Raw genomic sequence first — 72,089 nt, 5'->3', positions numbered from 1 at the left:
TCACCAGCTCCGGAACCTGCTCCAGAGACATCACCTCACAAGGCACAGTTTAAATGGCTGGGAGAAGCTGTGGATGCAAACAGTTTGTCCCACCAGGAAAAGGTACTTCTGCCTATTACAGTCATCATGGAACCTGCTCATGAGACCTCACCATCACAAGGCCCAGTTTAAACTGCTGGAAGATGTGAGCAGAGTTCTCCCACCAGTGGCCCCCGATTTGTTGCCGGAAGGGGCTGACTGTGAAGCGGACAAACTCATTGAGGAGACTATGTGTGCAGGGAGGGTGTGGGACCAGCCTGTTTTGGCAACTGGCCGCAGGTGTTTTAATTGTGACGAAGTGGGGCACATCAGTACACATTGCCCTGAGAGAAAGGAATCGTCACTTGTTCCGGTGACAGGTCACACAGGGAATCCTGCGATCGCTGTTCTGTGGGTGGAAGGACCACAGGAGCCACCCCAAGGTAACCTGCACGTGGATACGGTAGGAACTCAAGTAGCGGTTGGTCTACTAGACTCTGGTGCTGGCGTGCATTTAGCACTAGGGAGTCCCGAGAACTTTATTCCTAAGACTGTGGCTGAGAGTTGTGGAGGTGGGGTACACCCTGAGGTGCACAGGGCCCCGGGATATCTGGACTGGGGAGGTGGAAGAAGCCTCAGGGATGTCAGAAACATGGACCCTGTATCTAATACCGTGATTTGGGAGGCTGATTTGGGGAGGAGGCATGCTGCATATCAAATTGATAGTGATGTCATTAATACTGCAATGCTATTCCCTAATCCTGTTTTCCCCAGGTGATCCCTGCTGAACAACAAAGCAGCGGTACAAATGTATGTGGTCTGAAATATGAGTGTTATGTTGGTAATGATACAGTGGTATTGGCTAAGGATGCTCCAGTAACGCCTGCTGAGCAGAATACTACATCCAATGGTAATGCAAATGCATGTGATGTTGCCGACTTGTGTTTATCAGAACCTAACCCGTTGCAATTGTACAGGGGGGAAGTGGGTCCCAATGCCTGTACCAAGGTAGAGTTATGCGAGGTATCATTGTCAGATAATGCTGTGAAAGTACCATTAGCAGGGGCTGTGGGGAGTACTGAGGCAATCCCTGTGTTAGCAGTTCAAACAAGGAGAGCTGCAGCCCAGAACAGCTGTGATTTAACCCCTGCCTGTGTGGAAGGGGATTCCCTGGACATAGATCCCCCTCCACCCCCTCCCCTCCTGTAGAAGTGAATAGCTCAGATCAGGGTATAGACAGTGGAAAAGTATAAGCCGTCTATACATTTATTTGGCTTGAATCTTAACATACACTTTAAGCTAGCTTAACTAAAAATAACTCACGCTGACACAATAAAGACACGGACACCAAAGCAATTAGATTTAAAGGTCATATGTATATTTATTATGTGGTATGACCCTTCTTCGTAAAGCGCTGGCAATAAGGCGCCACGGATGACCAGCTCTAGTCACATCAAAAATGGCGGCGACTTAAACGCCCCAACTGATTGATATTAATATGGGAACGACTGAGACGGCCCATCTGACTAAGGCACAACCTAACGCTGGGAAGTCTCACCACCCCCGCTCTGGCTGGTGTGGACACTCCGCTGACGGAGTGCCCACCGCGCCCCCCGCAAAGGCAGGACACCCTGCCGGCTTTCCAGGGGGCAGTGCCTCCCAGCGCCCTCTCATGCCACAAGTGACCGCTGGACCGTGACGCCCTACCGCCACCGCCAGGCTCTAAGAGACAAACTAAATAGACTCGAAGAGCCACCGCATGCCACCCAAACGAAAACTGACCTACAGATGGAGTAGGTCTCATCCTTGCTGGCGGGTCGCCAGGACGTCCCCTCTGGCGACCCGCCAGCAGCCTCGCCAGCGAATATATACTGAGACGCGCGTGCCTCAGGGAGACGGACAGGGTTAGGGGGGGTTAGGGGGGGTGCGGGAAGGCGGCGGGGACCCCGGGTTACCGCCTGCAAGCCGGCGGGGACCCGGGGGAACGGATGGAAGCGCCGTCGGAAGGGGACGCGCGCGCCTCTCGTGCGCACGCGTCCCCTTCTTGCCACCGCCATGGCGCTGGCGGGGGATGGCGGCTGGCGACGCCAGCGCCATCCCCTGCCATGATGAGAGCTGCTCCATCTGTAGGCGTCCGCTAACTTAAGCTAAACAGGAAAAAATATCCCCCAACAATACCCCTAAACACAAATTAGATGTTGCACGCCGCCATCAGGGAGTCCCTGCACCCGGACAGACGGCAGATGCGGCATCCTCTGACGTGGTGGGGGACGTTGCCGGGCAGCGTCCCAAGCCTCACTCTGAGGCTAAGCATCGGGGCGTTGCTAGGCAACGTCCCCGAACTTCCGCCCGGCGGCCGGGAGCGCGAATTTTGAATAAATAGCCGGTGTCTGCTGGGCACAGACGCCGGTTATAGCTTTTTGGCTTCTTATAGCATATTGCTTGTGCCTCCCGGTCCCCTTGGTCTTCGGTCCTCGGTTTCCTGGCTGAAGTACTCTGCTACAGTTTTCCAGGTGTTCCCAGCCTGTCTGTCATATATTCCAGCGGTGATCATTCCCAGTCTTCTCCTGGAGTTCTCAGCTGCGTTCCATTCTCAGCCTGTAAGCCTGCATCGGACCCACAGTCTCCATCTTCCGTGGGTCACGTAAATGCTCCAGTGGAGCCCTGGTCTTTTCCTTCCCTGGTCCGCTGGCCCTCTGTGGCTTTGCCCCTCCGTGGGATAGTATTTTGTGTCCTCTCTTGTGTCTCCTTATTCCCTTTATTCTCTTCAGGATATATTCCCTTGCCCCTGTATTTCATTAGAATTCTGTTTAGGCAGGAGTATATCTTCTTCCTCCAGATTCCTGCTTTGGGGAGTCACGGTCCCCCTGGTGTGTATTGTTGGAGACTCCCTTCCTTCAGCTGGTGTCTGCGACTAGGTCGCGCTCCCGTCTTGGCCTGGTGCCGACAGTTAGGGGCCTTTACCCAGTTAGGTCCATTAGTTAGCTGGTCCTCTTGGGTTACCCCGTGGCGATCGCTTTCCCCTTGTCATTACATAAGACCTGGCTGCATCGGGGTCGGAGCGGGCCTAACTCGCTCCTTCGGACGCGGCGGCCCCAGGTGAAGCCTAGCTCTACAGGGGTTTGCCATCTGCCTCGGGGACTCAACAGAGTTAGTGTAGTACCCGCTGTGGCCATCCGGCGGTCCAGGCTACGGGCTCACGCCTGATCACCTTGTCTTCTGTAACCAGCGATTGTCTCCAGCGCCCAGGCCAGGGCACGTAACATTATAACCAGCCAGAAAAAGACAGATTACATTAGTCTGATAACTTTGTGTGGTGATTTATTTTGTGATCTTGTATTATGAGTACTACTCCCCAGACTTTTTCTGATCAGCTTCAAGGGCTTACTCAGATGGTGCGGGAATTATCTTTAAAAGTAGCTTCCCAAGAGCAAAGGATGCGGCCCCCCAAAGCCAGGGGGTTCAGACCCCAAAATGAACTTACCAGATCGGTTCTCTGGGGATCGCAAAACTTTTTTTAATTTTCGAGAGAGCTGCAAGTTGTATTTTCGGCTCAAACCACGCTCCTTCACGTCCGAGGCCCAGCGTATTGGACTTGTAATATCGTTGCTCCAGGGTGACCCTCAGACCTGGGCCTTTGGACTGCCTTCGGACAGCCCAGCTCTGTCCTCGTTGGACAATTTCTTTAGTTCTCTTGGGTTATTGTATGATGATCCTGACCGTGAAGCCTCAGCAGAGACTCATCTTAGGGCCCTTAAGCAAGGGAAAGACCCAGCTGAGGCTTATTGTACTGAGTTCCGACGATGGGCAAATGATTGCGGATGGAACGATCCTGCGTTACGCAGTCAATTTCGTTGCGGTCTGGCTGACGAAATTAAAGATTGCCTTATTCAATACCCGGCACCAAAAACTCTGGACAAATTAATGGAATTAGCCATTAAAATTGAACGGGGCTCTCTCACTCGGGTGGTCCCCTATGTTCCGGTGACCCCTGAGGAAAGCGAGGAGCCTATGCAACTCGGGGCAGCTCGCATTTCCCCGGAAGAAAGGTCTCGCCGACTGAGCTCAGGTCTTTGCTTATACTGTGGCTGTAAGGGTCACATTTTGAGAAATTGTCCCAATAGGCCAGTAAAAGGCCGGGCCAAGTGAACGAAGAGAGGATTCACTTTGGCCTTCAGCTGTTTTCCTCTCTAGATTCATTATAAGTACCGGGGTATATTTCTTTTAGGGATGTAAGTTTTCAGGGTCTGTGTTCATCGACAGTGGCGCGGCAGGTAATTTCCTAGACTCTGCCCTCGCCCAGAGTTTGGGGATTCCTCAACTCCAGCTTCCTATCCCCATTACCCAGGGGGTTTAGATGGTGGGGTGCTATCCAATGGGGCCGTCACATTTCAGACTCCTCCCGTACGGTTGACCATTGGTCTTTTTCATCAGGAGGAGATTACCTTCCTGATAACCTCATGTCCTTCGATGCCCATCGTGTTGGGTTTCCCCTGGTTGAAGAGACACAATCCCATCATTGATTGGCGCCTGGGGGAGATTACCCATTGGAATCCCAATTGTCAGCAAAAGGGCCTTCATATTTCACTCCCGGTAAAATCCACCTCTTTAGCAGGGGTTCCCGTTCCTTACCAGGATTTTTCAGATGTCTTTTCTAAGGGTAAGGCCGACAGTTTGCCTCCACACCGGCCATACGACTGTGCCATCCATTTAGTCCCGAACGCACCATTGCCCAAGTGCAGGCTTTATGCTTTGTCTCTCCCGGAGACAAAGGCTATGGATGAGTACATCCAAGAAAGTCTTTCCAAGGGGTATATTCGGCCCTCTAAATCCCCGCTCAGTGCCGGCTTCTTTTCTGTGGAAAAAAAAGATGGTTCTTTGAGGCCTTGCATAGACTTCCGTGCCCTCAATATAATTACGGTGAAGAACACCTATCCCCTTCCTTTAATTACGGTTCTTTTTGACCAACTACGATCCGCTACCATTTTCTCCAAAATAGATCTAAGGGGGGCCTATAACCTCATAAGAATCCAGGAAGGGGACGAATGGAAGACGGCGTTCAGTACTCAAACAGGGCACTATGAGTACCTGGTAATGCCATTTGGTCTCTCCAATGCCCCAGCCGTTTTTCACGGACCGCCGACATGGACCTGGAGGACGACACGGACCGCCGACATGGACCTGGAGGACGACACAGGACATCAGGACCAGGGCTACCTACGGGATCAAGAAAGGTAAGTATCAGTATGTGTGTAATGTATGTATTAAACTTTTATTTTAATTGTGTCAGTGTGTGTTTATTGTACTATTTTTTTAACTGTGGAACTACAAGTACCAGCGGGCCCTTTAATGCCCAGCAGGCTGGGACTTGTGGTTCTCCAAGTCCCAGCTTGCTGGGGAGGCTTGCTGGCACTTGTAGTGCCACAGTAAAAAACAATAGTTTCATCTTTTTTTTTACACTTGAATCAGCCCGATGCCCACCGCCCAGGGGCATCGGGGACAGTACCAGGCTTCAGCCTGGTCAGGTAAGTCCTGGAGGGGGAGGACCCCTTTATTGGGGGGGTCCCCACTCCCCCAGGGCCCCTGGCCAGGCTGACTGGTCGGTAGGGATGAATGCTTTGGCCGGGGGGACTTGCATAAAAAGTCTCCCCCCGGCTGTGGCATTACCCTGCTGGCTGGTTTTGCCTGGGGCTGGTTCTTAAAATACGGGGGACCCCTAGTCATTTTGTCCCCCGTATTTTGGGAACCAGCCCCAGAGCAGGAGCCTGGGGCTGGTTGTTAAAAATCGGGGAACCCCTATTTGTCGGGTTCCCTGATTTTTAATTACCGGCTCCAGGCAACTCGGGCCAATAAGTCCGTGGTCTTATGAATCCCGGGATGCCCTGCAGTCTTGCTATCGTGAAAGTCAGTAAGCACTCTTCGCCTAAGAGTTTTACGGACAAATAACTGACCCCTAGGAGTCTGAGCTGGGGCCTGGCCTTGGGCCTAACGAATGAGCCCCTCTAGAGTCAAACTGAGACCGGCCTGTATGCAGGAGGCAGGAAGAATGGAGATCACCGACTCTTGAGTGGAATGTTGCGGAACAATGCACCGTGAAAGAGCATCCGCTTGAAGATTCTTAGGACCGGGTCTATAAGAAATAATAAAATTGAAGCGAGTAAAAAACAACGCCCAGCGGGCATGCCGGGCATTAAGTCTCTTGGCAGCTTCAATATACTGCAGATTCTTGTGGTCCGTTAAAACCACTACTTGATGATTCGCACCTTCTAGCCAATGCCTCCATTCCTCGAAGGCCCACTTGATAGCTAATAATTCTCTGTGCAAGAAAGGGTTAAAACTGTTCAATTAGCGCTGGTGTTGTTCCCATAGAATAGTCTCTGTGTTTAAAAAACACACCAAAAAGTCACAGAATTGTCACCAATGAGGTTCCACAATAGGTGGGATTTCACAAAGGTTTCAGATCCTCCAATGATAACGTCCTCCCAGTTAGGATATGAAATGACACAAAGAAAAATAATAGTGCATAACTTTTTAAAACATGTAGTTTAATAGGGATGTGCACTTACAATTGGTAGGGGTAATAAAAGCATCAATATAAAATCGCTCAAGGCAAGACTGGGGTGCCAGGAAGACAGTCCAAGAAGCAGGATACCACCAGGTCCGGAAGCTGGGGTGAGCTGGAATCTCGAATGTCAGCACAAAAGTCCGTAAGTACTTAAATAAATTAGGCAACAAACGCCAAATGCATTTCGGACACTAGGTCCTTCCTCAGTAGCGTGTTAACCGACTCTTGAGTGGAATGTTGCGGAACAAAGCACCGTGACAGAGCATCCGCTTGAAGATTCTTAGGACCGGCTCTGCGTTCGCGGAGTCGGCGGTCTATTTTGATAGACAACTCAGGCACCGGGTATTGGATCAAACTATCTTTAATGGTATCCAATAATCCACACCGGAACTGGCTACGCAGAGCTGGATCGTTCCACCCACAGTCATTCGCCCAGCGGCGGAACTCCGTGCAATACACCTCCACAGGATCTTTTCCCTGTTTTAATGCCCGTAAGTGAGACCCTGCAGATGCCTCTCTATCAGGGTCATCATAAAGTAAACCCAGGGACTTAAAGAAATTATCCACTGAGGCCAACACAGGACTATCAAAGGGCAAGCCAAAAGTCCACGTCTGTGGGTCCCCCTGTAACCAGGGGATTACCAAACTCACCCTTTGAGCCTCCGACCCAGTAGACTTTGGTCGGAGCCGAAAGTACAACTTACAACTCTCTCTAAAGTTAAAAAACTCCTTTCTATTACCGGAAAACTGGTCAGGCATATTCATTTTCGGTTCAGGTGTTACTACCGGGGAGGAACGAGACCCTCTCTCCTGATTAGTAACCCGGAGCGACAATTCCTGTACCATTTGCGTTAGACCCGCAACCTGGGCGTCTAACGGAGGGGAGGTAGGATTCATAATGAGGGCTCCGCACAACCACTAACACCCACGGACAAAACAGGTATATTATATAAATGAGATTTATATAATCTGTTTGGGCCGGTGATAATGTAACGTGCGTGGGTGTATACAGCGATGGTGGTAGGCTGAGCCCTCAGCTGGGACCGCTGTTTAGAACGGCCACGGCGAAGCCCTATGCTGACTCTGTTGGCCGTCCTGGACAAGTGACCGCAGGCTGCAAGGTGCTAGGCTTCTCCTTTAGTCGCCGCGTCTGAAGGAGCGAGTTAAGCCCGCTCCGACTCCGATGCAACCAGGTTTTATGTTGGCACAAACCCACGGCGACTGTCAGGGACTGGACCAAAAGGAAGATCTAACTACCAGGGCCTAATTGAACAGAACACCCTACCTAACGGCACCAGACCAAGGACGGGGAGTGTGACCGAGTCACAGGCACCAGTACTACCAGCAACGGGGTGCCACCAAACACGCCAACACAAAATGGTACAGTAACATTACCCCAAAACGGGCGTAAATCCCCTAGCGTGAGCCTCTCCGAACCTCAGAGAGCCAGGCAATGCAGGGACAGAACAACTAAGGAATAAATTGTAGCTCGCCCACAAAGTAACGGATAAGAACCGGGCTGAACTAGAGCACTTACATGACCGGATAGGAAACTCCAGCAGCAACAGATGGAGAAGTGCACGTCTGGAGTAACTTGGCAGGACCAGATGACAATATAGCTGACCAAGGAACGACTGCAGGACCGGCGGTCGGATACGGCTGACCCAACGGCAGGCGGTACGGCACGGGACCGGTGCACGGCAGCTGATAAATTAATTATTACAGCTGTCCGGGCGCGCTCTGCCCGGTGTCCCCTGGTTGCCTGGCAACCCCCGGGCGACGCGGCCAGACTTTCTACACTGTCCCCCGGCTGGGCGGAAGTGACGCACCGCAGCCGGGCGGACGTCACCTCCTCTGCCCGGAGCTCGCCGGGTGGAAGTGCCCGAACAGCCCTTCTAAGGGCGCCGGGACGCTGCTGCGGTGGTGCTGCAGCAGCACGCTTGTCAGCGCTGCTGACAGTTGGTGCTTAAGATATGGGGGACCCCTACTCATTTTTCCCCCCCTAATTTAAGAACCAGCCCCGGACCTGGAGCCTGGGGCTGGTTTTAAAAAATCTGTGCTGGTTATAGCTGTGGGGGGGACCCCACGCCGTTTTTTTATTTATTTATTTATTTGTTTTTCAATTTATTTTTTCTACACCTTGCAGCCTGCATGGATCTGACTAATCCGTGCAGACTGCCTGTACGAATTCATATTAGCGGCCGTATATACGGCCAGCTAATACGAATAAATACGCCATCGGAGGGTTACAAAGCAGTCGTATTTGACTGCTTTGTAAATTCCCCTCCGGAACACGACTTTGCATACGGCTGAAACAGCCGTATGCAGTCGCATTCATTCGTATTAAGAATACGAATACGAAATTTTGGATTCGTATTCTTAGTAAATTTCCCCCTTTATATTCGTATTCTTAGTAAATTTCCCCCTTTATATTCGTATTCTTAGTAAATTTCCCCCTTGGCTTCAGTTTCAATCACCTTCTTTGGTCAAGTCTTTTAAGATACGCCAACTGGTAACTTTTACCACTAAATTTGTGGTCTATTTAATCAGTTCCCCGTTTGGGCGCCATTATGTAGGCAAAACGGAGTGATCGAAGGGCAGCAGTCCATCGCTCTGCCATCAAATTACCCTGGTCATCGGGTCGGAGTGACCAGCCAGTAGCCCAACTGACTCAGTGGCCATCATTTTGGTGTTTGGATATTCTGCTATTTGTTTCTAATATGTGGTAGATTCAATACCTGTCATGATTAATTGCTTATGGGGGTTATTCTGATTCACTCGGAAAGGCACAATTACACTCTAATGGGCAAAACCATGTGCACTGCAGGTGGGGCAGATGTAACATGTGCAGAGAGAGTTAGATTTGGTGAGTTATTGTTTCTGTGCAGGGTAAATACTGTCTGCTTTATTTTTACACTGCAATATAGATATCAGTTTGAAGTACACCCCCCACCCAAATCTAATTCTCTCTGCTCATGTTACATCTGCCCCACCTGCAGTGCCCATGGTTTTGTCCATTAGAGACTGCCTTTGCGAGTGAATCAGAATAACCCCCTATGTCTTTTGAATATAGCTAGTTGTATGAAATCATTAATCACGGTTTGCTGTTATGTATTCATGATCTGAATGATGTTTATCAGGCCACTATATTACATGTCCGTGGGTCCCCTTCCGGATTTTCTGACAGCCACCCGGGAGGAGGTCATTTCTGCATTCTGGAGCAGCAGTGTGGATCTCATAAAAAAACACCATGCTGTGATGCAGATGGGGCAGATGTGACATGTGCAGAGTTAGATTTGGCAGGGGTGTGTCCTGAGCTGGTTTTGATGCAGTTTGAGAATAAAGCATTTCATCTCTCGTCCTCTGCCCCACCTCTGTATCTGTCTGTGGTCCCCAGCAATCTGATACTGCTCCCGTTTTATTCTCCCATCGCTCCTCCTTGCATGGAGACGTCATCAGACTCCAGGGATCGCCCCAAAATGTACCTCTGCTGCTCTGCCTGGGGATGGTTCGATAGTAAAAAAGATTGACAGTCATTAGGCTAACCACTATTGGTCAACAGTTCAAAGGTTGACATACCAAAAAGGACAACAAAAGCAAAATTCCGCCATGGAAATGTCACCATGAAAATGGTTGACATGCAGTTTTGTGTGCCAATGTCGACATGGTCACCATATAAGTGTATCACATCCCTCGTTCGCCATGCTTCGTGCACGGTGTCTCGCTGACACACTATTATATTCTCCGTCCACTGGGATGGTAAAAACTCTGTCCTGTCTCCCTCGTGCCTCTCTTGTGTCTCTATCTCTCTGCTATTACCACCGGGGTGTTCCATTGCTTTCCCTAACCCCACACCCAGTGGTTCTCTGCTTCCCCTCCTCTCCCTGGGCCTAATTCAATAACACTCAGAACATCAGTGCCAGCCCCGTATTCGTCGATTTGCGGAGGAAATAAGAGCCAGTCTAGACAGACTTTTATTTCAGAAAGCGACCATCGAATAATTTCTCTCCTCTACGGCCGCATATTACCAAGGAGTTTTGGCGGCGAGGGCAATGGGTGGCGTTAAGCCGCTCGGTAAGCAGAGAACAACCACTGCTTACCAAGTGAGGTTGAATTACCCCCAAAGTGCATTTTGTCGCAGCACAGCTAAAGCACAATACACTTATAAACATACTCATTCATTCGGTACATTCTTATACATCACAATACAGATGGAATAAGATATACTAAACTAGGAGTGGTATTGGCATAGGTTTGTCCCAGTTGTCTGGAGGCAAGTTAAATACTGGTGCACCCACCCCAATAGCTTAATCAGTAAGGTGTCTGTCTCCAGTAAGACAGGTCAAGGGTTTGAAAACGGGGTGTGTCTCTTGTACTCAAAAATGATGTTAGGAGGGGGAATCAGCCACAGAAACAATATCAACGGCTTTCAATGCACTGATTCCAACTCTCAGAGGAGGAGAGGTGCCCCCTTGGGAGCAGGAGCCCAGCGGTAAATGACTCCACTGTCTCCCAGAGTTACGCCTCTGAGGAGTGGCCAAAGCGGGTGGCTACCTCCAGTCCATGTTTTCCAGGCCACCTGTGGATCTGTAGAATGTGTCGGTTAGGAATGAGCGCAGCACACGTGTGATCTTACAGAGGTTACTCATCAACTACACGCCCCGCAAAGCTCACTATCTAGTACTAGATTTAAATAATACAATGTTTTGCTGTGCTGCATGAGTGATTATTGGATGATGGCGCATGCGCACAGCACGCTGTGCACATGCGCAAGTTGTCTGTACGAAGGCCTTCGCTGGCTGCTATCAGGGTGATTGACACCCTGCGGCCGATTTAATATGGTAACACAGCGTTTTCTAGGAGAGGCCTAGAAAATGCAGGCTTCCCCGGGCATTGGGAGGGAGGGCCACTGATGATGTCATGAGCGGCCTCCTGATGTCATCAGCAGCCTCTTTCTCCCCATGGCCTTCACAGAGACGAGTTAGTTTAGATATATTCTTCATTGTGAGTGCGGGGGGGGGGGGGGGATCATTCTATGGCGAGTGATTATCCCCCTGTGTGCACGGGTGGGAACGTGGCAGGGCATTCTTAACCTGAATCAGGCCCCTTATGTGGGGTAAACTTCGCTATACAAACTTAGTTTCAAATTATTATTAGTATTACTGGTACGAAGACATCTCCGCCTGCTTCTTTATATGGGAACCTCCGTAGGGCTGTTTCAATTGGACAGGCAAAAAACAAATAAAAAAACGAATTCGATACCGGACTAAAAATGGCCACAATTGGTGAAAACACGTGGAACGGTGGCTAATCCCCACTCCGCCTAAAAAACAGGAAAGTGCAGATTTTTCAGCCAGGTGAAAAACCAGATGTAATTGACTCCACCTCCTCAGCCTGTGCGAGTGGCGATAACCGGCACAGCTCCGTACTTATCATGTACATGGATGGAAACGTGATGGAGGATGGACTTAGAAAGCGCAGTCAGCCGTGCGGTGTGTGTGTGTCGACCATTTACATGTAAACGTTTTGATTATGTTGACTGTGTGCATGTCGACCTATTGACTCTCGATACTACCTATTACACTATAACCTTGAGCAGGTATCCAGTTGAAAGGACGACGGTGTCAACAGTCAATAGTTCATCATCAAATATCAACGGTTTTTGTCTGCGCACCCGCAGTGGCAGGATGTGAGTGGGCATGGAGAACTACAGGTGTGCTGTCCCACTCGCATCTACAGATGGAGCTGGGCTCCCTCTTGCTGGCGAATCGTCAGACTGTCACCGCGTCTCAGTTTCTGGGCGACGAGAACCTGTCTGTCTCCGCTTCAGGGAGACGGACAGGGATAGGGGGGGTGCGGGGAGGCGGTGGGTATCCCTGGGTGACCGCCGACAAGCCGGCGGGGACCCGGAGGAAGCGCCGTCAGAAGGGGACGCGCGCGCATCTCGTGCGCGTGCATCCCCTTTCGCAGATACAGATGGCGGGTGGCGGGGGATGGCGGCTGGCGTCGCCATCGCCATCCCCTGCAAAGACAAGCCCGGCTCCATCTGTAGCAGTGTGGGTGAGGGGTGCGGAGTGGCGGCGGGGGGTACAGCCCATGGGAACACCCAGTGTTTCATTGGCATTCCCATGAAAACAATGGCTCCCATGCAAATAGCCCAATGAGGTGGGTGCGAGAGGTGGACGGCTGTCAGCTGCCAGCCTGCTTCCCGCACAGGGACCATAAAGGTGTCTCAGATCTGCAAGCGCTGGAGAAATCACCCACCATCGAATTATTTCTCCCCTGCACCAAAGGCTGCGCATGGCTGATAATGCAAATCATCCACTCTCAGACGTTTGGGGGATCGCGGCGTGCGAGGGGGGGCGGGACGGTGGGCGGTGCCTCCAGAATAAGGACCAATGATGGCTTGGCAAGGGTCGACAAATGGAAAGGTTGACATGAGATTTTCACAATATTTTTTTTTATACTTTACAATTTACGTGGTCTGCGACTGGGAACGGTAAGGCGCCTGTTGAATTATTATGATTGACCTTTAGCACCAGCTTAACTCTATATAACCCCTAGAAATAAATCATCTCATCAATAAAAATAACCACACGGACAACAACTTCATAAGTTGAAAGGTCATGGATATTTATTTACTGGAGTGACCCTATTTGCTAAAGTATGGCTAGGAAAGTGCTTGGAGAGCAACGGGTGTCAATAATGGCGGCCACTAGAATGCCCCTACTTATAACATGGGCGATGAATACCCCATCTTTTACCCTTTTATGGCATGGTGAGGACACTTCTAGGAAGTACCCAATGTCCCCACACGGAGGAAGGACTCACCAGCCTTCCTGGCAAAGGGGGGCAATACCGCACATAGCGACCACCTGTACCTCAACATGGTCGAGAGCACCTTTCCACCACTGCCAGGTCATAAATTGACCCCTCCAGGTAAATACTGCAGCCTGCCAACCCCAAAAATATATAAACCTATGCTACTCAAAATACCTACCCTAAACAAGAAAAAAACGCTATGCCGTCATTAGACAAACGGACTCCATCCTTCCTGTAATAGTAGGGAGCCTCACGGACTAGGGACGGGTGCCATACGCCCCAAACGCCCCTCGCTAAATTGCGAGAGAATTGCGAATGCGTCGTTAATCGCTATACACTGGCAAATCCAGTCACAATTCCCGAACTATCTAACAGTTTCTGTCATCTGTGTAAATGGGAGTAGGTCTCGGGCTTCTGATAATCAGCGATTGAGACCGGCTGGAAGTGGTCATTGCTGACATCACAAGGCACCGGAGCGCCCCAGGCGAGTTGGGGTGGGGGCGCGCATAGCGCATAGCGCTAGTTATTTGCTATTCACTACAGGGACCCCGCCGGCCGCAGCCAGCTTTATACACATGACGGCACCGCAGGTACCCCTACGGCACGGACACCCCTGACCGCCCCAGCACTGCAGGGACGCCGGGGCAGCAATTTTTTTACACAGTTCGCTGGGGGTGAGGGGCGAACTGCCGCCCTCCAGGTGCCGGCGCCCTAGGCAAATGCCTAGAGCTGCCTAGTGGTGGCGCCGGCCCTGCACAGACCATCCTCAAAACCGCCGGGGGCACATCTGTGGTTTTTCAAACACATCCAGAAAACGTCCGGTTTCCACCCAGAAACAGCAGCTTCCTGTCGATCAAACTGCGACCACTGCAATCAAACTGCGCCTACCAGAGGCAGAACTCTGGGAAGCAATGGAGTCATCTGCCGCCCGGCTCCTGCTCTCAAGGGGGCACCTCTCATCCCCTGCAAGCTTAAATCCATTAATTGAAGGCCATCAAAATTGCTTCTGTGGCTGACTACTGAAATATATATGTGTTACCTCTCTCTCTCTCTCTCTTTATAGCATACCTCCCAACTTTCTCAATTAAAGAATAGGGACACTTGCGCGGCTTCACCGCTCGAGCATCCGGAAGGGGCGTGGTGTATGCAAATGAGGGCACGGCTTATGCAAATTAACTCGCGCTCCCGTTTTCCGTCGCAAATAGACCCTGTAGCGTTTAGCGGGACAGTTGGGAGGTATGAGAATAGAGATAGAATTTCATAACATGGGGGGGGGGGAGGGGGCACCAATATACATCTTGCCTCTGGGCAACTGGGACAAACTTATGCCACTGGTGCCTACATAGCGGTCAGTAATTCTGGCCACGCCTGTGTAAGCCCCAGGAAAGAAGGGGTTAATGCACCCCGACCCAGCGCTGCAAGGGTGACAGGAAGAGGCAGGCTGGAAAGGAGGAGGGGTTCCTGGAGAAGGACAGGAGGAAGCGTGGACTCAGGCAGAGAGGCGGAGTGAGGTGTGTGTCCAGCCACCTGGAGAGTGTGCCCGCAGTCAGCGCCGGAGCAGAGCGGAGGAAGCGGGTGACGTCACCGTGACCCCCGCCGACCTCCAGCGGGGATGTGAGACGGGAGGCGCGGTGGAGCAGCGCCTGTCCCCCCGCACCGACGGTACGCGGAGGCAGCCACTCCCGCATCGAGTCGAGGCGCAGGTGCGCCCAGAAGAAGGTGACCCCCGCCGGGAAGAGGAAGCTGACGCGGCAACATGGAGGGCGGGAGGCAGCCGGGCTACTCAGCGCTGCAAGGAGCAGCGACCCCCGCCGACCTCTAGAGACGGGTGACGCGCTCCAGCAGCGTTCACCCGCCGGGCAGCAACAGCAGAGCGCCTGTGACCCCCGCCGACCTCTGGAAGGGGAGACGCATGTCAGCAGCGTCTACCCGCCAGAGAGAAGGGGACAGTGCGCCCGTGACCCCCGCCGACCCTTAGAGTGCGGCAGGAGGGGAGGAAGAATGCGGGCATCGTGGCAGCCCTGCAGAGAAGGTCCCGCCCAGCAGCACCTGGGACAGAAGGTCCCGCACAGCAGCACCTGGGACAGAAGGTCCCGCACAGCAGCACCTGGGACAGAAGGTCCCGCATAACAGCACCAAAGAGGAAGGTCCTGTCCAGCAGCACCATCACAGCACCCCTGCCGAGCAGCCTCAGACCAGTGGTCCCCTGCAGCAGTGAGAGCCCAGCAGTGAAGGCACAGCAGACAGCAGAGCCTGGGTACCAGTGACGACCGGAGGCCGAGACTGGTTGGAACCAGCACCTGCAACAGCTACAGGTACACTATTGCTCGCTGTTCCCCCGACTAGCACACCCAGTTAAGTTGCCGGCCCAGCACCTGATCCAACCAGTCGCCCTGTGTAGCTGATTGCGGCAACGCCTCGGCGCCCGCAATAGCAGTCCCTGGAGGGTACACAGCCCGGGCGAAGACTCTTTGATCCCAGCCGGAGTCAGGACCTCCCAAGGCTTTCCCAAGACCTCCCCTTCACCGCCCTTACCTATTCCCCATAGCGGCTCCCGGGATTGCTACGGTAGTGGACTTTGCTTAGGACAATCCTGCCACCCAGTGGTTCATGAACCAAATTGCATCCCCTTATAGGATACCCAGGAACAGTAACCCATTCCGTTAAGTCCTATGCATAGGCCCCTCATCTGGACTGACCGGTCTTAGTGGTGTAAAGTGTACCCGGGTACTCAGGTTAGCTCGTGTATTCATTTGATGGTGATTTGTTGACATAAATTGTGAATATACAGTACAGTATAAGGTTCACTCGCATTTGGCACTACCGCCGTATTTAAACGTAAATAGTGTACCCGCTTGCAGTTTAGCGGAGGTTAGTGCCGACTCCCTGAGTCACAGCGATAGGCCAGGTGCTGAGTGATCCCATAGTCGGTTGATGATACATTGTTATTGTTTAAGCATTACCGAGTGTATTAATGTTGTTTATGCACCACGGATGGCATATTGTATTTATCGCATTGTGTGTCAAAAGTAAGGTTGACGTTTTGCCGTGGCCATATTGTAATAAAAGGTCAAACTAAGACGGTTGTTGTCTACTCTGTGTCACCATCCTGCCTCGCGAGAAGACTCCAGACTAGAACCCGTGAGATCGAGGAAGTACGGCCCTCACCGCATCCCAAAAGGTAACCCATTTCAGGGGTCTACACCTGTGCCTAATGCACTTGCGCTATTGTTTCATAATCGGACGAATTGCAAAGTCACCAAATAGCAGTCGACTCGGAATCAGGTCCTGTGGTTGATATGAAAGAACGCCTGTCAGCACAAGTCGACTCCCAAAACTCATGTCGACCTTTTGACTGTTGACAGTATGCTTGTGTCAACCCACCGACCATGTCGACCTTTAGTGTTTGACCTAATGTATGTCGACCTTCATCGTGTCAACATGTGACCATTTTAAGACTTACTATGGATTTTTATTATTCATTTATTGCGGCCAATTTAGATTTGTACAGGTAAAAAAATTGCCCAATTCTATCTTTGATGGCCTTCATCTTGAAACCATAGAGGAGAGGGTTCACCAGTGGTGGCACCACAAGGACCTCCACCGACATGAACACTCGGAACCCATAAGGAACTCTGGTTGGGTCAGAGCGATACAGCAAAACCTCGAAAACACAACCAGTCACGAAGATCACGATGGACATGAGCTGAGGGGCGCAGGTCTGCATGGCCCTGTCTCGGACATCCTTGCACTTGGCACACACCTTCAGAATCTCAATATAAGACAAAGCAATCAGCAACGTCATCAGCCCGATTGATGCTACTGTAACAAAGGCGCCAAAGATGTTGTTGGTTGATGTATCGATGCAGGAGAGTCTCACAATTGTCCAGTTGTCACAGTAGACCTTCAGGATGACGTTGTCACAAAGAGGAAGCCTAGAAGTCAGTATGACGTGTATGGTTATCAATGTGACGGAGTAAATCCAGGCGGCTGAGATCATCTTGTATGTTGCGGTTAAGGTCATTATACTGACATATCGCAGAGGGTTACATATACACACGTATCGGTCATACGCCATTATCGCTAGCACAGTGATTTCACATACTGCATACGTGTAAATGCAAAATACTTGTATGATACAGGACGTGTAGGAAATGTTCCGATTCTTGGCCATAAGGTTTATGAACAGACTGGGTAGAAAGGCGCAGCTGCCGTACAGCCCGTTGGCGCATAAGGAGGATATGAACATATACATGGGCTCCTGTAGACTCTTAGTGCACAGTACTGAAGTGATTACTGCACCGTTACATAGAACAATCATCAGAAAGCCAATTAGTGTGATTACACCATAGAGGTCGTTGAAATCTGTGTTTTGCCCAAACCCGAGAATTAGAGCAGGCGGGGGAGAGGGGGTTGTATTCTGCAGCTGCATTCTTCACAATGCTGTTTCCTAAATCAAATAGGAAAGTTAGTTATTATGTTCAGGGTGGGACAGGGAACGGGCATTTATAATACTCCAAATTACATCATTTGCCAAATTACAAATATGCCCTCTCATACTGCTTTTCAACTGACATAAATATGCTGGGTTTTTGTATTTATTGAAGAGCACATCCCCAAGGTGACTTTCGTCTCTGTGCAGCATTTCTCTAATCTTGGATCAGTTCATCGATAGTGTAAGACGCCACGTGGAGCGCGATGGACTCGCTATGAGAGTAGTCCTGACAGCTGCAATGGTTTCTGGTGTATCCAGCCGGATAAAGAACCATTGGTGCTATGGAGGTCATTCAGGTTCCTACTCACCGATGCGAGTTTGCAATGGTGAGCGATGTTTCACAACTGTGCCTGCGCATAAACATTTCTGCACATGTGAAGCCTCTTATTATTCACCGGCCGCTCACACACAGCAGAGCAGGTGGGGCGTGGGGCAGCGGGTCTTGGTTGCATCCATGAAAACGCTGGGTGTTCCCGCAGATCTAAGACACCAGAGAATGTCTTAGATCTGCGAGCACTGTACAAATCATTCGCCAGTCAGCGACCATCGAATGATTTTACCCCCGATCGCAAGCTGCGAATGGATGTTTATGCTAAATATCATATTCCCATGCGTGCGGGTGAATTCTGCGAGCTGGCAAAGCTTTGTACGGGTGGCGTTTATTTGGCTCACACAGCTAGCAGTTTTGCGAGTCATCCTGAATGACCTCCTATGTACAGTAAGTGGTCAGCTACAGAGGCGTTAGGGGCTAATAATCTCAGGACATCTTTATTATTATTCAGGGTTAGGAGCAAACCGCCACCCATCCACCCTTCTCCGCATTCTGGACATTTAGACCCGGGCTGGCTATACAGGTCCTTGAGATCTACAAACAGGCCATGTTATCCAGACCCCCTAGCTGGTGCACAGGTGCAGTCATTACTAACTATCACATTTCCCAGACCACCTAGCTGGTGCACAGGTGCAGTCATTACTGTCACATTTCCCAGACCACCTAGCTGGTGCACAGGTGCAGTCATTACTGTCACATTTCCCAGACCACCTAGCTGGTGCACAGGTGCAGTCATTACTGTGTCATTTCCCAGACCACCTAGCTGGTGCACATGTGCAGTCATTACTGACACATTCCCCAGACCACCTAGCTGGTGCACAGGTGCAGTCATTACTTACACATTCCCCAGACCACCTAGCTGGTGCACAGGTGCAGCCATTACTGTCACATTTCCCGGACCTCCTAGCTGCTGCACAGGTGCAGTCATTACTGTCACATTTCCCAGACCCCCTAGCTGGTGCACAGGTGCAGCCATTACTGTCACATTTCCCAGACCACCTAGCTGGGGCACAGGTGCGGTCATTACTGTCACATTTCCCAGACCACCTAGCTGCATTAGGTCACTAGATCAACAGTCAATAGGTCAACCACTATTGGTCGACACAAGTAACAGATTGACATGGTAATGGTAAGATCCCGCCCGATCACATAAAATATGCAATCCGTGATAAATGAACCCCCGAGCCCCTAACCAGTGGCAGAACTTGTGGGATATGGGCCTAGGTGCAACAAAATATAATTGTGGCCCTCCTCCACCCCAACCCAAGTTCACAATATGCAACATGGCAGTGGGTGACAGGGTGAGGCAGTGGGTGACAGGGAGAAGAAGAGGGTACAGGGAGAGGGAGACGGGGAGAGGGTGACAGGGAGAGGGAGACGGTGACAGGGAGAGACAGAAGGTGACAGAGAGAGGCAGTGGGTGACAGTGAGAGGAAGACGATGACAGGAAGAGACAGAAGGTGACAGGGAGAGGCAGTGGGTGACAGGGAGAGGAAGAGGGTGACAGGGAGAGGCAGGTAAAGTGTGACTAGGAGAGGAAGTGGGTGACAGGGAGAGGGTGACAGGGAGAGGCAGATGGTGACAGGGAGAGGCAGACATGACAGGGAGAGGCAGTGGGTGACAGGGAGAGGAAGAGGGTGACATGGAGAGGCAGGTAGAGTGTGACAAGGAGAGGCAGGGGGTGACAGGGAGAGGCAGATGGTGACAGGGAGAGACAGAAGGTGACAGGGAGTGGAAAGGGAGGCAGAGTGAGGCAGGGGATGACAGGGAGAGGCATAAAGTGACAGGGAAAGACAGAAGGTGACAGGGAGAGGGAGGCAGATGGTGGCAGGGAGAGACTTGGGGTGACATGGAGAGGAAGAGGGTGACAGGGAGAGGCAGGAGAGACAGAGTGTGACAGGGAGAGGCAGAGTGTAACAGGGAGAGGCAGATGGTGACTGGGAGAGGCAGGGGGCGACAGGGAGAGGCAGGGGGTAACAGGGAGAGGCAGAGTGTGACAGGGAGAGACAGATGGTGACAGGGAGAGGCAGAGTGTGACAGGGAGAGGCAGGGGTGACAGGGTGAGGTAGGGGGTGACAGGGAGAGGCAGGGTAGGCAGAGTGTGATAGGGAGAGGCAGGGGAGGCAGAGTGTGACAGGGAGAGGCAGGGGGTGACAGAGTGAAACATGGTAATACAGTGGGTGACAGTAAGAGTGTGACACTGGCAGTCATGAGCTCCTTGGTTCACAGTGCACTACACCTGCTGCACCATTGGTAGTTCTGCTCTACCAATTTGCTGTAACAAGGCAGAGTGTGACAGGGAGAGGAAGGGGAGGCAGAGTGTAATAGGGAGAGGCAGGGGGTGACAGGGAGAGGCAGGGGAGGCAGAGTGTGACAGAGAGAGGCAGGGGGTGACAGAGTGAGATACGGTAATACCGTGGGTGACAGGAAGAGTGTGACACTGGCAGCCATGAGCCTCTTGGTTCTTAGGGGCCACAGTGCACTGCACTTGCTGCACCAATGGTAGTTCTGCTCTACCAATTTGCTGTAGCAAGGCAGAGTGTGACAGGGAGAGGGAGGGGAGGCAGAGTGTGATAGGGAGAGGCAGGGGGTGACAGGGAGAGGCAGGGGAGGCAGAGTGTGACAGAGAGAGGCAGGGGGTGACAGAGTGAGATACGGTAATACCGTGGGTGACAGGAAGAGTGTGACACAGGCAGCCATGAGCCTCTTGGTTCTCAGGGGCCACAGTGCACTGCACTTGCTGCACCAATGGTAGTTCTGCTCTACCAATTTGCTGTAACAAGATTGAATAAGGTGGATTCTCTCCAGTCACCTCCATCCTCAGTGCTAGACTCCTAATGAACCGTACTCACCTGTTCTCAGCCTGTCTGCCGTGTTCTCCCAGCAATGTGCGTCTCTGATGGCTTTATATATTATCACTATTTAACTGTGAAGGCCAATCCCGTTATTGCAATATTGTGGAATGTTAATTAGCTCTGAAGATGAGCAACAATAATTCTATTTCTGATCTCCATCCCAGAGGGAACGTACTCGGATGTGATCTAGTGTATGCGGCATAAGACCTCTCGTCTACACTTGTATATCTACAGGTATATCTATTTATTATACTCATTACCATCCAGTGCATTGTGGCATTCCTGGTGGTATATCTATTTATTATACTTATTACCACCCTGTGCATTGTTGCATTCCTGGTATATCTATTTATTATACTCATTACCTCCCTGTGCATTGTTGCATTCCTGGTATATCTATTTATTATACTCATTACCACCCTGTGCATTGTTGCATTCCTGGTATATCTATTTATTATACTCAATACCACCCTGTGCATTGTTGCATTCCTGGTATATCTATTTATTATACTTATTACCACCCTGTGCATTGTTGCATTCCTGGTGGTATATCTATTTATTATACTCATTACTATCCAGTGCATTGTTGCATTCCTGGTATATCTATTTATTATACTCATTACCACCCTGTGCATTGTTGCATTCCTGGTATATCTATTTATTATACTCAATACCACCCTGTGCATTGTTGCATTCCTGGTATATCTATTTATTATACTCATTACCTCCCTGTGCATTGTTGCATTTCTGGTATGTCTATTTATTATACTCATTACCACCCTGTGCATTGTTGCATTCCTGGTATATCTATTTATTATACTCAATAGCACCCTGTGCATTGTGGCATTCCTGGTGGTATATCGATTTATTATACTCATTACCATCCAGTGCATTGTTGCATTCCTGGTATATCTATTTATTATACTCATTACCACCCTGTGCATTGTTGCATTCCTGGTATATCTATTTATTATACTCATTACCACCCTGTGCATTGTTGCACTTGCCTAATGACATATTGTGTACCACCCTATGCATTGTTGCATTTGTCAATCGCTGCATTATTGGCAGCATTTATCTTCTGCTGCATTTGTCATTGATACCTTTATCATTTAAGCATTATATATTCCCTCCTCTGCATTAACGCAGTTGCTATTTTATTTTATATACCATCCTCTGCATTATGCACATGTCCTTCTGTGCGCGGTGTCCACCAAGGCAAAGTGGCTGTAATTGGCGAAGGTTTAGTGAGCAGGAGACTAACGGATCATTGTGTAACAGCTCCAGTTCCACTCTGGTGCATATCATAACAGCATGGTACTGAATACTGTGCTGTCAGGTCTGCTCAAGCCCAGTGATGTGAGGCAGAGCCGATCATACTGCAGAGCTTTGCGTATAAATATGATTAGAATAATACAGTTGGGGACTTCCGGGGGCGTGGACCTGACAGAGGGTCACGATTTTAGGCTCTCCCTAAGCCCAGGCTCCGAGTTGGGAACTACCGGGGTAAAACTGAGGAAAGTGCCCCAAAAAAGAACCAGGAGGCAGGGGGATAAGTGGCGGGCAAGAAGCAACCCAGCCACCCGCAAAACTTACCCTGGAAGCCCGGGCATCGAGATAGGTGCCGGGTAAAACAACGCCAAAACGTCAGGCAATACGGGCGCCATGTTGGAGGAGGCGAAGTGAGAACGCAGACCCCGTCGCTGACTACTGACGCGCTGAGACGCGGAGACGCTCCGTGCAGGCATCGGGAGAGAGAGCAGAGAAGCATACCGGAGAATCGGCAATAGTCGTTCTGTGCTGACCGCGAACTAAGCCGCAGCACAGTTACATTGCCGTAACATAGCGACATCATCTGGCTCCCCCATCGATCCACCAGCCCAGCGCCCAGCCCGACTTGCAGCTGAAGCATACTTCACCTCACGCTGCCGGCAAACAGCTGATCCCGGCGGGACAGGATAGGAACTGAGACACAGCACAGATACCCTGCTCGGCTCAACGCTGACCTCCCAGCCCGTACCACAGCTGAATTACAAACATCCACACTGCTGGTTAGAAGCTGTCCTCATTCCCACTTCCACTGACTGCCTGCCACGCTATAGAGGGGTAAATCACCCGGCTCCCTATTTAGGTAAGGGTACGCTAGTACGCTATTACCACCCCATGCTGCCTGTAATCAGCTGGTTTTTGTTGACCACGAACTGAGACGCAGCACAGATATTCCAATTGACTCACCACTGATCCCCCAGCCCGCATCATAGCTGAAGTGCAGCTTGCATGCCACCGGTCATCAGCTACCCCCACTCCCACTGACCGCTTGTCACAACATAGCGGGGATAAAACACCCGGCTCCCCACGCGGGTAGAGGAACTTTATTGCCACCAACCCACCCTGTGTGTCGCTGTGGCCAGGACGGTGACTCCATCACTGACCTCAGGCGGACTACACCGGCTGGCAGCCGAGGAGGGTGAATGCTAGATGATAAATCACATTACCTCCCCGAAAGACAACTGGGGTTATTTGCTGAGACCCCGCTCCATTTAACACAAAGAGAGTGCTATAACATAAAGGGGGCTACATAAACCACCAAACTCAAAACGAGACGGAGGCAGTCCATACAACCAATACAGCACGAGAGAAAGGAGAGGTGAAGCCCCTCTGCCGGAGCCCCGGAATAGTGACGAGACGGGACACTGAGAAAAGCACAAGCAGGGCTAACAGGCCGTGAACACCTAGACGGATAACTGGTGAAGAATCTGACAACTCGGAGCAGAGGGGGCTCACACAGAGAAACAGAACCGTAGAAAGGAGATCTCCAGTCGAGTCAGTAGGGAAACATCCGCAGAAACCCTGCTGTAACCTGGATAACGGTTGCTGCAAACAAACCTTAAGCTTGTCTACAGGAGGGGGTGATAAACGCATACAATTCCGACAAGAAAGACAAAGGAACAGAGCGGAAGGACTTAAATAAGGCTAAGATAAAGCAACGGTGTGTAAAGCAGTGGGTGATCCTCTCTGAGGCTAAAGGCTATCTGGGCGGCTGAATACAGGTAGGAAAAGATAATAAGTAATAAGTGGTTCAAAGACTGTTGAAACATAAGGCCATTTGTATAAAAAGCGAGAGACACTGAGGACAGGAGGCAATTACTTGAGAAAAGAACTGTGTATACTACCCTTAAAACCCCTGAAAAAGTAGCCTAAGGGGACAAAACCAGGAAGAAATAAAAGGGAGGGAGCATACACCTGGCAGTAATAAGGACAAAATATTATAAGACGGAAAGACAAAAAGTGAAGAGCTAATTGACTAAAAGAAACCCACAGAGAAAGATAACAAATGCCCAGGTAAAGTTAAAGCCCAGAAAAGGAGATAGCCAGATTAATTAAGCCCACTAAAGGGAAGTCAAGATGGAAAAATATATGGCGAGAAACGCAAAAAGCGCCAAAAGTGCACAAGCACAAAAGGATAAAGGGGGGAAAAAAGCTAAAACAGCGGACTCAGCCCCTAATTCACCAAGTAATACCAGCACAGCAGAATCTCTAGATGAGACTTTAAATATGATCCAGACACCAGCACAAAGGGCCAAAGAAATTCTGGACATTTTGTCACCCCTTCTAGATGCTAAATTGGCACCGCTGTCAGAAGCAATCAATAAAATGGTTGAACAAGCGACACAACATTCAGCGAGACTGACAGAAGTAGAAGACAGAGTGTCGACATTAGAAGATAACCTGAAAAGTATAACTACGCAAGTGCAAGAACGTGAAAAAACAATCACAATGCTAACGGACAAGATAGAAGAACTGGAAAATAGAAGTAGAAGAAGTAATTTAAGATTGATAGGCCTACCTGAGAGCATCAAAAATAAAGATCTGATGGCTACAGTAGCAGAATGGCTACCAGAAAAACTTGGCCTATCAAGACAAGAACCCATTGTGGTGGAAAGGGTACACCGCATTGGTCCCGAACGTGAAAATATGCAACAAAGGCCCAGACCGGTGATCTTCAAGATGCTCAACTATATGGATAAAGTAAAAATCATGAATGCCTATCACAAGAGCACGGAACTAAAATATGAAAATGCACGCTTGTTATTATTTCAGGACTTCTCATATCAGGTATCTAGCAAAAGACGCGAATTCTCGGAAATTTGTAGAGAACTTTACACAAGGAACATACGTTTTTCGCTATTATACCCAGCAAAGCTGAAAGTAAACCAAGAAGGGAAAACGCAAATATTTGACAAACCAGAAGAGGCATGGAAATTTCTGAAAACTTTGGAACCCGTAAATAAAGCCTGAAGGAAAGAATTATAAGAGACTGATAGTCAATTATAAAAGGATCTAGAGATATTCAGAGGGTTAATAAGGCTAATGAGTTAGATGTATAGCAAAAGACAGGAATATGGGGACAAGGGAGGGTGGGGGGTTGGGGTTAAAAGACAGTTAAATAAAATGTATGTTGATAGTTTAGACAGTACACTTCAATTTCATAGACAGGAGAAGAGCAAAGGACAAATCGGAGCCTCACTTGTATGCTGGGACAAGAAAGGCTTAAAGAAACTAATAGCCCCTAGGTATGATAACATAAAGAGAAGAAAGAAGGACTGTGGATAGTAGAACACAAGATAATGTAGTTAAAAAGAATTTGGTATTCATCTCCTGGAATGTCGAGGGCTTAAATACCCCTATTAAAAGGAAAAAAGTGTTGACACACTTGAAAAAACATAAACCGGATGTGATATTTATACAAGAGACACATTGGAAAACATCGGATACAAATGTCTTCAGAGATACATGGATAGGAGAAAGTAGATATGCAGCCTTCCATACAAAAGCCAGAGGGGTTCTGATAGCATTCAGAAGAAATCTTAATTATTCAATAGTGTCAGAATGGGCTGATACAGAAGGAAGATTTCTATTTATAAAGGTTAATATTGAAAACACACTATATACCCTGGTATGCATATATGCTCCACCGGGAGAGAATACCAAATTCTTTGCTGAATTATATTCAAAAATCCAAGGGTGGAAAGAAGGGGTTTTAGTTATTGGAGGAGACTTTAATACAATTTTAGATGCCCAACTAGATACCAAGACGGGATCAGATAAGAACATGGGGAAAAGGAAAACACCCCCAGCGTTGGTAATGCTAGTGGAGAACCTGCAGTTGATAGATCCATGGCGATTTAAAAACCCAGATGTAAAGAGTTATACGTTCTATTCCCATCCGCACAATTCATTTTCCAGGCTAGATTTTTGGTTGGTGGAGGATAAAATATTGCATAAAATAGATAAAACAGATATTTTGGATATAATGATATCCGATCATGCACCCGTGGTTATGAAGATGCATCTGGACCAGAGAATACTACAATCCTTTAACTGGAATTTTCCAGAATATTTGAGTAACTCGAAAGAATTTAAGGAATATCTGACCCAGACGCATCAAAATTATTTAAAGGACAACGAGGTGCATGGGGAGGATATTAACTTGCTATGGCAGGCGTCAAAACCTGTGATGCGAGGGCATATTATTGCCTATGTAGCCTCTCAAAGAAAGAAACACCAAAAGATACTAGCAAAAGCAGCAATGGAAGTCTCAAGGACTTATGCGAGATTGCTGGCAGATCCACTGAGCATAAATAGAACAAGGTACAAAGAAGCAAAAGTAGCGTATGACAACATAGCTACAGAAAGAGCCAATTGGTATGTACAACACAAGAAAAATAGATACTTTAGGTGGGGTAATCGAACAGGCAAAATGTTAGCTAATCTAGTAAAAACAGCCAGAGGATACAAAGCAATTTCGATATTAAAAACAGAAAAAAATAAAATAATTAGAGACCAAACACAAATAGCGGAAGAATTCGTGGCCTACTTTGAGAACCTATATAAGGCACCAGCAAATGATTCGGTATTAAGTACTCGTTTTTTAGAAGAGGCACAGGTAACACAAGTAACTACTGAACACAGAGAACTTTTATTTGCACCAATAACAGAAAAAGAGATAGAGAACACGATTAAGGCACTCCCATTACACAAAACCCCTGGGCCAGACGGCCTCTCAGCAGCATATTATAAATTATTAAATGCACAAGTAACACCCCAATTAGTCAAATTATATAATGCTATATTAACAGGATATAAGGCACCACCACGATTTAATGAAGCACGGATAATTTTAATTCCAAAACCAAATAAAGACCCCACACTAATCACAACATATAGGCCAATATCACTTCTTAATCAAGACTTCAAGCTCTTCACGAAATTAATAGCATCACGTTTTCAACAAGTACTACCAGGCCTCATACTCCCGCAACAAACAGGGTTTTTAAAAAATAGATACTCCGTATATAATGTTAGATCACTAATAGCCGCAATTTATAAAACTCACCAAATTAAAAACAAAGAGACAATTATTCTCAGTTGCGACGCCGATAAAGCCTTTGATAGGGTATCATGGCAGTATTTAGAAACACTCTTCCAGAAACAAAAATTTGGTAAAGAATTTATCCACATATTTCAAACATTATACCAGGAAGCCTCAGCATTTATCACAGTAAATAATTGTAATACGAGTTCCTTTCAGTTAGAAAGAGGGACGCGGCAAGGGTGCCCATTATCCCCGTTATTATTTAATTTGGCATTAGACCCACTATTAAGGCAGATAACATTGAATAAAGAATGGAAAGGGATACAGCTGGCAGATAGAGAACTCAAAATATCCGCATTCGCGGATGACATATTGTTATACTTGGCTAATCCAAAGCAAGCCATTCCAATATTAGTATCAATGTTGACAGATTTTGAAAAAGTGGGGGGATTTAAAATAAATTATGCAAAATCAGAGGCTTTATGCCCTTTCCCAGAAGCAAAAAATGGATGGGGAGATAACTTCCCCTTTAAATGGGCCTCGAGGCAAGGGATAATATATCTCGGGATTAAAATCTCACCAGATCCTTCTAAACTGTATGCCTTGAATTTTGAAGCATTATGGGAGAGAACTAAAACAGACTTCACTAGATGGAGCCACCTTCCCCTATCATACATCGGGAGAGCACATTTATATAAGATGATTACGTTCCCAAGGATCCTATATATGATACAAATGATTCCCATTATACCCAACAAAGGGGATATTGACAAGCATAACAAAGAAATCAATAAATTTATATGGTCAGGGAAACGACCTAGAATTTCATTATTTAAACTGCAGCAAAAGAGGGATCTGGGGGGACTAAATCTCCCGTGTTTGAAATCATATGCGGTAGCAGCAAATTATAGGGTGGCCACGGATTGGATTGCGGGGAATGATAAATACGCAGACCATCGAATGGAACAAAGCTTTAGCCCCAATATCCAATTAGCGGCCTTACTACATAGGACAGATAAAAGCATGCCAGAAGAAATTAGAAATAATATACTGTTAAACACCACATGCAAGGCATGGAGAATGATACGCACAGGTAACAAACAGCATTCCGTCTTTTTACCGTTTTGGGGTAATCCAAATTTTCCCCCAAATCAGTATATGAATATTTTTAATAAATGGTATAAAGAGGGGTTAAAATATGTGGTAAACATGCTAAATAAGGATATGAAAACACCATTAACCTTTACAGAAATAAAAGAAAAATATCCTCAACTGAATATACCATATTTTGCATATATACAGACACTAAGTTATGTAATGTCAATAGTATCAAAATGCCAAGTTAAGGAAGAACTGGCAACATTAGACAAACAGTTAAATATGGGGAGAAATATTACGACATCACAAGTATACGAGATATGTCGGGTAAAAATAAATCTAGAACAAAAACCAAAAGGGATGCTAAAATGGCAATTAGATTTCCCAGATATTAAAATGAAAGAAATGCTTAAAGCATATAACCAACTAAATAAAATATTAGGTTCAACAGTATATGTAGAAATGCATCAAAAGCTTATGCATCGAGCCTATCTGACCCCTAAGATCAAAAAATTAATAGGAGAAGCTAACGATGCAAAATGTTATAAGTGTGGGGAAGATAATGCCGAAATAACACATTGCATGTGGTCCTGCGGGGTAGTGCAAATCCTATGGCAAGAGCTACAAGAGTATATAAAACAGACCTTAAAAATAGAGTTCACAATCACCGAAAAATGGGCGTTCTGGGGGTTATACTCAGCCCAGGAGCAAAAAGCTCACATACTACCTATTAGGCAATTACTTATCAAATTAGCAGCAGCCATTAAAAAAACCATACTAGCACAATGGATCGATGCCACCCCAACACATATGTCCCTAGTACACCCTAGAATAACGCACCTATTTTGTATGGATTGGACAGAAACAACAACAAATAAAGAGAAATTGACAAAGAATTTTATGGAAACATGGCTACCGTATATTAGAACGTTATCACCACCCCTAAAGAATGCAGTGAGGAATTCATTATTAGACACCCTTTGGTATAGAGAAGAAACAATAAATGAGGAATCACCCTTTTAGGAAAACAAAAGAGAACATAGGGAGGAAAGGGTAGAATAAAGTAAGAAGGGTGGGTACCCAGGAGAAAGGTGTGATGTCTAGACGCTGTTAGATCTTCTCGAAATGTATAAGAGATAAAGTGATACTGGATTTTTAATTTTTGTATTGTGAATAATTGTTAATAAAATTATATATTAAAAAAAAAGAATAATACAGTTGCTAGACTTCCGGGTTCTGCTCCTGGTTCCGATTCCTGGCAGGGATTATCTGGGACGCTGGTCTGATTCACAACGTGTCATCCTGTTTCCCGTCTGGCTTCCAGGTGCCCAACATCCAATCATGGCAAAGTCAGAGGCTTTCTATATTGCCCATCATGCATGTGTCCAATGGACCCGCCAGTGTGATCAGCCATGTGTGTCTGATGGACCCAGCCAGTGTGATCAGCTGTGTGTGTTTCTGATGGACCCGGCATGTTTGATCAGCTGTGTGTGTCCAATGGACCCGGCCAGTGTGATCAGCTGTGTGTGTGTGTGTGTCCAATGGACCCGGCCAGTGTGATCAGCTGTGTGTGTCCGATGGACCCGGCCAGTGTGATCAGCTATGTGTGTGTCCGATGGACCCGGCCAGTGTGATCAGCTGTGTGTGTGTGTGTGTCCAATGGACCCGTCCAGTGTGATCAGCTGTGTGTGTCCGATGGACCTGCCCAGTGTGATCAGCTCTGTGTGTCCGATGGACCCGGCCAGTGTGATCAGCTGTGTGTGTCTGATGGACCTGACCATTGTGCTCAGCTGTGTGTGTGTCCGATGGACCCGGCCAGTGTGATCAGCTGTGTGTGTGTGTGATGGACCCGGCCAGTGTGATCAGCTGTGTGTGTCTGATGGATCCGGCCAGTGTGATCAGCGGTGTGTGTGATGGACCTGCCCAGTGTGATCAGCTGTGTGTGTCCGATGGACCCGGCCAGTGTGATCAGCTGTGTGTGTCCGATGGACCTGCCCAGTGTGATCAGCTGTGTGTGTCCGATGGACCCGGCCAGTGTGATCAGCTGTGTGTATGATGGACCCGGACAGTGTGATCAGCTGTGTGTATGATGGACCCGGACAGTGTGATCAGCTGTGTGTGTGTGTGATGGACCCGGCCAGTGTGATCAGCTGTGTGTGTCTGATGGACCCGGACAGTGTGATCAGCTGTGTGTGTCCGATGGACCCAGACAGTGTGATCAGCTGTGTGTGTGTGTGATGGACCCGGCCAGTGTGATCAGCTGTGTGTGTGTGATGGACCCGGCTAGTGTGATCAGCTGTGTGTGTCTAATGGACCCGGCCTGTGTGATCAGCTGTGTGTGTCCGATGGACCCGGTCAGTGTGGTCAGCTGTGTGTGTCCGATGGACCCGGCCAGTGTGATCAGCTGTGTGTGTCCGATGGACCCGGCCAGTGTGATCAGCTGTGTGTGTGATGGACCCGGCCAGTGTGATCAGCTGTGTGTGTCATGGACCCGGCCAGTGTGATCAGCTGTGTGTGTCTGATGGACCCGGCCAGTGTGATCAGCTGTGTGTGTCCGATGGACCCGCCCAGTGTGATCAGCTGTGTGTGTCCGATGGACCCGGCCAGTGTGATCAGCTGTGTGTGTCCGATGGACCTGACCATTGTGCTCAGCTGTGTGTGTGTCCGATGGACCCGGCCAGTGTGATCAGCTGTGTGTGTGTGATGGACCCGGCCAGTGTGATCAGCTGTGTGTGTCTGATGGACCCGGCGAGTGTGATCAGCTGTGTGTGTCCGATGGACCCGGCCAGTGTGATCAGCTGTGTGTGTGTGATGGACCAAGCCAGTGTGATCAGCTGTGTATGTCCAATGGACCCGGCCAGTGTGATCAGCCATGTGTGTTTCTGATGGACCCAGCCAGTGTAATCAGCTGTGTGTGTCTGATGGACCCGGCCAGTGTGATCAGCTGTGTGTGTCCGATGGACCTGCCCAGTGTGATCAGCTGTGTGTGTCTGATGGACCTGACCAGTGTGATCAGCTGTGTGTGTGTCCGATGGACCTGGCCAGTGTGATCAGCTGTGTGTGTGTCCGATGGACCCGGCCAGTGTGATCAGCTGTGTGTGTCTGATGGACCTGACCAGTGTGATCAGCTGTGTGTGTGTCCGATGGATCCGGCCAGTGTGATCAGCGGTGTGTGTGATGGACCTGCCCAGTGTGATCAGCTGTGTGTGTCCGATGGACCCGGCCAGTGTGATCAGCTCTGTGTGTCCGATGGACCCGGCCAGTATGATCAGCTGGGTGTGTCTGATGGACCCGGCCAGTGTGATCAGCTATGTGTGTCTGATGGACCCGGCCAGTGTGATCAGCTGTGTGTATGATGGACCCAGACAGTGTGATCAGCTGTGTGTATGATGGACCCGGACAGTGTGATCAGCTGTGTGTATGATGGACCCAGACAGTGTGATCAGCTGTGTGTATGATGGACCCGGACAGTGTGATCAGCTGTGTGTGTGTGTGATGGACCCGGCCAGTGTGATCAGCTGTGTGTGTCTGATGGACCCGGACAGTGTGATCAGCTGTGTGTGTCCGATGGACCCGAACAGTGTGATCAGCTGTGTGTGTGTGTAATGGACCCGGCCAGTGTGATCAGCTGTGTGTGTGTGATGGACCCGGCTAGTGTGATCAGCTGTGTGTGTCTAATGGACCCGGCCCGTGTGATCAGCTGTGTGTGTCCGATGGACCCGGTCAGTGTGGTCAGCTGTGTGTGTCCGATGGACCCGGCCAGTGTGATCAGCTGTGTGCGTGATGGACCCGGCCAGTGTGATCAGCTGTGTGTGTCATGGACCCGGCCAGTGTGATCAGCTGTGTGTGTCTGATGGACCCGGCCAGTGTGATCAGCTGTGTGTGTCCGATGGACCCGGCCAGTGTGATCAGCTTTGTGTGTGTATGATAGACCCGGCCAGTGTGTTCAGATGAGTGTGTCCGATGGCCCCGGCCAGTGTGATCAGCTGTGTGTGTGTGTATGATGGACCCGGCCAGTGTGATCAGCTGTGTGTGTGTGATGGACCCGGCCAGTGTGATCAGCTGTGTGTGTCTGATGGACCCGGCCAGTGTGATCAGCTGTGTGTGTCTGATGGACCCGGCCAGTGTGATCAGCTGTGTGTGTGATGGACCCGGCCAGTGTGATCAGCTGTGTGTGTCTGATGGACCCGGCCAGTGTGATCAGCTGTGTGTGTCCGATGGACCCGGCCAGTGTGATCAGCTGTGTGTGTGTATGATGGACCCGGCCAGTGTGTTCAGATGTGTGTGTCCGATGGACCCGGCCAGTGTGATCAGCTGTGTGTGTGTGATGGACCCGGCCAGTGTGATCAGCTGTGTGTGTGTGATGGACCCGGCCAGTGTGATCAGCTGTGTGTATCTGATGGACACGGCCAGTGTGATCAGCTGTGTGTGTCTGATGGACCCGGCCAGTGTGATCAGCTGTGTGTGTGATGGACCCGGCCAGTGTGATCAGCTGTGTGTGTGTGATGGACCCGGTCAGTGTGATTAGCTGTGTGTGTCTGATGGACCCGGCAAGTGTGATCAGCTGTGTGTGTCTGATTGACCCGGCCAATGTGATCAGCTGTCTGTGTCTGATGGACCCGGCCAGTGTGATCAGCTGTGTGTGTCCGATGGACCCGGCCAGTGTGATCAGCTGTGTGTGTGATGGACCCGGCCAGTGTGATCAGCTGTGTGTGACATGGACCCGGCCAGTCTGATTAGCTGTGTGTGTCTGATGGACCCGGCCAGTGTGATCAGCTGTGTGTGTCCGATGGACCCGGCCAGTGTGATCAGCTGTGTGTGTGTGTATGATGGACCCGGCCAGTGTAATCAGATGTGTGTGTCCGATGGACCCGGCCAGTGTGATCAGCTGTGTGTGTGTGTATGATGGACCCGGCCAGTGTGATCAGCTGTGTGTGTGATGGACCCGGCCAGTGTGATCAGCTGTGTGTGCGTGATGGACCCAGCCAGTGTGATCAGCTGTGTGTGTCTGATGGACCGGCCAGTGTGATCAGCTGTGTGTGTCTGATGGACCCGGCCAGTGTGATCAGCTGTGTGTGTGATGGACCCGGCCAGTGTGATCAGCTGTGTGTGTCTGATGGACCCGGCCAGTGTGATCAGCTGTGTGTGTCTGATGGACCTGGCCATTGTGATCAGCTGTGTGTGTCTGATGGAACCAGCCAGTGTGATCAACTGTGTGTATCTGATGGACCTGGCCAGTGTGATCAGCTGTGTGTGTCTGATGGACCAGGCCAGTGCGATCCCTCCCGCGGCCGGCGGTGTCCCGCTGCGGGGGGCAGTTGGGAGTCCCCCCAATCAGACAGAATAGACGCTGTGCGCATGCGCACAGCGTCTATTCGCGACCGAAAACGGAGATGTGGCTAATTCGCATAAGCCGCACCCTCATTTACATACACCACGCCCCCTTTCCGGGTGCTCGCGCGAGTGTCCCTATTCTGAAATTCACAAAGTTGGGAGGTATGCCTCTGAGGCCATTAAAAGTGACGAGGCTGAAGTTAGCTTCTTATTAAGAACACTCAGTTTTACAAGGGTTAACGAGTCTTGGGCAAAAACTTTGACACCTAAAAACAACATAGGGGAGTCAATTGTATATGACCATTAAGGAGGCGAAGCAGGAAGCGACATGGACAAGATGTATTAACATCTTGTCTGCTGAGCGGAGGAGCGCAAACCCTCTCCAGCGATGTCCCCTTGAGGACACAGCGCATCAGCACACACTGACACGCTGTCTCCTTCCCCCCGGCCGGCTGTACTAGGCATGCGCAACCCTGCAGCTGTTCACGCGGCTAGCGGCAGGGGGCAGAACGGTCAGCGCTGTTAAGTAAAGATAAAACAATCTTACTACAAGCATCATTGTTAAAATCAGATCAGCCCTACTAAGTAATACACACAGCCAGCAGACAGCCACAACAGAGATAATGAGAGTCATTACCATTTCTATAAGCCTCTACTTATGTTCTCACCTGTGTCTGTCCCTTACCTCTGTGCTAAATTACTGAATTACAAAAAAAAAAAAAACAAGCCCAAAACAAGCTACTAAAAGAACTATAAGCCCAAAAACTATTTAAAAAAATCAGAAAATAAAAAGGCCAAATCTGCTTGTTATAAGCTGTCATGGCAACTGTGGATCCACCCCCTAGCTCGCTCTCCTCCTCCCTCCCATCACCTCCAGCCTGGTTCCAAGGGAATATACTTATAGAGGCCTGGTTAGTTACTATGGCGACGCACCAGGTGCCCGGCACTTCCTGTATCCAAGCCTCGTTCCTGCGTCTGCTCCCTCCCCCACACGTGACCAGCACTTTCTGTGTTCCAAGCCTCGTTTCCAGTCAGGTTCCTCCACTGCTAGGTCTGATCTTTCTCTGATCATCTGCTGCCAGTGAGCGGCCTCTGTGACAGTGAGGTCTGTCCTTCCCCTGTATGACTGGTACTGTACTGGGAAAGTGGTGTGTGGTACTGGTGCTGTACTGGGAGAGGGGGTGTGTGACTGGTACTGTACTGGGAGAGGGGTGTGTGTTACTGGTGCTGTACTGGGAGAGGGGTGTGTGTGTGTGTGACTGGTACTGTACTGGGAAAGGGGTGTGTGTTACTGGTGCTGTACTGGGAGAGGGTGTGTGTGACTGGTACTGTACTGGGAGAGGGGTGTGTGTTACTGGTGCTGTACTGGGAGAGGGGTGTGTGTGTGACTGGTACTGTACTGGGAAAGGGGTGTGTGTTACTGGTGCTGTACTAGGAGAGGGGTGTGTGTGTTCCTGGTGCTGTACTGGGAGAGGGGTGTGTGTGACTGGTACTGTACTGGGAAAGGGGGTGTGTGACTGGTGCTGTACTGGGAGAGGGGTGTGTGTGTGACTGGTACTGTACTGGGAGAAGGGTGTGTGTGCGACTGGTACTGTACTGGGAGAGGGGTGTGTGTGTGTGACTGGTACTGTACTGGGAGAGGGGTGTGTGTGACTGGTACTGTACTGGGAGAGGAGGTGTGTGACTGGTGCTGTACTGGGAGAGGGGTGTGTGTGACTGGTACTGTACTGGGAAAGGGGGTGTGTGACTGGTACTGTACTGGGAGAGGGGTGTGTGTGGTAATGTACTGGGAGAGGGGTGTGTGTGGTAATGTACTGGGAGAGGGGTGTGTGTATGTGTGTGACTGGTACTGTACTGGGAGAGGGGTGTGTGTGTTACTGGTGCTGTACTGGGTGAGGGGTGTGTGTGTGCGACTGGTGTTGTACTGGGAGAGGGGTGTGTGTGACTGGTACTGTACTGGGAGAGGGGTGTGGGTGTGACTGGTGCTGTACTGTGAGAGGGGTTTGTGTGACAGGTGCTGTATTGGGAGAGGGGTGTGTGACTGGTACTGTACTGGGAGAGGGGTGTGTGACTGGTGCTGTACTGGGTGAGGGGTGTGTGTGTGCGACTGGTGTTGTACTGGGAGAGGGGTGTGTGTGACTGGTACTGTACTGGGAGAGGGGTGTGTGTGACTGGTACTGTACTGGGAGAGGGGTGTGTGACTGGTATTGTACTGGGAGAGGACTGTGTGTGTGACTGGTACTGTACTGTGAGAGGAGTTTGTGTGTGACTGGTACTGTACTGGGAGGGGGTGTGTGTGTGTGTGCGTGACTGGTGCTGTATTGGGAGAGGGGGGTTGTGACTGGGAGAGGGGTGTGTGTGTGTGACTGGTACTGTACTGGGAGAGGGTGTGTGTGTGCGTGACTGGTGCTGTACTGGGAGAGGGGGGGTGTGACTGGTACTGTACTGGGAGAAGGGTGTGTGTGTGACTGGTACTGTACTGGGAGAAGGGTGTGTGTGTGACTGGTGCTGTACTGGGAGAGGTGTGTGTGTGTGACTGGTGCTGTACTGGGAGAGGGGTGTGTGTGTGACTGGTACTGTACTGGGAGAGGGTGTGTGTGACTGTTACTTTATTGGGAGAGGGTGTGTGTAACTGTTACTTTATTGGGAGAGGGGGTGTGTGACTGGTACTGTACTGGGAGAGGGGTGTGTGTGTGACTGGTACTGTACTGGGAGAGGGGTGTGTGTGTGAATGGTGCTGTACTGGGAGAGGGGTGTGTGTGTGTGACTGGTGCTGTACTGGGAGAGGGGTGTGTGTTTGTGACTGGTGCTGTACTGGGAGAGGGGTGTGTGTGTGACTGGTGCTGTACTGGGAGAGGGGTGTGTGTGTGACTGGTGCTGTACTGGGAGAGGGGTGTGTGTGTGACTGGTGCTGTACTGGGAGAGGGGTGTGTGTGTGACTGGTGCTGTACTGGGAGAGGGGTGTGTGTGTGACTGGTGCTGTACTGGGAGAGGGTGTGTGTGACTGTTACTTTATTGTGAGAGGGGGGGTTTGTGACTGGTACTGTACTGGGAGATGGGTGTGTGTGACTGGTGCTGTACTGGGAGAGGGGTGTGTGTGACTGGTGCTGTACTGGGAGAGGGGTGTGTGTGACTGGTGCTGTACTGGGAGAGGGGTGTGTGTGTGACTGGTACTGTACTGGGAGAGGGGTGTGTGTGTGTGACTGGTGCTGTACTGGGAGAGGGGTGTGTGTGTGTGACTGGTGCTGTACTGGGAGAGGGGTGTGTGTGTGTGACTGGTGCTGTACTGGGAGAGGGGTGTGTGTGTGTGACTGGTGCTGTACTGGGAGAGGGGTGTGTGTGTGTGACTGTTGCTGTAATGGGAGAGGGGTGTGTGTGTGTGACTGGTGCTGTACTGGGAGAGGGGTGTGTGTGTGTGTGACTGGTGCTGTACTGGGAGAGGGGTGTGTGTGTGTGACTGGTACTGTACTGGGAGAGGGGTGTGTGTGACTGGTACTGTACTGGGAGAGGGTGTATAACTGGTACTGTACTGGAAGAGGGGGGGGGGGTGTGACTGGTGCTGTACTGGGAGAGAGTTTTGTGTGTGTCTGAGCTGTGCAGACACGTCTGATAATCACTGACCATAAAGGAATTTATGGTCAATCAATATACTATGACATTCATATACTAATGATAATTATATTTGTTCCTAGACTACTGTGCAGTGAGGACCGAGAACCTGTTTTCCTGGAAATCACAGGAGGGTGATACCTGTCCTGTATCAATCACTGAGTCGCTGAGGATGGACACCGACAGGAGCCCTGTGACTGATAGGATATTAAGTCTCACCCTGGAGATCATCTACCTGCTGACTGGGGAGGTGAGGGGATCTGGGAGTGTCACAGTGACATCACTTATATCTATAGTAATAATACAGGGACATGACTGGGGAGGTGAGGTTATCTGGGAGTGTCACAGTGACATCACTTATCTATAGTAATAATAAAGAGACATGACTGGGGAGGTGTGGGGATATGGGAGTCTCACTTATCTATAGTAATAATACAGGGACATGACTGGGGAGGTGAGGGGGATCTGGGAGTGTCACAGTGACATCACTTATATCTATAGTAATAATACAGGGACATGACTGGGGAGGTGATGGGATCTGGGAGTGTCACAGTGACATCGCTTATATCTGTAGTAATAATACAGGGACGTGACTGGGGAGGTGAGTGATCTGGGAGTGTCACAGTGACATCACTTATATCTATAGTAATAATACAGGGACATGACTGGGGAGGTGCTGGGATCTGGGAGTGTCACAGTGACATCACTTATATCTATAGTAATAATACAGGGATATAACTGGGGAGGTGAGGGGATCTGGGAGCGTCACAGTGACATCACTTATATCTATAGTAATAATACAGGGACATGACTGGGGAGGTGAGGGGATATGGGAGTGTCACAGTGACATCGCTTATATCTATAGTAATAATACAGGGACATGACTGGGGAGGTGAGGGGATCTGGGAGAGTCACAGTGACATCACTTATATCTATAGTAATAATACAGGGACATGACTGGGGGGGTGAGAGATCTGGGAGTGTCACAGTGACATCACTTATATCTATAGTAATAATACAGGGACATGACTGGGGAGGTGAGGTTATCTGGGAGTGTCACAGTGACATCACTTATCTATAGTAATAATACAGGAATATGACTGGGGAGGTGAGGGGATCTGGGAGTGTCACAGTGACATCACTTATATCTATAGTAATAATACAGGGACGTGACTGGGGAGCTGAGGGGATCTGGGAGTGTCACAGTGACATCGCTTATATCTATAGTAATAATACAGGGACGTGACTGGGGAGGTGAGGGGGATCTGGGAGTGTCACAGTGACATCACTTATATCTATAGTAATAATACAGAGACATGACTGGGGAGGTGTGGGGATATGGGAGTCTCACTTATCTATAGTAATAATACAGGGACATGACTGGGGAGGTGAGGGGGATCTGGGAGTGTCACAGTGACATCACTTATATCTATAGTAATAATACAGGGACATGACTGGGGAGGTGATGGGATCTGGGAGTGTCACAGTGACATCAATTATATCTGTAGTAATAATACAGGGACGTGACTGGGGAGGTGAGTGATCTGGGAGTGTCACAGTGACATCACTTATATCTATAGTAATAATACAGGGACATGACTGGGGAGGTGATGGGATCTGGGAGTGTCACAGTGACATCACTTATATCTATATTAATAATACAGGGATATAACTGGGGAGGTGAGGGGATCTGGGAGCGTCACAGTGACATCACTTATATCTATAGTAATAATACAGGGACATGACTGGGGAGGTGAGGGGATATGGGAGTGTCACAGTGACATCGCTTATATCTATAGTAATAATACAGGGACATGACTGGGGAGGTGAGGGGATCTGGGAGAGTCACAGTGACATCACTTATATCTATAGTAATAATACAGGGACATGACTGGGGAGGTGAGAGATCTGGGAGTGTCACAGTGACATCACTTATATCTGTAGTAATAATACAGGGACATGACTGGGGAGGTGAGAGATCTGGGAGTGTCACAGTGACATCACTTATATCTGTAGTAATAATACAGGGACATGACTGGGGAGGTGAGAGATCTGGGAGTGTCACAGTGACATCACTTATATCTATAGTAATAATACAGGGACATGACTGGGGAGGTGAGGGGATCTGGGAGAGTCACAGTGACATCACTTATATCTATAGTAATAATACAGGGACATGACTGGGGAGGTGATGGTGACATCACTTACATCTATAGTAATAATACAGGGACATGACTGGGGGGGTGAGAGATCTGGGAGCGTCACAGTGACATCACTTATATCTATAGTAATAATACAGGGACATGACGGGGGGTGAGGAGATCTGGGAGCGTCACTGTAACATCACTTATATCTATAGTAATAATACAGGGACATGACGGGAGGTGAGGGGATCTGGGAGTGTCACAGTGACATCACTTATATCTATAGTAATAATACAGGGACATGACTGGGGAGGTGAGGGGGATCTGGGAGTGTCACAATGACATCACTTATATCTATAGTAATAATACAGGGACGTGACTGGGGAGGTGAGGGGATCTGGGAGCGTCACTGTAACATCACTTATATCTATAGTAATAATACAGGACATGACTGGGGAGGCGAGGGGGATCTGGGAGTGTCACAATGACATCACTTATATCTATAGTAATAATACAGGGACGTGACTGGGGAGGTGAGGGGATCTGGGAGCGTCACTGTAACATCACTTATATCTATAGTAATAATACAGGGACATGACTGGGGAGGTGAGGGGATCTGGGAGTGTCACAGTGACATCACTTATATCTATAGTAATAATACAGGGACATGACTGGGGAAGTGAGGGGATCTGGGAGTGTCACAGTGACATCACTTATATCTATAGTAATAATACAGGGACGTGACTGGGGAGGTGAGGGGATCTGGGAGTGTCACAGTGACATCGCTTATATCTATAGTAATAATACAGAGACATGACTGGGGAGGTGAGGGGATCTGGGGGTGTCACAGTGACATCACTTATATCTATAGTAATAATACAGGGACATGACTGGAGAGGTGAGGGGGATCTGGGAGCGTCACAGTGACATCACTTATATCTATAGTAATAATACAGGGACGTGACTGGGGAGGTGAGGGGATCTGGGAGCGTCACAGTGACATCACTTATATCTATAGTAATAATACAGGGACATGACTGGGGGGTGAGGGGATCTGGGAGTGTCACAGTGACATCACTTATATCTATAGTAATAATACAGGACATGACTGGGGAGGTGAGGGGATCTGGGAGTGTCACTGTGACATCACTTATATCTATAGTAATGATACAGGGACATGACTGGGGAGGTGAGGGGGATCTGGGAGAGTCACAGTGACATCACTTATATCTATAGTAATAATACAGGGACATGACTGGGGAGGTGAGGGGATCTGGGAGCATCACTGTGACATCACTTATGTCTATAGTAATAATACAGGGACGTGACTGGGGAGGTGAGGGGGATCTGGGAGCGTCACAGTGACATCACTTATATCTATAGTAATAATACAGGGACATGACTGGGGAGGTGAGGGGATCTGGGAGCGTCACAGTGACATCACTTATATCTATAGTAATAATACAGGGACATGACTGGGGAGGTGCGGGGATCTGGGAGCGTCACAGTGACATCACTTATATCTATAGTAATAATACAGGGACATGACTGGGGAGCTGAGGGGGATCTGGGAGTGTCACAGTGACATCACTTCTATCTATAGTAATAATACAGGGAGATGACTGGGGAGGTGAGGGGATCTGGGAGTGTCACAGTGACATAACTTATATCTATAGTAATAATACAGGACATGACTGGGGAGGTGAGGGGATCTGGGAGTGTCACAGTGACATCACTTATATCTATAGTAATAATACAGGGACATGACTGGGGAGGTGAGGGGATCTGGGAGTGTCACAGTGACATCACTTATATCTATAGTAATAATACAGGGACATGACTGGGGAGGTGATGGTGACATCACTTCTATCTATAGTAATAATATAGGGACATGACTGGGGAGGTGAGGGGATCTGGGAGTGTCACAGTGACATCACTTATATCTATAGTAATAATACAGGGACATGACTGGGGAGGGGATCTGGGAGTGTCACAGTGACATCACTTATATCTATAGTAATAATACAGGGACGTGACTGGGGAGGTGAGGGGGATCTGGGAGCATCACAGTGACATTAATTATATATATAGTAATAATACAGGGACATGACTGGGGAGGTGAGGGGGATCTGGGAGTGTCACAGTGACATCACTTATATCTATAGTAACAATACAGGGACGTGACTGGGGAGGTGAGGGGATCTGGAAGCGTCACAGTGACATCACTTATATCTATAGTAATAATTCAGGGACGTGACTGGGGAGGTGAGGGGATCTGGGAGCGTCACAGTGACATCACTTATATCTATAGTAATAATACAGGGACGTGACTGGGGAGGTGAGGGGATCTGGGAGTATCACTGTGACGTCACTTATATCTATAGTAATAATACAGGGACATGACTGGGGAGGTGAGGGGGATCTGGGAGTGTCACAGTGACATCACTTATATCTATAGTAATAATACAGGGACGTGACTGGGGAGGTGAAGGGATCTGGGAGCGTCACAGTGACATCACTTATATCTGTTGTAATAATACAGGGACATGACTGGGGAGGTGAGGGGATCTGGGAGTATCACTGTGACGTCACTTATATCTATAGTAGTAATACAGGGACATGACTGGGGAGGTGAGGGGGATCTGGGAGCGTCACAGTGACATCACTTATATCTATAGTAATAATACAGGGACGTGACTGGGGAGGTAAGGGGATCTTGGAGCGTCACAGTGACATCACTTATATCTATAGTAATAATACAGGGACATAACTGGGGAGGTGAGGGGATCTGGGAGCGTCACAGTGACATCACTTATATCTATAGTAATAATACAGGGACATGACTGGGGAGGTGAGGGGATCTGGGAGCGTCACAGTGACATCACTTATATCTATAGTAATAATACAGGGACGTGACTGGGGAGGTGAGGGGATCTGGGAGTATCACAGTGACATCACTTATATCTATATTAATAATACAGGGACGTGACTGGGGGGGGTGAGGGGAACTGGGAGTGTCACAGTGACATCACTTATATCTATAGTAATAATACAGGACATGACTGGGGAGGTGAGGGGATCTGGGAGCGTCACAGTGACATCACTTATATCTATAGTAATAATACAGGGACATGACTGGGGAGGTGAGGGGGATCTGGGAGTGTCACAGTGACATCACTTATATCTATAGTAATAATACAGGGACATGACTGGGGGGGGTGAGGGGATTTGGGAGAGTCACAGTGACATCGCTTATATCTATAGTAATAATACAGGGATGTGACTGGGGAGGTGAGGGGGATCTGGGAGTGTCACAGTGACATCACTTATATCTATAGTAATAATACAGGGACATGGCTGGGGAGGTGAGGGGAACTGGGAGTGTCACAGTGACATCACTTATATCTATAGTAATAATACAGGTACATGACTGGGGAGGTGAGGGGATCTGGGGGTGTCACAGTGACATCACTTATATCTATAGTAATAATACAGGTACATGACTGGGGAGGTGAGGGGAATCTGGGAGCGTCACAGTGACATCACTTATATCTATAGTAATAATACAGGGACATGACTGGGGGGGGTGAGGGGATCTAGGAGAGTCACAGTGACATCGCTTATATCTATAGTAATAATACAGGGATGTGACTGGGGAGGTGAGGGGGATCTGGGAGTATCACAGTGACATCACTTATATCTATAGTAATAATACAGGGACATGGCTGGGGAGGTGAGGGGAACTGGGAGTGTCACAGTGACATCACTTATATCTATAGTAATAATACAGGTACATGACTGGGGAGGTGAGGGGGATCTGGGGGTGTCACAGTGACATCACTTATATCTATAGTAATAATACAGGTACATGACTGGGGAGGTGAGGGGGATCTGGGAGTGTCACAGTGACATCACTTATATCTATAGTAATAATACAGGGACGTGACTGGGGAGGTGAGGGGATCTGAGAGTGTCACAGTGACATCACTTATATCTACAGTAATAATACAGGGACATGACTGGGGAGGTGAGGGGATCTGGGAGTATCACTGTGACGTCACTTATATCTATAGTAATAATACAGGGACATGACTGGGGAGGTGAGGGGGATCTGGGAGTGTCACAGTGACATCACTTATATCTATAGTAATAATACAGGGACGTGACTGGGGAGGTGAAGGGATCTGGGAGCGTCACAGTGACATCACTTATATCTGTTGTAATAATACAGGGACATGACTGGGGAGGTGAGGGGATCTGGGAGTATCACTGTGACGTCACTTATATCTATAGTAGTAATACAGGGACATGACTGGGGAGGTGAGGGGGATCTGGGAGCGTCACAGTGACATCACTTATATCTATAGTAATAATACAGGGACGTGACTGGGGAGGTAAGGGGATCTTGGAGCGTCACAGTGACATCACTTATATCTATAGTAATAATACAGGGACATAACTGGGGAGGTGAGGGGATCTGGGAGCGTCACAGTGACATCACTTATATCTATAGTAATAATACAGGGACATGACTGGGGAGGTGAGGGGATCTGGGAGCGTCACAGTGACATCACTTATATCTATAGTAATAATACAGGGACGTGACTGGGGAGGTGAGGGGATCTGGGAGTATCACAGTGACATCACTTATATCTATATTAATAATACAGGGACGTGACTGGGGGGGGTGAGGGGAACTGGGAGTGTCACAGTGACATCACTTATATCTATAGTAATAATACAGGACATGACTGGGGAGGTGAGGGGATCTGGGAGCGTCACAGTGACATCACTTATATCTATAGTAATAATACAGGGACATGACTGGGGAGGTGAGGGGGATCTGGGAGTGTCACAGTGACATCACTTATATCTATAGTAATAATACAGGGACATGACTGGGGGGGGTGAGGGGATCTGGGAGAGTCACAGTGACATCGCTTATATCTATAGTAATAATACAGGGATGTGACTGGGGAGGTGAGGGGGATCTGGGAGTGTCACAGTGACATCACTTATATCTATAGTAATAATACAGGGACATGGCTGGGGAGGTGAGGGGAACTGGGAGTGTCACAGTGACATCACTTATATCTATAGTAATAATACAGGTACATGACTGGGGAGGTGAGGGGATCTGGGGGTGTCACAGTGACATCACTTATATCTATAGTAATAATACAGGTACATGACTGGGGAGGTGAGGGGAATCTGGGAGCGTCACAGTGACATCACTTATATCTATAGTAATAATACAGGGACATGACTGGGGGGGGTGAGGGGATCTAGGAGAGTCACAGTGACATCGCTTATATCTATAGTAATAATACAGGGATGTGACTGGGGAGGTGAGGGGGATCTGGGAGTATCACAGTGACATCACTTATATCTATAGTAATAATACAGGGACATGGCTGGGGAGGTGAGGGGAACTGGGAGTGTCACAGTGACATCACTTATATCTATAGTAATAATACAGGTACATGACTGGGGAGGTGAGGGGGATCTGGGGGTGTCACAGTGACATCACTTATATCTATAGTAATAATACAGGTACATGACTGGGGAGGTGAGGGGGATCTGGGAGTGTCACAGTGACATCACTTATATCTATAGTAATAATACAGGGACGTGACTGGGGAGGTGAGGGGATCTGAGAGTGTCACAGTGACATCACTTATATCTACAGTAATAATACAGGGACATGACTGGGGAGGTGAGGGAGATCTGGGAGTGTCACAGTGACATCACTTATATCTACAGTAATAATACAGGGACATAACTGGGGAGGTGAGGGGGATCTGGGAGCGTCACAGTGACATCACTTATATCTATAGTAATAATACAGGGACGTGACTGGGGGGTGAGGGGATCTGGGAGCGTCACAGTGACATCACTTATATCTATAGTAATAATACAGGGACATGACTGGGGAGGTGCGGGGATCTGGGAGCGTCACAGTGACATCACTTATATCTATAGTAATAATACAGGGACATGACTGGGGAGGTGAGGGGATCTGGGAGCGTCACAGTGACATCACTTATATCTATAGTAATAATACAGGGACATGACTGGGGAGGTGAGGGGATCTGGGAGCGTCACTGTGACATCACTTATATCTATAGTAATAATACAGGGACATGACTGGGGAGGTGAGGGGATCTGGGAGCGTCACAGTGACATCACTTATATCTATAGTAATAATACAGGGACATGACTGGGGAGGTGAGGGGATCTGGGAGTATCACTGTGACGTCACTTATATCTATAGTAATAATACAGGGACATGACTGCGGAGATGAGGGGATCTGGGAGCGTCACAGTGACATCACTTATATCTATAGTAATAATACAGGGACGTGACTGGGGGGTGAGGGGATCTGGGAGCGTCACAGTGACATCACTTATATCTATAGTAATAATACAGGGACATGACTGCGGAGATGAGGGGATCTGGGAGCGTCACAGTGACATCACATATATCTATAGTAATAATACAGGGACATGACTGGGGAGGTGAGGGGATCTGGGAGCGTCACAGTGACATCACTTATATCTATAGTAATAATACAGGGACGTGACTGGGGAGGTGAGGGGATCTGGGAGTGTCACTGTGACATCACTTATATCTGTAGTAATAATACAGGGACATGACTGGGGAGGTGAGGGGATCTGGGAGCGTCACAGTGACATCACTTATATCTATAGTAATAATACAGGGACATGACTGGGGAGGTGAGGGGGATCTGGGAGCGTCACAGTGACATCACTTATATCTATAGTAATAATACAGGGACGTGACTGGGGGGTGAGGGGATCTGGGAGCGTCACAGTGACATCACTTATATCTATAGTAATAATACAGGGACATGACTGGGGAGGTGCGGGGATCTGGGAGCGTCACAGTGACATCACTTATATCTATAGTAATAATACAAGGACATGACTGGGGAGGTGCGGGGATCTGGGAGCGTCACAGTGACATCACTTATATCTATAGTAATAATACAGGGACATGACTGGGGAGGTGAGGGGGATCTGGGAGCGTCACAGTGACATCACTTATATCTATAGTAATAATACAGGGACATGACTGGGGAGGTGCGGGGATCTGGGAGCGTCACAGTGACATCACTTATATCTATAGTAATAATACAGGGACATGACTGGGGAGGTGAGGGGGATCTGGGAGCGTCACAGTGACATCACTTATATCTATAGTAATAATACAGGGACATGACTGGGGAGGTGAGGGGGATCTGGGAGCGTCACAGTGACATCACTTATATCTATAGTAATAATACAGGGACGTGACTGGGGAGGTGAGGGGATCTGAGAGTGTCACAGTGACATCACTTATATCTATAGTAATAATACAGGGACATGACTGGGGAGGTGAGGGGGATCTGGGAGCGTCACAGTGACATCACTTATATCTGTAGTAATAATACAGGGACATGACTGGGGAGGTGAGGGGATCTGGGAGCGTCACAGTGACATCACTTATATCTATAGTAATAATACAGGGACATGACTGGGGAGGTGAGGGGGATCTGGGAGCGTCACAGTGACATCACTTATATCTATAGTAATAATACAGGGACGTGACTGGGGGGTGAGGGGATCTGGGAGCGTCACAGTGACATCACTTATATCTATAGTAATAATACAGGGACGTGACTGCGGAGATGAGGGGATCTGGGAGCGTCACAGTGACATCACATATATCTATAGTAATAATACAGGGACATGACTGGGGAGGTGAGGGGATCTGGGAGCGTCACAGTGACATCACTTATATCTATAGTAATAATACAGGGACGTGACTGGGGAGGTGAGGGGATCTGGGAGTGTCACTGTGACATCACTTATATCTGTAGTAATAATACAGGGACATGACTGGGGAGGTGAGGGGATCTGGGAGCGTCACAGTGACATCACTTATATCTATAGTAATAATACAGGGACATGACTGGGGAGGTGAGGGGGATCTCGGAGCGTCACAGTGACATCACTTATATCTATAGTAATAATACAGGGACGTGACTGGGGAGGTGAGGGGATCTGGGAGTGTCACTGTGACGTCACTTATCTATAGTAATAATACAGGGACGTGACTTGGGAGGTGAGGGGATCTGGGAGCGTCACAGTGACATCACTTATATCTATAGTAATAATACAGGGACATGACTGGGGAGGTGAGGGGGATCTGGGAGCGTCACAGTGACATCACTTATATCTATAGTAATAATACAGGGACGTGACTGGGGGGTGAGGGGATCTGGGAGCGTCACAGTGACATCACTTATATCTATAGTAATAATACAGGGACATGACTGGGGAGGTGAGGGGGATCTGGGAGCGTCACAGTGACATCACTTATATCTATAGTAATAATACAGGGACGTGACTGGGGAGGTGAGGGGATCTGGGAGCGTCACTGTGACGTCACATATATCTATAGTAATAATACAGGGACATGACTGGGGAGGTGAGGGGAATCTGGGAGCGTCACAGTGACATCACTTATATCTATAGTAATAATACAGGGACGTGACTGGGGGGTGAGGGGATCTGGGAGCGTCACAGTGACATCACTTATATCTATAGTAATAATACAGGGACGTGACTGGGGGGTGAGGGGATCTGGGAGCGTCACAGTGACATCACTTATATCTATAGTAATAATACAGGGACATGACTGGGGAGGTGCGGGGATCTGGGAGCGTCACAGTGACATCACTTATATCTATAGTAATAATACAGGGACATGACTGGGGAGGTGAGGGGGATCTGGGAGCGTCACAGTGACATCACTTATATCTATAGTAATAATACAGGGACGTGACTGGGGGGTGAGGGGATCTGGGAGCGTCACAGTGACATCACTTATATCTATAGTAATAATACAGGGACGTGACTGGGGGGGTGAGGGGATCTGGGAGTGTCACAGTGACATCACTTATATCTATAGTAATAATACAGGGACATGACTGGGGAGGTGCGGGGATCTGGGAGCGTCACAGTGACATCACTTATATCTATAGTAATAATACAGGGACATGACTGGGGAGGTGAGGGGGATCTGGGAGCGTCACAGTGACATCACTTATATCTATAGTAATAATACAGGGACGTGACTGGGGGGTGAGGGGATCTGGGAGCGTCACAGTGACATCACTTATATCTATAGTAATAATACAGGGACATGACTGGGGGGGGGGGTGAGGGGATCTGGGAGTGTCACAGTGACATCACTTATATCTATAGTAATAATACAGGGACATGACTGGGGGGTGAAGGGGATCTTACACATACACATCTCAGCAGATCCGATTGGCTATACAGAGGAGCACAGAAGTCCGATTTCTGTGGCTAGATATGTGTAACTGGTCAGCACCGGTGCGCTCGCACTTACCGTGTGTTTGCAGCGTGGTGTAGATGTTATTGCAGCCTATAGAGATTACTCTGAGATCCCGCAATGTCAGGATGATCTCTTGCACCCAGGGTTGAGCTGCTACATACGTGTGCTGATAGTAAGGACAGCCGCTGTAACATGCGGATATACAGTATAAGGGAGAGGCAGCCACAGGGATCCGGACGACTGATGACAGCGGGAAATCTGCAGCTAGTTCCAAGCGTGAAATGTGGCCCAGATGCAGCTGCTATGTGTGGAATCTGAGTCAGCCCCAATCAGAAGTGCTGTATATAGGGAGTGGGTACAGATAGTGTAGGCATTGTGTCTGTAGTCTAACTTATTGTGTATTATGTACAGTTATCTATGAGGTAATCACAGCTCCCATGTTGGTGAGGTTCAGCTTTGTATTGTCGTGTCCCTCCCCAATATACAGGGTTACACAGTAGTGAAGAAGACATCTGGTGACTGTGTGACACCCAGCAGCCGTCCCCGTGTGTCAGGAGGACTGAGCAGGACCCAGAGCCCCATCACAGTGTCTCCACATCACTCACTGATACATGAGAGAGACAGTGAGCAGAAGATCCTGGAACTCACCAACAAGATCATCCAGCTGCCAACCGGAGAGGTGACTGCTGGGAATGGGACATTATACAGTAACACCGGGGGATGTGACCGGAGAGGTGACTGCTGGGAATGGGACGTTATACAGTAACACCGGGGATGTGACCGGAGAGGTGACTGCTGGGAATGGGACGTTATACAGTAACACCGGGGGATGTGACTGCTGGGAATGGGACATTATACAGTAACACCGGGGGGATGTGACCGGAGAGGTGACTGCTGGGAATGGGACATTATACAGTAATACCGGGGGGATGTGACCTGTGAGGTGACTGCTGGGATTGGGACATTATACAGTAACACCGGGGGGATGTGACCGGTGAGGTGACTGCTGGGATTGGGACGTTATACAGTAACACCGGGGGGATGTGACCGGAGAGGTGACTGCTTGGAATGGGACGTTATACAGTAACACAGGGGATGTGACCAGATTGGTGACTGCTGGGAATGGGACGTTATACAGTAACACCGGGGAATGTGACCGGAGAGGTGACTGCTGGGAATGGGACGTTATACAGTAACACGGGGGGATGTGACCGGAGAGGTGACTGCTGGGAATGGGACGTTATACAGTAACACCGGGGAATGTGACCGGAGAGGTGACTGCTGGGAATGGGACGTTATACAGTAACACCGGGGGATGTGACCGGAGAGGTGACTGCTGGGAATGGGACGTTATACAGTAACACTGGGGGATGTGACCGGAGAGGTGACTGCTGGGAATGGGACGTTATACAGTAACACTGGGGGATGTGACCGTAGAGGTGACTGCTGGGAATGGGACGTTATACAGTAACACCGGGGGATGTGACCAGAGAGGTGACTGCTGGGAATGGGACGTTATACAGTAACACTGGGGAATGTGACCGGAGAGGTGACTGCTGGGAATGGGACGTTATACAGTAACACCGGGGGGATGTGACCGGAGAGGTGACTGCTGGGAATGGGGCGTTATACAGTAACACCGGGGATGTGACCGGGGAGGTGACTGTTGGGAATGGGACGTTATACAGTAACACCACGGTATGTGTCTGTATCATTGTGTGTGTCAGGTGCCTATAAGGTGTCAGGATGTCACTCTCTGTCTCTCCATGGAGGATGAAGAGTATATAGAGGAACACAGGGGTCTGGACAGTCATCGGCCCCTCACATTACTCGGTAAGAGGAATTTTTATACAGGGAAGAGCAGGTATGAGGGTCCCCTATATACACCCAGCATGTGATAATCACATATATACAATGTCCTCAGTCACTGTGTGTCTCCTACAGATGGGGCCAGTAACAGGAATACCCCAGAGAGATGTCCCCGTCCTCTGTATTCCCAGGATAATCACATATATACCATGTCCTCAGTCACTGTGTGTCTCCTACAGATGGGGCCAGTAACAGGAATACCCCAGAGAGATGTCCCCGTCCTCTGTATTCCAAGGATAATCACATATATACCATGTCCTCAGTCACTGCATGTCTCCTACAGATGGGCCCAGTAACAGGAATACCCCAGAGAGATGTCCCCGTCCTCTGTATTCCCAGGATAATCACATATATACCATGTACTCAGTCACTGTGTGTCTCCTACAGATGGGCACAGTAACCGGAATACCCCAGAGAGATGTCACTGTGTGTCTCCTACAGATGGGCCCAGTAACAGGAATACCCCAGAGAGATGTCCCCGTCCTCTGTATTCCCAGGATAATCACATATATACTATGTCCTCAGTCACTGGGTGTCTCCTACAGATGGGGCCAGTAACAGGAATACCCCAGAGAGATGTCCCCGTCCTCTGTATTCCCAGGATAATCACATATATACCATGTACTCAGTCACTGTGTGTCTCCTACAGATGGGGCCAGTAACAGGAATACCCCAGAGAGATGTCCCCGTCCTCTGTATTCCCAGGATAATCACATATATACCATGTCCTCAGTCACTGCGTGTCTCCTACAGATGGGTCCAGTAACAGGGATACCCCAGAGAGATGTCCCCGTCCTCTGTATTCCCAGGATAATCACATATATACAATGTCCTCAGTCACTGCGTGTCTCCTACAGATGGGCCCAGTAACAGGAATACCCCAGAGAGATGTCCCCGTCCTCTGTATTCCCAGGATAATCACATATATTACATGTCCTCAGTCACTGTGTGTCTCCTACAGATGGGGCCAGTAACAGGAATACCCCAGAGAGATGTCCCCGTCCTCTGTATTCCCAGGATAATCACATATATACAATGTCCTCAGTCACTGCGTGTATCCTACAGATGGGCCCAGTAACAGGAATACCCCAGAGAGATGTCCCCGTCCTCTGTATTCCCAGGATAATCACATATATACAATGTCCTCAGTCACTGCGTGCCCCCTACAGATGGGGCCAGTAACAGGAATACCCCAGAGAGATGTCCCCGTCCTGTGTATTCCCAGGATAATCACATATATACCATGTCCTCAGTCACTGTGTGTCTCCTACAGATGGGCCCAGTAACAGAGATACCCCAGAGAGATATCCCCGTCCTCTGTATTCCCAGGATAATCACATATATACCATGTCCTCAGTCACTGTGTGTCTCCTACAGATGGGCCCAGTAACAGAGATACCCCAGAGAGATGTCCCCGTCCTCTGTATTCCCAGGATAATCACATATATACAGTGTCCTCAGTCACTGTGTGTCTCCTACAGATGGGCCCAGTAACAGAGATACCCCAGAGAGATGTCCCCGTCCTCTGTATTCCCAGGATAATCACATATATACCATGTCCTCAGTCACTGTGTGTCTCCTACAGATGGGCCCAGTAACAGGAATACCCCAGAGAGATGTCCCCGTCCTCTGTATTCCCAGGATAATCACATATATACCATGTCCTCAGTCACTGTGTGTCTCCTACAGATGGGCCCAGTAACAGAGATACTCCAGAGAGATGTCTCCGTCCTCTGTATTCCCAGGATAATCACATATATACAATGTACTCAGTCACTGTGTGTCTCCTACAGATGGGGCCAGTAACAGGAATACCCCAGAGAGTTGTCCCCGTCCTCTGTATTCCCAGGATAATCACATATATACAATGTCCTCAGTCACTGTGTGTCTCCTACAGATGGGGCCAGTAACAGGAATACCCCAGAGAGTTGTCCCCGTCCTCTGTATTCCCAGGATAATCACATATATACCATGTCCTCAGTCACTGTGTGTCTCCTACAGATGGGGCCTGTAACAGGAATACCCCAGAGAGATGTCCCCGTCCTCTGTATTCCCAGGATAATCACATATATATCATGTCCTCAGTCACTGTGTGTCTCCTACAGATGGGCCCAGTATCAGAGATACCCCAGAGAGATGTCCCCATCCTCTGTATTCCCAGGATAATCACATATATACCATGTCCTCAGTCACTGTGTGTCTCCTACAGATGGGCCCAGTAACAGGAGTACCCCAGAGAGATGTCCCTGTCCTCTGTATTCCCAGGATAATCACATATATACTATGTCCTCAGTCACTGTGTGTCTCCTACAGATGGGCCAGTAACAGGAATACCCCAGAGAGATGTCCCCGTCCTCTGTATTCCCAGGATAATCACATATATACAATGTCCTCAGTCACTGTGTGTCTCCTACAGATGGGCCCAGTAACAGGAATACCCCAGAGAGATGTCCCCGTCCTCTGTATTTCCAGGATAATCACATATATACAATGTCCTGAGTCACTGCCTGTCTCCTACAGATGGGCCCAGTAAGAGTCATACCCCAGAGAGATGTCCCCGTCCTCTTTATTCCCAGGATAATCACATATATACAATGTCCTCAGTCACTGTGTGTCTCCTACAGATGGGGCCAGTAACAGGAATACCCCAGAGAGATGTCCCCGTGCTCTGTATTCCCAGGATAATCACATATATACAATGTCCTCAGTCACTGTGTGTCTCCTACAGATGGGCCCAGTAACAGGAATACCCCAGAGAGATGTCCCCGTCCTCTGTATTCCCAGGATAATCACATATTTATACAATGTCCTCAGTCACTGTGTGTCTCCTACAGATGGGCCCAGTAACAGGAATACCCCAGAGATATGTCCCCGTCCTCTGTATTCCCAGGATAATCACATATATACAATGTCCTCAGTCACTGCGTGTCTCCTACAGATGGGCCCAGTAACAGGAATACCCCAGAGAGATGTCCCCGTCCTCTGTATTCCCAGGATAATCACATATATACAATGTCCTCAGTCACTGCGTGTCTCCTACAAATGGGGCCAGTAACAGGAATACCCCAGAGAGATGTCCCCATCCTCTGTATTCCCAGGATAATCACATATATACCATGTACTCAGTCACTGTGTGTCTCCTACAGATGGGCCCAGTAACAGGAATACCCCAGAGAGATGTCCCCGTCCTCTGTATTCCCAGGATAATCACATATTTATACAATGTCCTCAGTCACTGCGTGTCTCCTACAGATGGGGCCAGTAACAGGAATACCCCAGAGAGATGTCCCCATCCTCTGTATTCCCAGGATAATCACATATTTATACAATGTCCTCAGTCACTGCGTGTCTCCTACAGATGGGGCCAGTAACAGGAATACCCCAGAGAGATGTCCCCGTCCTCTGTATTCCCAGGATAATCACATATATACAATGTCCTCAGTCACTATGTGTCTCCTACAGATGGGCCCAGTAACAGAGATACCCCAGAGAGATGTCCGCGTCCTCTGTATTCCCAGGATAATCACATATATACAATGTCCTTAGTCACTGCGTGTCTCCTACAGATGGGCCCAGTAACAGGAATACCCCAGAGAGATGTCCCCGTCCTCTGTATTCCCAGGATTGTACTGAGGAGAATCACAGGACCCCACTGGAGGATCAGGTATGTGGGATTTGTGGTCCCCTAATATACCAAAGTGACTATGGGGCACATTTATCAATGATCGCATTTACATAATATTACCGCCCAGGATCGCATTGTAAAATGCAATCACATCATCTAAATGTATTATTCTGCTAGGCGCAGGGACAGGGCTCCAAAAGGAGCCATCCTTGCGATGCCCGGAGCCGGAATCCGGGGGGTCTGCGCATGCGCGGTTATGCACTGACCACCCCGCTGACCGCACTGCTGCCAGGGCAGTGCGATGTGCAGCCATAGGCTACAATGGTCTATCACATCTCAGAATGGCGATAGCCCAGGGGTGCGATGCCGGGCTGCCCGATGTTGATAGAACCTATGGGGGATGCGGCCGGCGGTGCTGCAGGGGGGATCGGAGATTCCTGCTGCAGTCCCCTTTAATACATCCAGGGGATACTTAATATTTGCGGTTAATTCGTTTTCGGGGATTTAGCCGCAAATATTACTTGATAAATGGGGCCGTATATCTATATCAGTGGTTGCCAACCCTAGCCTACGAGAGCTACCAACAGTTCACATGTTCCAGACAACCTAGCTGCTGCACAGCTGCACTCATTAATCACTGACACATTTTAAAAGATACACAGATGGAGCTAATTACCTCACTTGTGATTCTGTGAGGAGACCTGCAAAACATGCACTGGTGGTAGCTCTCGAGGACTAGGGTTGGCTACCCCAGATCTATATTATATGTACATTATATGTAGAGAAGCTGCATGGTCTTATACACTGATATTGTACTGCGTTATTATTTCATGTTGCACTTAGGGTGACGATCAGGCTGATATTAAGGCAGAAGATATAGAGGGTGAAATAGAGACGTATATTTGGGGTGATCAGCAGTGTAAGGAGGAGGAAACCCCGATAGATATCAGCACCGGTGAGTAACAGTCACATTCTCCTGGCTCCATCATAGCAGTGATCTCTGGCCTGTTTCAGCACGGATCGCAAAAGCAAAAACATGGGGTTTTCCACTTTTCTCTGTCCTTAATGTCAACACAGTCGACATGGACACTAAAAAAAGAGTACCGCGTCCCCTCGCATGGCCCGCTGCGCTCGGCACACTAATTTATTCTCCCACCACACCCTAGTGGATGGTCGGGCATGAAATACCGCCTGTCGGCTCAAAAAAAAGCGAAAAACCCCATGTCGGCTTTTTGACTGTCAACCTACCCCATGTCGACATAATGATCCTGCCACCCTAACCCCATGTCGACCTAGTGACTGTATTCCAGTTCTCTTCTGTCCGGGCACTAACTGAAAGTAACGCCTGTATCACAGCTGTTCTATATACTGTATAAGAGACACTTGAATCCCTCTCACGTAGTGCGCAGACATTAGGAACACCCAGACACTGGTCACTATGCACAGAATGTGAACCAAATTAATAGATACATAACATCAAAGTCGTCTGCAGTTAATATCTGCCCCGATGTACTAAGATCTATAGTGAGGAACTTCCTACTAACACGGATCTTACAGAGCTGATACAAAACCCCCATGTGATTACCTACAAGTGGTAGAATATATCAGGCCGTATCATCAATACCACATGGGAATAATCCGAATCCTAGCGGAGCAGTTCCAGTCTGTCTGGGCAAAGAAATACTTACAGTACAATATATATATCTGAATCTTTCAAGCACCGACTTGATACTGTTAGCAACCTATGTATGGGCACTGAGCCAAACCGCACGAGTTCTGGGGCGTACACACGGAGCGATATTCAGGAGATTTTTCCATAATTTCACTAAATCGCTCAGAAAATGCCTGCATATCGCTGTGTGCGGGGGGTATACTGAGGGATGTAAATCCGTGGCCCTCCTGTCTGTATCTGGCGCTGATTATTAATCGGTCGGGCCACTGTTCTCACTGAAGAACACTGTCCCTGACAGATCGCTCAGCACACATTGCTGTGCAGCGCTGACACATCGCTGTGTGCTTAGTGATCGTGCTGATCAGTGGGTCGCTACGTGGGTGATATATATGGATTCCCGAGCATGGAGTTACGTAGCGCCTGACACCAATATGATCGCACTAATAACAACATAATTCAGGATATTATCCTGTGTCAACAGTTTACAGTTAGAAGTAGCACAAGTGGTCTGTACTCCTGCAATGAGAATTTAGGCTCATTTATATAACCCCATTATCAATGACTATGTGAAAGGAAATAAATAACAATAATAATAAAATACACACGGCGCCATCGTCACACGGCGCCATCGTCACACAGCGCCATCGTCACACAGCCTTGATTTTCTTTATGCACATTCTATAATAATAATTGAACATACATTTAGCTGTTTTATAAAATACCATGTAATGTGAAACCATTCAGTTATATTTTAACTCTTTCAGGGCCAAAGGAATTTGTAAAAATAGCTGTGAAAGTTGCCAAGCAACCCCTTTTTTATTAACCCTTTGAGTGCCAAGAGATCCTCGAAAGATCCGCTAAAAATGCCAGCGCCGCCCACAGCGACTGTTCTTGTTTCGGGTGCAATATTTAACTAAACTTCAATGAATTGACTTGGCTGTATTTGTACTTATGGCGCTGTGAGCGGCGCTGACACATTTTTAGTGGATATTTTGAGGGTTGCTCACGGCAACGTTGGCAACCAAAGGGTTAATAATCACTGTATGCAGTGTGGCTGGCAGACTGTTTCTCTTCCTGACAACCTGCCGTGCATCCTAGTCTGTGGCTGCACCCGCTGGGAGGAACGGAATCTTCTCTCCAATACCAGGGTTTCCTGCTCCCCTGGGGCTGATGCAGAAGGCTGCCGCTGTTGTGGAAGTTCGGGGCTGCTGCTTGGGTCGAGGTCATGTGTTTCAGGCGCCCGAGTGCTCCTGAGCAGCCCCGAACTTCCAGAGCGGGACCTGGGGTTGGCGCGGGGGGCAGCCGCAGGTATGTGACGCAAGGGATGTCTGTGCGCCAGTGATGCACACCTGGAGGCACCATTAGCGCATACAGGGGTAGATTTCTTAAACGTCGATCAGGGGAATATGCGCTATCACCGTGCGTTATGGCAGGGGATAGCGCTTCCCCTATCTATGACACCCGCCGAGCGGATGTCTAGCGTACGGTTCTGTCGGGCAGGAGGCTTAGCGCAGCTATGATATTTCGTACTGCGCGCCTGCCTCCTGCCTAATTTATGAAAGCTCAGCATCGCTGACCGTTCCGAAGCCTGCAGCTATCCACTTCGACAGCTGCAGGCGGCGATGCCCTATGCCCACAGCAGGGACAGCGCTGCCCCTGCTGCTGGCTCTGAGCTGCCCTGGAGATCTCGCGAGAGTAGCGAGTCCGTGCATGCTCAGTCAGCCGGCCAGGGGGGGAGGAGATGGCGCATCAGTATTAACTGATGCGCTGTCTCCAGGAAGGACATCGCCGGAGGGGGGAGCTAGCGCCCCCCCGCTTCAGCCGGCAAGATGTTGATACATCTTGTTGGTGTCCCCTCCTGCTTCGCCTCACTAAGGAGGTGAAGCAGGGAGTGTTATAGCGGCGCGTTTAGCGTGGCTAAAATAAATCTACCCGTGTGCCTACCAATTAGTGGCATGCCTGGAAAGTTATCGGAAGAGCCGGCTCCTGCAACGCAGATCAGCCCGAGAAAATTCCGGTCATGCCACTGAAGAGGTATGGTGCTGTGCCGCTGGGGGCCCGGACTGTAGGTCAGTCCCGGGCACCAGCATTTCCAGTGGCGGCCCTGCATGAGTGTATATTATTATCATCCTTTATTTATATGGTGCCACAAGTGTTCAGCGTCTCACACAAGTGGATTAAACAAGAAACCTGTGACTTCCAGTACAGGACATTGCAGGACAAGGACGGGGTTTATTGCTGCATCACAGATCGGGCCACTGAAGTATGCACATAGGTGGTAGCAAACCAAGGGTTAGGTGCTGCTGGAGAGGGAGTATGGAGTAAACCATAGTAAGAGGGATGTAGAAACACATGAGAGAAGGGGGGGGCCCTGATCATAAGAGCTTACATTCTAAAGGAGATCTGCAGAGGAGTGACGTGACAGAGGAGTGAGGAGGAGGGGGGTTAGGATGAGGGTGAATGGCGCTGAGGAAGAAGTGGGTATTGAGAGCCTCTTTGAAGAGAGGAGTAAAGTCTGATGGGGGGAGAGAGTTCCAGGGGTAGGGAGGTTCACTGGCAAAGTCCTGGTGAAGGGAGTAGGATGAAGTACTCCGTAGGGAGGAGAGGTGGCGTGTATTTGAGGAGTGAAGCGGGGGCATGGGAATGGAGATTAGGTCAGATATGTAAACGTTTGTGACTGAGGGAGGATTCAGACCCGGTATCACAGCCCCCTCCCTGTCTGAGAGTCCGCCCTGTGCACAGCTGCAAATAGCTTCACAGCCACGCGAAGTGGGGGAAAGCCACTCAACATCAAATGTATTCCCCATCCCCCCACGGGCAGCACCGCCGTAAGTCAATACTTACTCTGTGCTGAGATGGCCACGGGGAGATCCCTCCTAACAGATGAGCCTGCAGTTTTGTACGGCCCTCCCAGAACACACTGCGGTGCAGCCCATAAACAGCGTCTGTCTGTCAATCATCCAGGGTATGGCCTGCACTGGCTGTGAGCATACGGGGGGCTTACGCAGTCCTCCAGCTCTCACCCTGAGAGTCAGACGCTTGAGTTGGAGTCTGAAGTGGAGACTATATCTATCTATGATGATGCCAGTTAATTTTCTCTTTCAATGGTCCTGGTGACACAGCTTCACATTGGGATGTAGGAGGGTCCGCAGGAGCCAGGCACCTATCCTAAAGCTTTTGGAGGGTAGGCTCCTCCCCTACTGCATCCCAGATTCCCCAGTTCGTGTTAGGTGCCCACTGGAGTGGGTGCTATTCTAAAGGGCTGCCGGAGCAGCCGAAGGAGTAGAGTAGTTAGGGTTTTTATTATTTTATTAACTTTTACACTAGCTAGGTAGGCACAGTGTGAGGATTCTCTTTAGTGAATCTTCACACTGCTAGCGCAGCAGGAGCTGACAGAAGCGCGTCCTGTCAGCTCACTGTGCACGAGGGAGACGCTGTCTGGCCTCCCTGTGCAGCGCTTACAGCTTCTTTTAAGAAGCTGCCTGGGCTCCGGAGCGCTCTGAAACCGGCTTCACGCTAGGTGGGGATCATGGGGGACAGGCGCTCCGTGATGGCGGCGGCCATTTTATGCGGAGCTTACACACTGAGCTCCTGATATGAGAGGACAGCAGTGTTGTTACAGGCATGTTCCGAGTGGTCCCCAGCTGAGGGGGAGATACTGGAACAAGGAGATCCTACAATGGGAGCGGCTGTCTGGGGGTAGTTGGCGCCAAAAGTCACAGACCCCGCAGCAGCAGGGACTTGATCCCTTCCCTCACTCTGTTTTGGCGCCATTCAGAACGCTTGCAGCGGAGCTGAGCTGGCTTACAGATCCTGACAGAGTGATTGGATTTCCTGGGCATCGCTTTCCCCATTCTGAAGACTACAGAAAGCTAAGTGAACTGAGTATATTGGTTCTGTATATAATGTTTGTACATTTAATGCTGGGACTGTGTTAATTGAGAACATCAGGTCTGAGCAACAGCCTGTGGTCTTGGGGGAGGGAGCCTCAAATGCATTGAGCGCTTGCAGTGGTTGTACACTGAGAATTGTCCCTGAGGGGGGCTTATGTATTTATATGCGCTGCTGTGAAACCCATGGGGAGTGAACTCCAGAGGGTAGTACATCGGAACTTGCATGGGCCAAGCCCTAGGCAGGTCTGAAAATGCTTTGGTGCATTACTGGACAGGCAGAGTGATGGCTGGTAACTTCCCTAGACCATTGCCATTCTCTCAGCAGTCCCCTAGCTCTGTGCCTCGGACCCAGACAGATCCTGATTTATTACTGGTCATGCAGGGTACTGCTATGGGAATCAGCAGGTTTAAATTACTTGTTGCACAAGTTTTATGGTTATTCTGTGGGGACACCTAAAAGGTCTTATTCAGGGCCATTATTAGCTGCTGATGAGGTAGGAGACTACACAGAACCAAACCAGGGTGATATTTCTGAAGAGTCCTCAGCCTCAGGGGTAGAGGATTTTATTACTGCTGTTAAACAGGCATTAAATTTGTCTGTGAAGGATAAACTCCTGCAAAGGTTGTTTTTTATGAGACAGCGTAAAGATTCTGATATCTCCCTGCAAAGGGGCCTAAAAAACCCCTGATAAAAGGCTTCAGATACTTAAAAGATTTCTAAGCCTGTACCCCATGCCTGAGGCGCATGCTGACCTCTGGAAAAAAGTCCCAGTGGTAGATGCTTCTGTGGCACGTGTATCAAGACCTCAGGTGGAGCCACTGTGCTACCAGTACAAGGGGTAGCAGCGTTTAAGGACCCCGCAGACTAAAAGCTGGAGGGTAACCTCAAAGCATTATTTTAAGGGGTGGGATACACCCTACGCCCTCTGATGATTTCAGCCTGGGTCTCTAAGGCCATGATCGTGTGGGCCAGAAATTTGTGCACTATTTTACACGTTGACCCTTGTGTGTTATTGCTTGCAGAGAAGCTTAAAAACGGCTGCAGAGCATGTATTGAAGTCTGAGAGGAAGCTCTCAAAATGGCTGCCAGAGTTTCCACAGTGTCTGTAAATGCCAGGAGAGTCCTCTGGCTTAAGGCTTGGGAGGCAGATAATGTGTCTAAGAAAGCCTTAGAGACAATAGCTTTTAAAGGAAAGCTGTTATTTGCTTCTGAACTGGAAGAGGTTATTAAGCAGGCCACAGGTGGCAAAAGTAGTTTCCTGCCAGTCCCTGCAGCCAAGCAGACATCAAGGTTTCTGCTTTCAGGCCAGCCTTGCGGCCCTCCCTTAGAGGAGGTGCGTCTTTCTGAGGGCAGCCCTTCAGGGGAAAGGTCCTAAAGTCTAAATTTGGTTCCTTTCAAAAATAAGAAACCAAACACAAAGGAGAGGACAAACCATCTGCATGACTGCCAAGGGTTTTGCCCGGCGGTGGTCTAGATGGGGGGACATCTGACACTGTTCAAAGACGCATGGGCATTGTTAGACCGGGATTCTTGGGTGTTAGAAATTACAACCCAGGGTTACAGAATTCCCTTCAAGGGTCTTCTTCCAAGAAGATTCATTCCCACGCCAATACCAAAAGGGGCTCGGCTCCGTACAGCTCCCTTGGGAGCGGCTCATTCTTTTTTAGAGAAGGGTGTGGTGATCCCGGTCCCCAGAGCGGAATGGAAAAAAGGCTTTTATTCCACTGTGTCGGGTGTCCAAACCAGACGGGTCTTTCAGACCGATTCTCAATTTAAAGTCGTTAATTATCCATTTGTGGGTAGACCATTTCAAAATGGAGTCTCTATGGTCAGTGCTGTGAAGCCTGGACCAGGGAGAATTTTTGGCGTTCATGGATGTCCAGGACGCGTACCTTCATGTTCCTGTTCACCCAGGACATCAGGCCCTATTGAGATAGGAGACCATACACTTGCAATTCCAGGCGTTGCACTTCGGCCTGGCCTCAGCGCCAAGGGTATTCACCAAGATAATGTCTGTAATGGCGGCTGTGCTTCGACTGAGGGGAAGCACCGTGATCCCATATTTGGACGACCTGCTGTTCAGAGCGGAGTCAGCAGACATGTTGAAGAGTCACTTGGCAAAAGCCATTGGGTTTTTGTCAGGCTCACGGCTTGTTTTTAAACTTACAAAAGTCTCAGTTGGTGCCGTCACAGAGACTCCAATTCTTGGGGGTCATTCGGGTTACCCATCTACATCAGGTATTTTTACTGGAGGCAAAGGCCAGGGATCTGGTTGCCTTAGTCCAGGAGATTCTCAGCTCTCGGAGCACATCAGTATGGAGGTGCCTCAAGCTGCTGGGGAAGATGGTGGCGTCTTTCGAGACGCGGCAGTTTGCCAGGTTCCACTCTCGGGTGTTCCAGTGAGAATATTTTGAAGGCTTGGTCAGGAAACACACAGACCATGAAATCTGAACAGATAGTGCTGTCTTCGGAAACTCGAGCCTCCCTGAAATGGTGGACAGACGTGGACTCCCTTCAGTGGGGTTGGTCACTGCAGTCCTGGAGCTGGCTGGTAGTCGCTACCGACGCCAGTCTCAGGGGCTGGGGGGGCAGTAGTCTTGGACCTGCGTCTGCAGAGTTTGTGGACTCCATAGGAATCTGCCTTACCGATCAGTATCTTGAAACTGAGAGCTGTGTGGAAAGTGTTTTCTCTAGCGGGAGACAGGTTGCAGAGGCTCCCTTTAAGGATTCAGACCGACAACGCCACAGCTGTGGCTTATCTGAACCACCAGGGAGGCACACGCAGCAAGCTGGCTATGTGGGAGGTGTCCCGAATCTTCTTGTGGGCGGAACAGAATGTTCCAGCATTATCAGCAATATTTATACCAGGAATGGAGAATATAGAGGCCGACTTCCTGAGCAGGAAGGAGCTGATGGAAGGGAAATGGTGCCTGAACCCACAAGTATTCCACCAGATTACATGGAGGTGGGGAACCTTGGAGGGGGACCTGATGGCATCCAGATTCATCCATCAGGTACCCAGGTTTTATGCCAGGATGAGGGATCCACTGGCAGAAGCGGTGGATGCCATGTCTATCCCCTGGGAGGGGAATTCTCTTTATGTTTTCCACCAGTTCCAATGCTGGCAAGAGTGTTGAAAAAGATACAGGCCCTGACAATTCCAGTAATTTTAGTGGCCCCAGATTGGCCAAGGAGGTCCTAGTACTCGAGGCTTCAGAAATTCTCTGTGGACTCATGGCGTCTACCTCTGAGGTCAGACCGTCTAAGACAAGGACCGTTTAACTATCTGGATTCAGCTTGATTAATTTTGATGGCCTGGCAGTTGAAACCGCCATTTTGAGGAATATAGGATTCTCAGAGGTGGTGGTTAACACGATGATTAAAGCCAGAGAGTCTTCTGAAAATTATTATAGGGTCTGGAAGACCTATATTCGATGGTGTGAAAGATAGAAATCACACACATCCCGATTTAAAGTGGCTAAAATTGTTGGAGTTTTTTACAGAATGGACTTTCCTCTGGGTTAAGCCTTCAGTAACTCAAAGTACATATCTCGGCCTTGTCAATTTCTTTCCGAAGAAGGGTTGCATTAATACTGGAAGTCAGACCTTCCTGCAGGGGGTTTTCTCTATTGAACCCTCCCTACAAGCAACCAGTAGCGCCAGGGGAATTATCTCTGGTTCTGGAGTACCTTAAAAAGGTGCCTTTTGAGCCGTTAAGGTTGGCTGACCTTAGTTTCCTTACAGGGAAGCTGGTATTTTGTTGGCGGTGGCGTCAGCAAAAAGAGTATTGGAGTTGGGAGCTTTGTTCTACAAGTCTCCCTCCCTTATATGTCATGATGATAGGGCTGTCTTTCGGACAGTACCCCAAGATTTTTACCAAAAGTAGTCTCTGCTTTTCATCTAAATCAGGAGATGGTTCTGCCTGTGTTTCAACCCCCAGAGGGTTCTAGGAAAAGGGGACAAATTGAGGAATTTGGATGTTGTGCGCGTCTTGCGCGTTTAGGTGGACAGAGTTAAGAGTGTCAGAAAGACTGATACTTTACTGGTTTTGTATGACATACACAAAATTGGTTGGGCTGCTTCTAAGCAGACCATTGCTAGGTGGTTGCGCTCTGTTATTGCGTTTGCATAGGCTAAAGTTGGTAGGCCTGTACCGGCCAGGATTAATGCGCATACCACCAGGTCGGTTACCACCTCTTGGGCGGTTCGACTTGGGGCAACAGCTGAGCAGGTTTGCAGGGCTGCCATTTGGTCATCTGTTCATACTTTTGCCAAATTCAATAGGTTCCATGAGTTCGCGTCGGTGGACGCATCATTCGGGCGAGCAGTGATGAGAGCTGCAGACCTGAGCGTACCCACCCAAAAGGACCGGCTCTGGAACGTCCCAATGTGAAGCTGTGTCACCAGGACCATTGAAAGAGAAAAAGGGATTTTTGTAAGAACTTACCGTTCGAATCCCTTTCTCTGATATGGTCCTGGTGACACAGCGATCCCTCCCTTACGCTCAGTAAGTATTGCCAGTGTTCATGATGTTTCATGTTATAATTGGTTGAAAAGTTAAATTTAAAATTGTGCATATGATATGTGCAGGCGTTGTACTGAGTTAATGTATTCCAGTGGCTTTGAAAGATTGAACTGAGGAATCTGGGATGCAGTAGGGGAGGAGCCTACCCTCCAAAAGCTTTAGGATAGGTGCCTGGCTCCTGCGGACCCTCCTACATCCCAATGTGAAGCTGTGTCACCAGGACCATATCAGAGAAAGGGATTCGAACGGTAAGTTCTTACAAAAATCCCTTTATTTAAACATCAGTCCATCATTTGCCCATTTGATGACAATGTGGCAGCCGTTCACCAAAGCCTTAGCCAAATGAAACTTGTGGACAAACGTTGATATTTCCATATATGTATTTTCTCCCCAGCAGCTGGATGCAGCAGCCGGAATGTCTCAGAGGATCTCGTTTTAACTGAAAATTGTGAAACAGACGATGACGATGACATCACACAAGATTCTCCCGAAGTCATCCCAATTCTACACCCAGTACCTCACCCTGCTGATATGTCATCTGCTCCCGTTGGTCATCAAGAATATTCTGATAATGCTACGTCTGTCACACCTCCTACAGTAGATACAATGGTTCCCTGTTCTATTGGTGCCAAATCTGTAACACATCCAAAGCTTGTTACCCATCAGCCAGCTAAGAAGCACGAGAGACAGTTTCCATGCTCTGAGTGTGGGAGATATTTTAGATTTAAATCCCATTTAATTAGCCATGAGAGAACTCACACAAGCGAGAGACAATTTCCATGTTCTGAGTGTGGAAAATATTTTAGATATAAATCACGTTTAATTACACATGCGAGAACACACACAGGTGAGAAGCCGTTTGCATGTTCTGAGTGTGGGAAATGTTTTACAGATAAATCAAATCTCGTTACACATCAGAGACGTCACTCCGGCGAGAAGCCATATCCATGTTCCGCTTGTGGGAAATGTTTTACACTCAGATCAGAGCTCGTTAAACATCTGAGACGTCACACAGGGGAGAAACCGTTTCCATGTTCTCAGTGTGGGAAAGGTTTTACACTAAAATCAGAGCTGGTTAGACATCAGAGACATCACACAGATGAGAGGCCATTTGCGTGCTCTGAGTGTGGGAAATGTTTTACACTGAAATCGAAACTTGTTCAACATCAGAGAACACACACGAGTAAAAAGCCATTTTCGTGTCCAGAGTGTGATAAATGTTTTACAGTCAAATCAAATCTTATAACACATCTGAGATGTCACTCAGGTGAGAAGCCATATCCATGTTCTGAGTGTGGGAAATGTTTTACACGTAAATCAAATCTTGTTTCACATCAGAGGACACACAGACGAGAAACCATGTTCATGTCCTGAGTAAGTAAATTTGCTCAGGTGATACTTTGTTTGCAAGTGAGAATATGTTATCCAAAGAATAAACCTCAGTAAGTGTATCACCTATCCTGCCATAGGCTCATTGTGGACCTCGTTATATTTATTTGTCATTGTGGAATCATTTCAGTTACTATACAAATTGCATTCTTTTATAGATGGCTGGTTTCAAGGGAGAACCGAAGCATATGATGGAGGACAGAACGGGTGTGGTATAGGGTTCCGACAGTCATTAGCCCGACATTGGGATCCGGACTGGCCAGACTCAGACAGTCGGGATCCCCTTGCGGGCTCGCCACGCTGCGGGAACGGTGGCTCGCTAAGCTCGACACCTATTCTATTCTCCCTCTATGGGGGTCGTGGACCCCCACGAGGGAGAATAGTCGGCGGCCGCCGGGAACCCATCTGTCGGTGCTTTAACAGTTGGGATCCCGACGTCGGGTAAATGACTGTCGGGATCCCGACTTGGGACCCAGTCCAGCACCTGACAGAACGTTAGGTAACAGACACCGCACCGCTGAAGTTACTTAGAGGATGATTCTGACTGACTCGCTACGCAGCAAAACCTTCTAACACCGCCCACACGAATACTTGCCCCCAGACAGGGGACGCCCAGCGGTTTCCTGGGCATACCCACCGTTCTTGATGGTACACCCAGGAAACATGTCAGTCACATGCAGTAATTCCTGGGTCCGTGGATTGGGGAAGGGGTAAAATGATGCGATTCATGTCATTTAGTTCCACCCCTTGCCACGGACCTGCGAAATACGGTATTTGGTGCAGCAGGAGACTTGCCCAACTTCCCGGGGGGCTAGGAGGGGGACCCGATTTTTGGGAGTCTCCCGGCCATTCTTGGAGGGTAGGCAAGTATGCTCGCCACCCAGAGCCAAGGGTGCCAGGCATATCCCTGGGCTTCAGCCCTAGCCCTTGGGTGACCCCTTTATTGGGGGGGTTCCCCACTCCCACATGGGGCCCTGTTCAGAGATGAATAATTGGTGGGATAATTCTACAGCCAGAGGCACTAGCTTACTTGGTGCTGGATTTGATAAATATGGGGGACCCCTTCATCATCTTTCCCCCATATTTTGGGAACAAGGGTTGGTCCAAGAGCCCCTATCTGGTTCTTAAAATACAGGGGGGTCTCACACAATGTTTCCCCTGTACTTTTAGATCACGACTGGCTGAAAGAGTCCTGGGCTGGTCATGCCTAGGATCGGGGACTACACACAGTTTCTTTCTTAGTAATGTACAACACTTTCATTCATTTATACACACAGAAGAATCTTGGTAAGTTTCCGTGTTGTACTGGTGGCTATGGAAATCCCTCCTGAGTATGGCCGATGCTGTGTTGATTCATACCTGTCTGTCCCACCGTGTTTTTCATGTTTATTTGCGCAGAATATTTAGTGTTTCGTAAATGACCGAGATGCATTTTATAGCCAAAAATTCAAACTTGAATAATGGTAACTTTACCTACTCGTAAATTGTGTTACACAGGGGCCGGTGTATTAAGCCTGGTGGAAGGTGCTAACGCACACGCCAATCAGCTCCTAACTGCCATGTTACATCCTGGGTTTGATAAATGACAGCTAGGATCTGATTGGCTGGTTAGTTAGCACATTCCACGTTATAACCAGGTTTAATACCATCTGCCCCAAAGGTTCTAATCTCAGTAGTCTGGGACATTTCTTACTAGTACTGTAGGTCTGGTACTTTTACCTATATTTCCAATTTTGCTCCCCACATCAAGGGGGGCTGTCTGGATGTCCTTACTGGGCCCGGGCACTCTGACAGAGATGGGGGTCCTTTCCGATCCTATCAGGTGGCAGCTATTGCTGCTATTTGAGAGAGGCCCATAATCTGGGGTCTGGAGCTCCAAACTGCAACTGCGTTCCGGAGGGTGTCATTTGTTTGATGGAAAGTCAACATGAGTATTTCAAATTTTTTGTTCTGATAGTCGACATGGACACCGGCAAAGTGTACGTGTCCCCTCACATGGCTCGCTGTACCATGTCCCATCACGCGGCTCGCTGTACCGTGTCCCCTTGCATGGCTCGCTGTGCCGCGCCCCCTCACGTGGCTCGCTGTACCGTGTCCCCTCGCATGGCTCGCTGTGCCGCGTCCCCTCACATGGCTCGCTGTACCACATCCCCTCGCATGGCTCACTGTACCGGGTCCCCTCATGTGGCTCGCTGTACCACGTCCCATCACGCGGCTTGCTGTAAAGTGTCCCCTTGCATGGCTCGCTGTGCCGCGCCCCCTCACGTGGCTCGCTGTACCATGTCCCCTCTCTGTGCCGCGTCCCCTCACGTGGCTCGCTGTACCGTGTACCCTCCCATGGCTCGCTGTACCACGTCCCCTCGCATGGCTCACTGTACCGTGTCCCCTCATGTGGCTCGCTGTACCGTGTACCCTCCCATGGCTCGCTGTACCACGTCCCATCACGTGGCTCGCTGTACCGTGTCCCCTCCCATGGCTCGCTGTGCGGCGCCCCCTCACGTGGCTCGCTGTACCGTGTCCCCTCGCATGGCTCGCTGTGCCGCGTCCCCTCACGTGGCTCGCTGTACCGTGTACCCTCACGTGGCCCGCTGTGCCGCGCCCCCTCACATGGCTCGCTGTACCGTGTCCCCTTACATGGCTCACTTCGGGCATGGTGTCTCTCTGCACCCTGGTGGCATGAATACCACCTGCCGGCACATGTCGGCTCCCAAAAAAATGTGAAAAGCTAATGTCGACCTTTTGACTGTCAACCTTGTAATTGTCGACGTAATGCTTGTGTCAACTTTCCAACCCTGTTGACCTTAGCCATGTCAACCCATTTCAGGTGTTGACATAATGACTGTATCCCAGGAGGGGAGTGGTCCGGACCATTCAGACTTGTCCGGACAATTTTCGGGGTGCTGTGTGATGTCGCAGCCACAGTGAGGCATACAATGGCGGCACTGTGCCTGCGATTGCGTTACGGGGAGGGTTTGTACATGTTTGCTGGCTTCACCCCACCCCAGTGCCTGGCCACCCCCTCATCGCCCACATTTCCAGTGTAGGAAGCGGCTAAGGACCCAGAGGGAGAGGTATAACACCCCGACAGTCATTAGCCCGACGTCGGAATCCCAACTGCCTGGACTCAGACATCGGCGCCATGTGGGCTCGCTGCGCTCGCCACCTATTTTATTCTCCCTCTATGGGGGTCATGGCCTTTTAACAGACAAAATCCCGACTGCCGGTGAGTCCTCCAGCACCCGACCCAGCGAGGTGGGCACTGAGGGAGGTAACAGATTATCTTGAGTCCAGGGGAACGATGACCATCCCTGCAGGCCCGGGCTCAGTACTGATGACCCCACAGCCAGGAGATAACCTGATACTCGCCTGTATGAAAATGACATCTATGGACTGTGGGCATGCTACTCTGACCCAAAGAATGACAAGGCTGCTGTCATTAATGACACTCTACTTCAGCCATTGAAATGGGCACAAATGGAGTGATGCAGATATGCAAACAGGCTACAAAGTCCTTCCCCCCAGTGCACATGCTAGGGGTTCCAGTAATGTTACTGCAGATCCTCAACCTAGCCACACTCTGCAATTACACCAGGCTACGCGTGAAGGCCATTCACAGGAACATCAGCAAGGCCACAGGTTCACCAGCGGTGCTCCAGGGGAGTCCATGAGTATACCACACTTACCACTTACAGTATATCTGCAGAGTACCCATATTGACCAAGGGGCTTCAGTTCCCCCTAGAGGTCTGCTTGGGTAACGTCACCCAGCAGCCTGGTGAGCACCTGAGAGGAAAACCACCAATGTAATTTCACAAAGGCCCTTATTCTGGTTGGTGCAGTAATATCCGCGTGCGTTCGTGCCGCCGATGTTTTGTGTCTGCGCATGTGCAGAGGCGTCTCTGCACATGTGCGAGCGGGGCGTACGGCCAAATCCCGCATGAAATGTGAACACACCGAGCAGGGGGTGGAGAGGGGCGTGAAGGGCTATTTGGGCTCATTACCATATGCATACGCCCCGCGTTTCATGGGCGTTCCCATGCAAACGCTGTGCGTGCATATGGTAATGCAGTCGTGACGCACGTGTAGGGGGCGGACATATGACATCGCCGGATGTCAGCTGCCCGCCCAGATCTCTGCTTTTGCATGGAAAAATGTCCAAGTGGTCTGAGGTTGCGGGAGCTGGTGGACCACTCGGTCCAGCATTCGATGGTCTGCGACCATCGAATGATGGGGGAGATTCCCTGAGATGGAGGAGGCGTATTCCATGAAAAATACACGTGCGGTCCGTTCGGCCAGCTTCTTACCGCGTACGGACGGAGTTGCCGATCCGTATGGAAGGCGGGGTTTCGCACGCACGGTCCTGGCCGCATATTCGGATCCGGCCGCACCGATCAGAATAAGGGCCAAAGAGAGGAGGAAAGGCTCCCGTACATCTTATAGTCCACCTTCATTCATATAACTCATGCTGCATATATATATATATATATATATATATATATATATATAAATAAATAACCCTTTCACTGTGCTGAAATGGTAGGCCGCACCTCTACAAGTCCCCCCTGTTAGTGGGGGAAAGAGAATGGAAAATGCAACAAAGATATAGAGTGCGCCTTTGTGTGTCACCACCACCACCACCACCATAAAGCAGGTGTATATTTGACACTTTTTCGTAATTTATACAATTTATTAAAAATAGGTAAAACTATTTTTCAGCAATATTTCATTCTTATGTAGTCATATTTTCATCATTCCAATGACCCAACGCGTTTCGTCGCTAGGACTTCATCAGGGGTACAAAAAATGACTGCATAAGTCAGGCATTGGAGTGGTGCGATAGGAGAGACACACTGCTGTGAGAGGACAGATGAATTTTCCTCTCCATACATCACCTCATTTTGCCCCATTCAACATCGCTGCGGATTTTTAAATTACCTTAATCGGTTCAAGATCTAAGGAAGAACCAGTCTCCTTTTTTAAGCTGAAAGCTTATTTCTATTGAGTCATTTTTTGTACCCCTGATGAAGTCCTAGCGACGAAACGCGTTGGGTCATTGGAATGATGAAAATATGACTACATAAGAATGAAATATTGCTGAAAAATTGTTTTACCTATTTTTAATAAATTGTATAAATTACGAAAAAGTGTCAAATATACACCTGCTTTATGGTGGTGACACACATAGGCGTGCGCACATTGAGTGTTAAGGGTGCACAGGCACCCCCTAATGCTGTGCCCCCAACCCACACTTATTGCTGCTAGTAATACCAGCAATACCTTTTACCAAAGACTTTTGCTTTTTAGACCTGTATTCCATTAAAATAAGCGCCCATCAATCAATGATGTGTGTTTTGCATTATTAATTGTATTACACCATTGTCATACAGTATCACTACATATCTGTGTCATCCAGATATGATTTTGACTTTATTTGCATGTACTGTTACACAGAGTAATTAGAAGATTAAAACTGAAATAGGCCGGATATAATGGTGTGGCTGAGAGACGTTTTATATTGTAGTGAGTGCACGCCTGATTGGCGGTGTTAGACATGCCCAATAGGTGGTGCTAGGCACACCGCTTTGACAGTGCACCCCCTAATAAAATGTGCTGTGCACGCCTATGGTGACACACACAAAGGCGCTGTCACAAGTTGTACTGAACTACCCGCCTATTCAGCTCGGGAATTGGCTAGACCTAATACAGAGGTGTGGAGTCCAACCGTGCCGAGGGTTTTCTGCCAGTGACCCCTCCAATTGGGATTTGGGCTTCTGCGGCACTCGACACGTCGGTCGCGGTCCTCTGATTAGGTTTCCCTTTATGAGCTGAAGGCCGGGAGTAGGTGATATGGAGAACCGGTCGTCTAGCCGGGTCGGTATCTATGTGGTCAGTTAGGAGCCCAGGGGAGAGGCAAAGGCGGTCCAAGGGTAAGCCGGGTCATACACGGGAGACACTGGTTGCGGTAGACTGGGATGAGACGGAGAGATAGTCGAGAGCAAGCTGGGGTCATGCACGGAGAGGTCACAAGCGGAGTACAAGGGGTTAAGCGGGAGAATTGTCAGTAACAAGCCGGATCAATAACAGTAGTAATGGAGACAAGCA

General features: G+C 49.1%; 2 protein-coding genes across 5 annotated transcripts; one reads left to right on the top strand and one right to left on the bottom strand.

Annotated features, from left to right (window-relative positions):
• Positions 1 to 16,880: 16,880 nt before the first annotated feature.
• On the bottom strand, positions 16,881 to 17,917 carry LOC146058603 (olfactory receptor 52Z1P-like). Its single transcript, XM_083170878.1, has one exon. It carries the CDS (start codon positions 17,835 to 17,837, stop codon positions 16,881 to 16,883), a length of 957 nt encoding a protein of 318 aa, XP_083027004.1. The 5' UTR covers positions 17,838 to 17,917.
• Positions 17,918 to 34,772: 16,855 nt separating this feature from the next.
• LOC146058284 (uncharacterized) lies at positions 34,773 to 66,057 on the top strand. 4 transcript variants are annotated; one of them, XM_083170514.1, is made up of 7 exons: positions 34,773 to 34,945; positions 37,587 to 37,753; positions 49,502 to 49,693; positions 50,742 to 50,847; positions 54,450 to 54,547; positions 55,352 to 55,463; positions 64,997 to 66,057. In XM_083170514.1, exons 1-7 carry the CDS (start codon positions 34,816 to 34,818, stop codon positions 65,971 to 65,973), a joined length of 1,782 nt encoding a protein of 593 aa, XP_083026640.1. In that variant the 5' UTR covers positions 34,773 to 34,815; the 3' UTR covers positions 65,974 to 66,057. The 4 variants fall into 4 exon arrangements, with proteins under 4 accessions (XP_083026640.1, XP_083026639.1, XP_083026641.1 ...); XM_083170513.1 differs by having other exon boundaries at positions 34,778 to 34,945; positions 64,994 to 66,057; XM_083170515.1 differs by having other exon boundaries at positions 34,899 to 34,999; positions 64,994 to 66,057.
• Positions 66,058 to 72,089: the final 6,032 nt, after the last annotated feature.

The sequence above is a fragment of the Crinia signifera genome, chromosome 2, assembly GCF_055691185.1.
Source record: "Crinia signifera chromosome 2, ASM5569118v1, whole genome shotgun sequence".
Classification (NCBI taxonomy): Eukaryota; Metazoa; Chordata; class Amphibia; order Anura; family Myobatrachidae; genus Crinia; species Crinia signifera.
The sequence above is the reverse complement of the archived record's forward strand: the minus strand, read 5'-3'. Positions and strand labels throughout refer to the sequence as shown.

Bases quoted from the DNA above. Each gene is read 5' to 3' on its own strand.
- LOC146058603 (XM_083170878.1), bottom strand. From the start codon at position 17,837: ATGCAGCTGCAGAATACAACCCCCTCTCCCCCGCCTGCTCTAATTCTC.
- LOC146058284 (XM_083170513.1), top strand. From the start codon at position 34,816: ATGGCGACGCACCAGGTGCCCGGCACTTCCTGTATCCAAGCCTCGTTC. The intron at 37,754-49,501 runs GTGAGGGGATCT...CCCAATATACAG, and splicing joins TCTACCTGCTGACTGGGGAG to GGTTACACAGTAGTGAAGAA. The intron at 54,548-55,351 runs GTATGTGGGATT...TGTTGCACTTAG, and splicing joins GGACCCCACTGGAGGATCAG to GGTGACGATCAGGCTGATAT.